Source organism: Ranitomeya imitator, chromosome 9, assembly GCF_032444005.1.
Source record: "Ranitomeya imitator isolate aRanImi1 chromosome 9, aRanImi1.pri, whole genome shotgun sequence".
Classification (NCBI taxonomy): Eukaryota; Metazoa; Chordata; class Amphibia; order Anura; family Dendrobatidae; genus Ranitomeya; species Ranitomeya imitator.
The window spans coordinates 157000866-157072035 of record NC_091290.1 but is presented as its reverse complement, the minus strand read 5'-3'; the positions used below and the strand labels follow the sequence as shown (position 1 = coordinate 157072035).

The following is a 71170-nucleotide window of genomic DNA, read 5'->3' as shown; positions in this document are numbered from 1 at the left end:
TGCGCTTTTGAGATCTATTGTACACATTACTGAATCTTTCCTTATTAACGGTATGATGGATTTGATGGTCTTCATCTTGGCACACCTGTAAATTACCCACTGGTTCAGTGGTTTTAAGTTTTATGGTCTGGTACTCTCCTGGCTTTTTTATGGAAGAGACTTGAGTAGTGGGCGTGGAAGTGTCCGAAAAAAGGTACCGGGATTATGGCTTCTGCTTGTATGAGCTCCTGTATGTCCTCTAGGAATCTCTGATGGACCGCTGGAGACTGGCTGCGGGTCAGGCAGTATCTTCTGGGGGGCATCTGAGTAAACTCTAATCTGTAACCGTAAGCAAGTGTTGGGAGTATCCAATGGTTCTGGGTGATGTTTCGCCGTCCTTTTGAGAAGCGTTGAAGTCTTCCCCCAATGTGCTTGGCGTCATTGTCTGCCTGACCCTGTCCCTTGGTCACGAAAGGATCCACTACCCCTGCCCCCTCTTTAGGGAAGCTTCACCTTCCGGCTTTACCTTTGCCACTATAATCCTGTCTTGGATGAAATCGGGCCTCTGAAAGGATGGCTTTTTCCTTTTGTTTTTGTTCTGGGAAGCCCTTTTTCTTGACCAGTAAATCGTCTAACACTGGAGCGAATACATGGAGGCCAGAGAATGGAATTAAACAAAGTTTATATTTTAGATTAAGTATCCCCTGACCACGTTCTTGGCCACTCTGCACGCCTGGCTGCATTAGATAATGCGTTGCTTCTGGCTGCAAAACGGACTGACTCCGCTGAGGCATCCGCCATGAAGTCAGTTGCCATCTTCAATAATGGTAAGGATTTTACAATCTCTTCTCTGGGGGTTCTGTTTTTGATCTGAGCTTCCAGCGCCTCTACCCAGATACTCATTGATCTGGCTACTGAAGTCGCAGCTACGTTAGCTTTCATAATTGCTGCTGATGCTTCCCACCTTTTTTTAGGAGGTCCTCTGCTCTTGTCAATCGGGTCCTTAAGGCCTGAAGAATCTTCGAATGGAATGGCTAATTTTCTTGATACTCTGGCTACCGGTATATCAATTTTCGGAGCTGATTCCCACGTCTTAGTATCCTCTGGATTAAAGGGAAGGCGGTATTTGAAGTCCTTTAAGACAACGAGCTTCTTTCCCACGTCTTCCCATTCTTCTAGTATCATCGCCGTTATGTGGTTATTCATAGTAACTACCCTATTCTACAGGCTCTCAGGCCGCCAAACATCTCATCTTGGACTGTCAATGACTCCGTAGATTCCTCAACTTTCATGGTGTTCCGGACTGCTTGTAGCAGGGTGTCTGTGTCCTCGGAAGAAAATAAGTATCTTTTCCGATCTCCAGAAAGAAATATTGAGGAGGTCTCTCCTTCCCCTGAGTCTGGGTCAGAGTAGCCCGAGACTTCCCATTCCTCGGAGCTTAGGTCCAGGTTCCCTCTGGGTCTTTTAGAGGGGAGGGATTGGGGCGGTTCATCAGTAGCGACACTAGCCTGGACCTCCTCTCTGATCATGGTCCGTATATTGGCCAATAAGGACGTTTGTTCCTGTTTGAGCAGTTTGGCGATCCATGTCTCGCACAATTTCTTGTTGTATGCCTCGGGAAATCTTGTGGCGCATAACGGACATTTATTAGATTTCCTCTTGACTACTGTCGTGGATTGCGTATTCGTCTCCTTGTCCTAGGGGCAATACGGATATGAAGGTCCTATAGCTATCTGTATGTAGCCTGGCTAGGAAGGCCTTATTATAGCCCACTCACGAGATCCAGGGATGATTCTAAGGACTGGACTTCAGGACGGCTAGCACTCTCCATCTTACTAAGTCAGTGTGTGTGCTGTCAGCTGTCTGTCTTAAGTAGTCCGTCTTACCCGGCTTCAAGACATCTGATTCGTCCTCCTTCTTCTGATCTCAGCTGCTGCCCATCACAAACTTGCATGCGTCCCTTCAGACATTGCATGCACCCCATGGAACGCACGCTGGCCAGACCTGCTGTCTTGTAGAAGCCACGCCCCTTCCTGGAGCGCAGAACGGCCTGCATTTCCCTGCGCCGCCACCGGATGTCGTCACCCGTGCAACTTGCGGTGTCATGGCCTCTACCACACGGTCATAACGCACCTCCAGGGAATGCGGCCGACGTCGGGAGCGCCCAGCTCAACCGACCTCTGAGGGATCTCTCGCGGTATTGTGGGCTTATTTCATCGACCACTGCACCAGAGCCCCCAATGGAGGAATGGAGCTTCAAGTCAGGTAATTGATCTTCGCACATTCGTGCTCCTCTCCGGAGTCTGTTCCTGATAGGGACAGGAAAAACACTGAAGTGGGGAGGGGCTATTTAACCCCTTTAGTGTTTCCTGTCCCTATCAAGGATATGAAGGACAACCTCCTGATGTGGTGTTAAAAGGGACGTCCTGGAAATAAAATTACTAGCTTGTCTCTCTCCTTGCTCTATAACGAACTGTCACGTCCTCTGAAGTGAATTGCGCTACTAATTTGGGTGGGCTCCGGACCTGTTACTACGTAGGAAATCGAAGGTGGTGGCAGCAGATTTGTTCTGTGCGTTTGGGAACGACAGCAGCGTTGATAATTATTGTTCCCACCTGAGTGGTAGTACTTATCTCGCCCTCGCTGCAGTGTGCCCCTTAGCCAGTACAAAGTAAGGTAGTCTTTCAGGCAACTTAATTACCCTAGGTGCAGTACCCTGACTGACCTGAGGGTAAAGGGGGTGCCAGAGAGCTGTGGATGGTGAGGTATGGAGCCTGAGGGTCAGGTCACTAGGTCTGTGGTGTCCCCCTCTATGAGATGGTGGTGGTCTGATGTCAGAAGCAGCAGTGGTTGGTGAGGTATGGAGCCTGAGGGTCAGGTCACTAGGTCTGTGGTGTCCTCCTCTATAAGATGATTGTGGTCTGACGTCAGAAGCAGCAGTGGATGGTGAGGTATGGAGCCTGAGGGTCAGGTCACTAGGTCTGTGGTGTCCCCCTCTATAAGATGATGGTGGTCTGATGTCAGAAGCAGCAGTGGTTGGTGAGGTATGGAGCCTGAGGGTCAGGTCACTAGGTCTGTGGTGTCCTCCTCTATAAGATAATGGTGGTCTGACGTCAGAAGCAGCAGTGGTTGGTGAGGTATGGAGCCTGAGGGTCAGGTCACTAGGTCTGTGGTGTCCCCCTCTATGAGATGATGGTGGTCTGATGTCAGAAGCAGCAGTGGTTGGTGAGGTATGGAGCCTGAGGGTCAGGTCACTAGGTCTGTGGTGTCCCCCTCTATAAGATGATGGTGGTCTGATGTCAGAAGCAGCAGTGGATGGTGAGATATGGAGCCTGAGGGTCAGGTCACTAGGTCTGTGGTGTCCCCCTCTATGAGATGGTGGTGGTCTGATGTCAGATGCAGCAGTGGTTGGTGAGGTATGGAGCCTGAGGGTCAGGTCACTAGGTCTGTGGTGTCCCCCTCTATGAGATGGTGGTGGTCTGACGTCAGAAGCAGCAGTGGATTGTGAGGTATGGAGCCTGAGGGTCAGGTCACTAGGTCTGTGGTGTCCCCCTCTATGAGATGATGGTGGTCTGATGTCAGAAGCAGCAGTGGTTGGTGAGATATGGAGCCTGAGGGTCAGGTCACTAGGTCTGTGGTGTCCTCCTCTATAAGATGATGGTGGTCTGATGTCAGAAGCAGCAGTGGTTGGTGAGGTATGGAGCCTGAGGGTCAGGTCACTAGGTCTGTGGTGTCCCCCTCTATGAGATGATGGTGGTCTGACATCAGAAGCGGCAGTGGATGGTGAGATATGGAGCCTGAGGGTCCGGTCACTAGGTCTGTGGTGTCCTCCTCTGAGATGGTGGTGGTCTGACGTCAGAAGCAGCAGTGGATGGTGAGATATGGAGCCTGAGGGTCAGGTCACTAGGTCTGTGGTGTCCCCCTCTATGAGATGGTGGTGGTCTGATGTCAGAAGCAGCAGTGGATGGTGAGGTATGGAGCCTGAGGGTCAGGTCACTAGGTCTGTGGTGTCCCCCCTCTGAGATGGTGGTGGTCTGATGTCAGAAGCAGCAGTAGTTGGTGAGATATGGAGCCTGAGGGTCAGGTCACTAGGTCTGTGGTGTCCCCCTCTATGAGATGATGGTGGTCTGACGTCAGAAGCAGCAGTGGTTGGTGAGGTATGGAGCCTGAGGGTCAGGTCACTAGGTCTGTGGTGTCCCCCTCTATGAGATGGTGGTGGTCTGACGTCAGAAGCAGCAGTGGTTGGTGAGGTATGGAGCCTGAGGGTCAGGTCACTAGGTCTGTGGTGTCCCCCTCTATGAGATGGTGGTGGTCTGATGTCAGAAGCAGCAGTGGATGGTGAGGTATGGAGCCTGAGGGTCAGGTCACTAGGTCTGTGGTGTCCCCCTCTATGAGATGGTGGTGGTCTGACGTCAGAAGCAGCAGTGGATGGTGAGGTATGGAGCCAGAGGGTCAGGTCACTAGGTCTGTGGTGTCCCCCTCTATGAGATGGTGGTGGTCTGATGTCAGAAGCAGCAGTGGTTGGTGAGGTATGGAGCCTGAGGGTCAGGTCACTAGGTCTGTGGTGTCCCCCTCTATGAGATGGTGGTGGTCTGATGTCAGAAGCAGCTGTGGATGGTGAGGTATGGAGCCTGAGGGTCAGGTCACTAGGTCTGTGGTGTCCTCCTCTATGAGATGGTGGTGGTCTGATGTCAGAAGCAGCAGTGGTTGGTGAGGTATGGAGCCTGAGGGTCAGGTCACTAGGTCTGTGGTGTCCCCCTCTATGAGATGGTGGTGGTCTGATGTCAGAAGCAGCAGTGGATGGTGAGGTATGGAGCCTGAGGGTCAGGTCACTAGGTCTGTGGTGTCCCCCTCTATGAGATGGTGGTGGTCTGACGTCAGAAGCAGCAGTGGATGGTGTGGTATGGAGCCTGAGGGTCAGGTCACTAGGTCTGTGGTGTCCTCCTCTGAGATGATGGTGGTCTGACGTCAGAAGCAGCAGTGGTTGGTGAGGTATGGAGCCTGAGGGTCAGGTCACTAGGTCTGTGGTGTCCCCCTCTATGAGATGGTGGTGGTCTGACGTCAGAAGCAGCAGTGGATGGTGAGGTATGGAGCCTGAGGGTCAGGTCACTAGGTCTGTGGTGTCCCCCTCTATAAGATGATGGTGGTCTGATGTCAGAAGCAGCAGTGGTTGGTGAGGTATGGAGCCTGAGGGTCAGGTCACTAGGTCTGTGGTGTCCTCCTCTATGAGATGGTGGTGGTCTGATGTCAGAAGCAGCAGTGGTTAGTGAGGTATGGAGCCTGAGGGTCAGGTCACTAGGTCTGTGGTGTCCCCCCTCTGAGATGATGGTGGTCTGACGTCAGAAGCAGCAGTGGTTGGTGAGATATGGAGCCTGAGGGTCAGGTCACTAGGTCTGTGGTGTCCCCCTCTATAAGATGATGGTGGTCTGATGTCAGAAGCAGCAGTGGTTGGTGAGGTATGGAGCCTGAGGGTCAGGTCACTAGGTCTGTGGTGTCCCCCTCTATGAGATGGTGGTGGTCTGACGTCAGAAGCAGCAGTGGATGGTGAGATATGGAGCCTGAGGGTCAGGTCACTAGGTCTGTGGTGTCCCCCTCTATGAGATGATGGTGGTCTGATGTCAGAAGCAGCAGTGGTTAGTGAGGTATGGAGCCTGAGGGTCAGGTCACTAGGTCTGTGGTGTCCCCCTCTATGAGATGGTGGTGGTCTGACGTCAGAAGCAGCAGTGGATGGTGAGATATGGAGCCTGAGGGTCAGGTCACTAGGTCTGTGGTGTCCCCCTCTATGAGATGGTGGTGGTCTGATGTCAGAAGCAGCAGTGGATGGTGAGGTATGGAGCCTGAGGGTCAGGTCACTAGGTCTGTGGTGTCCCCCTCTATAAGATGGTGGTGGTCTGATGTCAGAAGCAGCAGTGGTTGGTGAGGTATGGAGCCTGATGGTCAGGTCACTAGGTCTGTGGTGTCCCCCTCTATGAGATGGTGGTGGTCTGATGTCAGAAGCAGCAGTGGATGGTGAGGTATGGAGCCTGAGGGTCAGGTCACTAGGTCTGTGGTGTCCTCCTCTATAAGATGGTGGTGGTCTGAAGTCAGAAGCAGCAGTGGATGGTGAGATATGGAGCCTGAGGGTCAGGTCACTAGGTCTGTGGTGTCCTCCTCTGAGATGGTGGTGGTCTGATGTCAGAAGCAGCAGTAGTTGGTGAGATATGGAGCCTGAGGGTCAGGTCACTAGGTCTGTGGTGTCCTCCTCTATGAGATGATGGTGGTCTGATGTCAGAAGCAGCAGTGGTTAGTGAGGTATGGAGCCTGAGGGTCCGGTCACTAGGTCTGTGGTGTCCTCCTCTATGAGATGGTGGTGGTCTGATGTCAGAAGCAGCAGTGGTTGGTGAGATATGGAGCCTGAGGGTCAGGTCACTAGGTCTGTGGTGTCCCCCTCTATGAGATGGTGGTGGTCTGATGTCAGAAGCAGCAGTGGATGGTGAGATATGGAGCCTGAGGGTCCGGTCACTAGGTCTGTGGTGTCCCCCTCTATGAGATGGTGGTGGTCTGATGTCAGAAGCAGCAGTGGATGGTGAGGTATGGAGCCAGAGGGTCAGGTCACTAGGTCTGTGGTGTCCCCCTCTATGAGATGGTGGTGGTCTGATGTCAGAAGCAGCAGTGGATGGTGAGGTATGGAGCCTGAGGGTCAGGTCACTAGGTCTGTGGTGTCCCCCTCTATGAGATGGTGGTGGTCTGATGTCAGAAGCAGCAGTGGTTGGTGAGATATGGAGCCTGAGGGTCAGGTCACTAGGTCTGTGGTGTCCCCCTCTATGAGATGGTGGTGGTCTGATGTCAGAAGCAGCAGTGGATGGTGAGATATGGAGCCTGAGGGTCAGGTCACTAGGTCTGTGGTGTCCCCCTCTATAAGATGGTGGTGGTCTGATGTCAGAAGCAGCAGTGGTTGGTGAGGTATGGAGCCTGAGGGTCAGGTCACTAGGTCTGTGGTGTCCCCCTCTATAAGATGGTGGTGGTCTGATGTCAGAAGCAGCAGTGGTTGGTGAGGTATGGAGCCTGAGGGTCAGGTCACTAGGTCTGTGGTGTCCCCCCTCTGAGATGATGGTGGTCTGACGTCAGAAGCAGCAGTGGTTGGTGAGGTATGGAGCCTGAGGGTCAGGTCACTAGGTCTGTGGTGTCCCCCCTCTGAGATGATGGTGGTCTGACGTCAGAAGCAGCAGTGGTTGGTGAGGTATGGAGCCTGAGGGTCAGGTCACTAGGTCTGTGGTGTCCTCCTCTATGAGATGGTGGTGGTCTGATGTCAGAAGCAGCAGTGGATGGTGAGGTATGGAGCCTGAGGGTCAGGTCACTAGGTCTGTGGTGTCCCCCTCTATGAGATGATGGTGGTCTGATGTCAGAAGCAGCAGTGGTTGGTGAGGTATGGAGCCTGAGGGTCAGGTCACTAGGTCTGTGGTGTCCCCCCTCTGAGATGATGGTGGTCTGACGTCAGAAGCAGCAGTGGTTGGTGAGGTATGGAGCCTGAGGGTCAGGTCACTAGGTCTGTGGTGTCCCCCTCTATAAGATGGTGGTGGTCTGATGTCAGAAGCAGCAGTGGTTGGTGAGGTATGGAGCCTGAGGGTCAGGTCACTAGGTCTGTGGTGTCCCCCTCTATAAGATGGTGGTGGTCTGATGTCAGAAGCAGCAGTGGTTGGTGAGGTATGGAGCCTGAGGGTCAGGTCACTAGGTCTGTGGTGTCCCCCCTCTGAGATGATGGTGGTCTGACGTCAGAAGCAGCAGTGGTTGGTGAGGTATGGAGCCTGAGGGTCAGGTCACTAGGTCTGTGGTGTCCCCCCTCTGAGATGATGGTGGTCTGACGTCAGAAGCAGCAGTGGTTGGTGAGGTATGGAGCCTGAGGGTCAGGTCACTAGGTCTGTGGTGTCCTCCTCTATGAGATGGTGGTGGTCTGATGTCAGAAGCAGCAGTGGATGGTGAGGTATGGAGCCTGAGGGTCAGGTCACTAGGTCTGTGGTGTCCCCCTCTATGAGATGATGGTGGTCTGATGTCAGAAGCAGCAGTGGTTGGTGAGGTATGGAGCCTGAGGGTCAGGTCACTAGGTCTGTGGTGTCCCCCCTCTGAGATGATGGTGGTCTGACGTCAGAAGCAGCAGTGGTTGGTGAGGTATGGAGCCTGAGGGTCAGGTCACTAGGTCTGTGGTGTCCCCCTCTATAAGATGGTGGTGGTCTGATGTCAGAAGCAGCAGTGGTTGGTGAGGTATGGAGCCTGAGGGTCAGGTCACTAGGTCTGTGGTGTCCCCCTCTATAAGATGGTGGTGGTCTGATGTCAGAAGCAGCAGTGGTTGGTGAGGTATGGAGCCTGAGGGTCAGGTCACTAGGTCTGTGGTGTCCCCCCTCTGAGATGATGGTGGTCTGACGTCAGAAGCAGCAGTGGTTGGTGAGGTATGGAGCCTGAGGGTCAGGTCACTAGGTCTGTGGTGTCCCCCTCTATGAGACTAATGGGTCACGTTCTGCGCCTTTCACCCTTGAGTCCTGTGTCAGAAGCTGGACTTAAGCCCTTGTGCATTTCTTGACTTCTACATTTTGTGGAGCGAAAAAGAACGTAATGGCAACAGTTTGATGTAGAGATAGCGATATTCTATAAAAGACCAATATAAAAGCTGAATATTATAAATAGACCGAAATCCCGTTGCTAAAAGGAGAAAGGAAAAAGTGGCAGACCACTCGGAACTTGTACAAAAATCAAAAAGCCGTCACCTGGACTCACAAGACTAGCAGATAAATAATAAATATATATATATATATTATAAAAAGCCACAAAACGAAATGGGTCTAATATAAAATAAGCCTTTATTATATCAATATGGCAACAGCGGCACAACAGTGCACGTACTTGGGGAATATATACGTGGATAGACAGGATAAAATACGATATAGGCAAAAAAATGGACAATCCCACAATCTTATAGCAAAAAACATATATAATGGTGTGCATAAAAAAGGTTATACAACTAGTGAGTAGGAAAAGTGCAAATATTAAATTGGAAATAACTAAAGTGTATATGCGTGTACTACTTAACAATATACAAATAAAGTGCCAAGTAATATGTGCAAAACTACGCAAAAAACAATAAGGGAGGGAGAACTCCAGTGCACAAATGTGTCCTCTCATGCACCGCAATATTGCATATGCACACTAATGATTTAAAAGATGTATGGGAATTACACAATAAGATCGTATAGATACCTGTCGGTCCTGCGTACCCAAGTACAGAGCACCCCGACGCGCGTTTTGGTGATTCCTTCGTCAGACTGTTTTTTTGCTATAAGATTGTGGGATTGTCCTTTGTTTTTTTGCCTATATCGTATTTTATCCTGTCTATCCGCGTATATATTCCCCAAGTACGTGCACTGTTGTGCCGCTGTTGCCATATTGATATAATAAAGGCTTATTTTATATTAGACCCATTTTGTTTTGTGGCTTTTTATAATATATACTATATGTATATATTTTTTATTTATATTTATCTGCTAGTCTTGTGAGTCCAGGTGACGGCTTTTTGATTTTTATATATTTTGTGGAGCGAGAAGGACACAATGAAATGTTTCTAGATTGTTCCTGTACGATCTCCATGGCGTTCTCAGTCATTGTGACCTTTTGTAATAAACTACTTCTTCTGTGGCCGTTTCAAACTTGAGCGGCATAAATGTCTGCCACATAGGTGCACCCCAGAAAATGGGGTCAGGCTGGCTGAATAATAAGCCACTGGTCTCATCTTGAGCTGCTGTATTGTGACTTTTGCCCTCTGAAACTTTTTGACAGTGCGGGTGATCAGAGGAGAACAGGCGGCCACGAGAAGTGGTGAGTTCGCCTTCAATGGAAGTCTTCAGAGGCTGGTCAGACATCTGGGATGATTTGGTGACTCCTGCATTGAGCACAGGGGGTTGGGCACGAGGGCCATGGCGGTCCCTTCCAACATTATCATTCTAGGACTTTGGTTGGGGCCTTGTGGAGTCTCCTGAGAAGACTACACCCTGCTGAGGCCGTATATCCATGTACTGCTAAGAAAGCCAAAAGGATGATGGATGACTCCTGAGATTTGATCAGTTCAGCAAGCCATAAAGCATCCACATCCTGTAACCTCCGCATATGGAGGAGTCCATTTGTGCACAATTGAGGCTATGGCAGCAGTAGACCTTGTCGGTGACTCTTGGGCACCTTGTGGTACCACTGTCTATATAAACGGTTTATTGCATACACAAGACTTGGCTGCTCTAGTACTTTAGTACTCCAGTAATTTAGGCATTGGGGTAGGACCCGTAGAATTAAACTATGGCACAAAATAGTTAGCGAATGTCGTAAGGCGAGGACAAGTCATTCCCAGCTGTGTTGTGAGTAATGGCGGCTGCCATGTTCTCTTCTCCCCTTTAGTTGATTGCAGAAGGACTTTTAAGTCTTTCCGTATCTAGGACAAGTTTCTCCCTATGTAGCTCCTTTATTTCACACACAAGCCGTTCACAGCGCGAGTTTCCGTTCAGATCCGCCATAGAGGCATGTCAAATAAGGTTTATGGATCGAGCCCCCTGCTTTCAGACCCCAATGCTGCAGGACTTCAGTGGTCTCAGCGGAGTCCACCTCTGCAAACACTACTAATCAGACAGTTATGGCTATTGTGCAGTCACGTCTTTCTTTACCGGTTCCTCCCGGTGCTGTATCTGTACAGTGACACCTGACCTGCGCTCATTGGGGGTGTGATGGAGCAATGGCTTCTCGTCAGGGCTTGCCGCTGGTTGAGCGTAGGTAACAGACTATTTAGTGCTCAGCCAGGCTTTTAGCAGGGGCAGTCACTCGGGTCTGACGAGGACTAGTTTATGGCCCCTTCAGTCAGTTGGAGGTGCTCTCGGACCCCAACTAGTGTCTTGTGTCCATCCCTCCTTCCCCACTCCATGGTGACCGATATGGGGGAGGTGAGGTCTTGTCCTGGTACTCTATGGATTATTAGAGCATTCTGGACCCCGGGATTAGGTCTGGGTGCCCCACATCTTAAACAACGATGTCTCCACCTCCGATTTTGTACACTACATATAGTCAGCATCTGTGTCTGCTGCTCTCCATCCAGTCCCTTGTGGAAACGTTCATGCAACTCCCACCTCGAGGGAAATCCAGCCTTTCACAGTCCCGATTACCATCTGTTACGGCCTCCCTTCCGGTCACCTTATCTGAACGCTTTGCTTCCTTTGTGTACTATGGGGAGCTTTCCTTCTCCTCCCTAAGGTAAAGCACCCTTAAAGTTTGCATCAGTGCTGCCACATTTCTTTTGTAAGTAGTCCGTCACCAAGACGCCTAAAATCCTGCACCGTGCCTTGGTGACTGCCTGCGACGATAAAATCCTACATAAAACGAGTGAACTGACTACTAGACTTCTTGTTGAGTTGATCCTTTTCAACAACCCAATAGGTCACCTTCACAGTAGCAATCCTCCAAGTAGGAGTGTTTGGGGAGGATCTGAAGTGACCCTTCACCGTTGTCTCAGTGATTTTCAAATTGATCCCTAGGGCGTTGCCGGCAACTGAGAATGACCAGACGGAGACGTGTGTCTCTGGGAGGATCAAAAGAAAATCCCTAATCCCATTTATTGTGTCTCACTTTTCATAATCTTAGCAAGTTATACTTCAACCAATAGTATAAAAACACGCTCACAGTTCTTAACCTGTAAGACTGCAGAGAAACCGGAAACTACATATATGGCCGTGTCTACATGGCGTAGGAAAAACGGCTTGTACGTGAAGGTCTCTGCACAACAATACACCCTCAGTCTCCTATCTTATTCAGACTAGAACAATCTGGCTTTCATAATAACTCTGAACTTTACCTAGTAACAGAATGTATCTCGTAAACAACAAGATGGAGTCACAAGCCCCAAATGAAGCCCTTTAGTTTTGATCTTGGTTTAACCCTTCACATGAGTACCACTACATTTCGCCCTCGTATACTCCTCCCATCACTCACAAAGGCAGAGGTGTCGCCAGTTCTTGGAACAGACAATTTAGTGCAAAATTACTCCCCGTGTGGAGTAGGAGTAAAGCAAGAATGTAAGAGTACGGTTGTTGGTACGCTGCAGCGTTACGCTTTCTGGAGGGTTCATCCTCACTTGGCATACGGCTGGTGTAATGTGTATCTGGCACCAGTTATTTGGGAACCATGGCCACTCTTCTGTGCCTTTTTAATGCCACATTAGTAAGATTTCTGAGTGCTCCGGACATCCATACAGCACAGCCTTGTATGGTGCACTCAGGATTTCTGCTTTATTAGCTCATACAAGCTACTAAGTATTGTCACAAATGAAAGAAAAGTTCCCTCTGAAATATATGGTCAGTAGGGACTCCGGGGGCACGTGGATAGAAATGTGAAGCGTCTCCGCTCATCAGTGTTTAATCACTGTGACACGAGTTATTGGATGCACATCATTGTAGTCATGTTGTCCATTTGTCCTCCCTGCAGGAGTCATGGCTGATGGGCACCATGTGACGCTGAACAGCTCAGAGCTCATTGACCGAATATTTGAGGGGGTGCTGAATGGAAGTGCAGCTGCCGAAGACTTGGAGGCACCAGATGAGGAGCTCCTTCCAATATCTGTACTCTCTCCTCTTACAAAGTCATTGGATCTTCAGGCTGCTCTCGGCCCCCTAGTGAGTCCAGCCCCGACTGCCTTTTCAGTTGTCTCCAGTCTGCCAGAGCTGCTAGAGGAGACACCAGAGGTGTCACCAGAGGTGTCGGGCTGTGAGGACCACCTTCCCTACAGGTATGACAGAGCTAAGATTGATGTATGCCGAGTCCTGTGATGCCGGGGTCTGAGTCCAGTGTTGCCTCTCCTGCTCTCATTACAGCGTTGACGCTTACCGCACTCTACGGAGGAACGTTCATGAAGCGCCAGCCATCCAGAAGCCTGCACCCAAGAGGCAGCGTGTGGACCGTGCACCCGTGGATGTGAAGGAGAAGATCAAGGTGAGAGGGTGTGGCTGGTTGGGGCTCTTCCCAGAGACAGGCTAGGCCCTAACGGGAGTGTATTCTTCTGTGATAGATCCTGAGTAAGGAGGTGTCGTCTCTGCAGCGCATCATCGAGCAGTCCTGCTGCGCCCTGAGCTACTGCGTGGATGCAGAGCACGGGAAGGGCACGCGGCAGGAGGCTGAAGCCGAGCGTCTGCTGCTGCTGTCCTGTGAGTCCACGCTTCAGTAAGGCCGTGTGCAGAAATCTACCGTTCACTGTTCACTAATCCATTCTCCTGGCTAGGTGAGAAGAAGGCCGCTCTTCTGAAGGAGCTGGATCGGCTCCGTGATGGGAGATCAGAAGAGCCGCCATCAAGTCCTGAATGTGACCTGACACCGTGCAGTGGCTCCGTTACCATATCTGACATCCGGCTGCCTCTTAAAGTGGATTATGTCTGCTCCACCATCCTGGAAACCGGTATCTCCTCCTGGCACTTAGTCTAGACTCTGACCACATGTGTCCAATGGGCAGGTGACATGATCCATCCCGGGCTGATGTACAGTCATGGCCAAAAGTTTTGAGAATGAGACAAATATTAATTTTTCCAAATTCTACTGCTTCATTTTTTCTTATGGCAATTTGCATATACTCCTGAATGTCAGAGTGATCAGCTTAACAGCAATTACTGTACTTGCAAAGTCAATATTTGCCCAGAAAATGAACTTTAACCCCCAAAACACGTTTCAACATCATTGCAGTCCTGCCTTAAAAGGAGCAGCTAACATTGTTTTAGTGATTGATCCAGTAACACAGGTGTGGGTGTTGATGAGGACAGGGCTGGCGATCAATCAGTCATGATTAAGTAAGAATGACATCACTGGACACTTTAAAAGGAGGCTGGTGCTTGGTATCATTGTTTCTCTTCAGTTAACCATGGTTATCTCTAAAGAAACTCGTGCAGCCATCATTGCACTGCACAAAAATGGCCTAACAGGGAGGAGTATCGCAGCTACAAAGATTGCACCTCAGTCAACAATCTATCGCATCATCAAGAACTTCAAGGAGAGAGCTTCCATTGTTATCAAAAAGGCTCCAGGGCGCCCAAGAAAGACCAGCAAGCGCCAGGACCGTATCTTCAAACTGCTTCAGCTGCGGGATCGGACTACCAGCAGTGCCGAGCTTGCTCAGGAATGGCAGCAGGCTGGTGTGAGTGCTTCTGCACGCACTGTGAGGCGGAGACTCTCTGACCAAGGCCTGGTTTCAAGGAGGGCAGCAAAGAAGCCACTTCTCTCCAGAAAAAACATCAGGGACCGACTGATATTCTGCAAAAGGTACAGGGAGTGGACTGCTGAGGACTGGGGCAAAGTCATTTTCTCTGATGAATCCCCTTTTCGATTGTTTGGGATATCTGGAAAACAGCTTATTCGGAGAAGAGAAGGTGAGCGCTACCACCAGTCTTGTCTCATGCCAACGGTAAAGCATCCTGAAACCATTCATGTGTGGGGTTGCTTCTCAGCCAAGGGAATCGGCCTAAAAACACAGCCATGAATAAAGAATGGTACCAGAATGTCCTCCAAGAGCAACTTCAGAGGTGTTGAAGAAGGGTCAACACTGCAAATATTGACTTGCTGCATTAACTCATTCTAACTGCCAATATAACCTATTGGTACTCATAATATGATTGCAATTATATTTCTGTATGTGATATAAACATCAGACAAACACTAATAAAAACCAGAGGGCAGCAGATCATGTGAAAATATCATTTTGGTGTCATTCTCAAAAATTTTGGCCATGACTGTAGACTGTCTCTGTAGACCTACGGTGGTAACGCCATGGATCTGAGATGACTTTAATCCCGTGTTACCCTTTAAATGCTGCAATCAATAGCAGTGCCGGACATTGTAATAAAGCCCCTCCGGGGGCCACTCGCAGGCCTGACACTCGGTAATAGACGTTAGAATACTTTTGATAAGAATTTTTGCAGACTAAGAAAAATGCAAACTACTGTTAATAATAATCACCGCCATAACGAGCTGTAATACACACTATATAACCAAAACTAGTAGAGGAACCATGACGGTCTGCGGAGGGAGATTTATATATTTATTCCTAATTGGGGAGAACCCCAAATAATCCCTCAGGAGGAGACCAGAAAATAAAACTTATTTCTATTAAAATAAAGACTATACAAAGGATATAAAAGGTTCTGTCCCTGATCTGTCTCTAATTTATCTAGTGTATAGCGCCTGGGTGCTGATAGATACTGGCAGAATAGGACAACACCTGGCACCAGCGGCCCCAATATTCATCCCCTGATGCTGCTAGTCTGGAGATTATACTGAATAACCGCACCAGCCAACGCTCTGCCCATAATGAAGGCTCTATCTGTTTGTAAAGCTGTAATTGTACCGACCCATAGGATAACGCCAACCTGTCATGGCAGACGGTCTGACTGAAAAACAACACGGAGTCAGAATTCCTGGATATTCTTGTTTAAAAAAGTATAATGTTGGTAAAGGCAGCCGTCACAACCTCCCCTGCCAGGAAATGTACAGTTCTGGGAATTCTCTGCATTTCTTATAGACCGGTCACCAGTGTGAGCAAGTTGGAGGCTACATCCTCTGATGAAGACAGCCGCCTCCTCCCGGGATCCCCTAGTTTTTTGTTGCCTCATTTTCCTCTGGGACTCCCCCCCCCCCCCCCCCACCCCTTTGTTTTGGTCGTCGCCGCCTCTTTCTCCAGGGTTCCTTTGTCTGTCATCGCCTCCCCTTCTGGTAGGGATACCCTCTTATTGGCCTTTGTTGCCACTGTTTCCTCAGGGATTCTCCTCTTTATCGCCTCCTCTTCCTCCAGAATCCCTGATTGTCTCCTCCTCTTTCCTGTATACACTCCCACCTGTTCGGTTGTCTCCTCCCCCAACTTGTTCAGTCATCTCGCCTTGTTTGGTCATAGGTCACTAACTCGCCTTCCTCCAGATGCCCAGTTGTCTCCTCCTCCCGGGATCCCCTGTTGTGTCATCGCCTCCTCTTCCTGCAGGGCTCCCCTCTCCTTCACTACACCCTCTTTGTTCACTGTCTCCTCTTCCTTAGAGATACCCTCTTATTGGCTGTTGTTGCCTCCTTTTTCGTTCAAGATACCCCTCCCCTCTCTATTTTCGTCATCACCTCCTCCTCTTCCTCCAGGATATTCTCTTGGCTGTCGTTGCCTCCTTTTCCCCATTGATTGCCCTCTCTTTTAGGTCATCACTTCCTCTTCCTCTGGAATCCGTGGTTGTCTCCTTCTATTCCTCCTGGATGCACCTCCACCCTGTTTGATCATTTCCTCCGTGATCCTCCCCTCACCTTGTCCGCTGATCGCCTCCCTTTCCTCCGCAACTTCCCCCTGTTCGGTCGTCTCCTCCGTGACTGATTACGATCAATAAACCTCCTCCGGCTGGAATCTGCCATTATATATGGATGTCCGCATACCTGGGATTCCTTCGTCTTTCCTTTGCCTTCCATCTTTACCAGTGTAGTTATGTAAGCCTGCAGGTCCAACCAGAATTCTCCACCTAGGGGCCACTTAGAGAGCAGCCGTTGCCTCTGGCAGCACATCTGCCTTTCCAGGTCTTGGTGTGGCAAACCATAGGGCGGCAGGCACCACGTGGCCATGTTTGCTCTCCCCTTCTAGGAGCTGATCATGCTGCCTCCCCCTCCCTGCAATAATATTACAGACAAATTGTATGTTTGGGCCCCTTGTGATGACGTGCCAAGTGCAGTGGGGACACTGCTTGCTGCTCCTTGTTTCCTCCCCCTGGGTCCATTCTGGTTGCCCCTTACCTACTGACGGTGGTGTACCCACCTTATGGTGTCATCATCTCTCTGGCTTTATCTCCTCAGGGCCTGCTGGCCATTACTTCCTCCTCCTGATCCGTTACGGGGCCTACGACGTGGTGGCTACGCCTCTGGCCAGCACTACTGATGCACACACAGGGGACACCATCACCTTCCCTACAAGCATTACCCTGTAAGTGACGCTCTGGTCTGCCAGGATCTGCACTCTGGGCCCCAGCAGTCATTATGTCTCCTCTCTCCTGCACAGGAAAGACACCTCGGCAGACTTCAGAGTGGAGTTTGAAGTGTACAGCCTGGTGAGTAGTGTTCAGCGGGGGGCGACGTGGACTGCTGCGGTCTATGGATGTGTCTGACGGTCATATGTGAGGAGACCTGGGCTGGGCGAGGGGACGTGGGCCTGGGACGCTGAAAGATGGCCTACATTGTTTTCCAGGCACAATCTGGATATGTCCTGGATAAGCGGACATCTCTGAGGCCCAAGGTACTGTGAACTAGTTAGTCACGCCATCACTGTGTTCTCACCATGCGTCGTTCATAAATCCTGTCCTCCTCAGATCACACCCAAGAAGCTCCTGTCTTCGCGGGTAAGTGTTGCCAGGTCTGATGCTTGGTTTTTTCCCCCCCGTGGTTTCATTAAGGTAAGCGTCCTATCTCCTGTTTCTTCTGCAGAAAACCTCCGTGAACTCTCCAGGTAAGAGCTCACCTGTTGGCTGCGCGGCTTCTCTGGGGTCTTTGGGTTTGGGGTCTGTTCTCAGTGCTCAATCTGTAGTCACTAGACGAGCTGATGGGTGATGTCTGCTCACTTCCTCCTTATCCCATGGTGGCCGGTCTCTTCTATTGCTGCGAGCGCCACTCATGATCTCTTCTGCCTGTAGCTTGCAGTCCGGCAGTGAATGCGCCGCTCCGATCCAGTAGTTTCCTTCTCGTCGGATCACTCACTGTCACGCTGGAATCTTTCAGCAAGTACAAGTTTCCTCTGGAAAAGGTAAGTGGCCATTTCTCCTATGTGACGTCACTGACCTCTTATATACGTGTGCGTCCTCCCTGGATTATGTCCTCCCTGGATGATGTCCTCACTCTGTGCACAGAGAAGAGCTCGGCACTAAGGCGATATAGTGACCTTTCATGCAGCATTCCACCAACGGCATATGCTAACGTTTCAGCCCTGTGTTCCAGGCCTTCATCAGAGTAACAGGTCTCTGTGAGTGGAGTAGTTAGGGTAGTCACAGGGCCTCTGCACGCACAACTATGGTCTTTACCATTGTGCTAGTCTTCCTAAACTGCTCCACGCAGAGCGACCTGTTACTCTGCTGAAGGTCCAGAACATAGGACTCCAAGGTTCTATCCAAGGTTCTATCCAAGTATGTAGTAGGTGCAATAATAGCAGATACCTCCAATTAGAAATGTCTTATAGTTCTTCTGATTTGTCATGTCCCTTTGCTCATGTGTAGGCATTGCAGGACCTTGGGTATCCATGGTTATGACCAGTGATATAGTGAGTTATCTAGTTGCTAGTGGTTGTAACCATGGATACATAAGGTCCTGCAATGCCTGCACACGAGGAAGGACACATAGCAAATCTGAAAAACAAAACTACATTTCTAATTGGCCGTATTTGCTAATCTTATTACACCTACATATTTGCATAGGGCCTTGGTCACGGGAATTCCCCTTTAAATTTTCACTATTTCACTGTATACCCTTCAGTGCTGAGCTCTTTATATACTTAACGGACTGGACCTCTACTCAGCGGCTATCTGTCACAGTGACGTACTGTATATACTATATATCACATCATTCTTTTTACCCTCATAAAAACGGAGTACACAATCTCTGAATTCTTTGGTTTGATGTGTTAGGACTAGTGATGAGCGACCGTGATAACGTCTTGTCAGAGCATGCTCTGGTGTTATCCGAGTATCTGGCCATGCTCAACAATTATGTTCGAGCAGCTGCAGGATTCGTGGCTGCTAGACATCCCCAACACGTGGGGACGGTGTAAAAAAACAGGCAATCCGCACATGTGTCTAAGAGCCTCAGAGACTGGAACATAAGGTACGAGCACGGCCATGTAGTCTTATAACGCCCCAAATCTCGCCTCCTCTCTGCCCTCGAGTCTCGCCTCCTCTCTGCCCTCGAGTCTCGTCTCCTCTCTGCCCTCGAGTCTCGTCTCCTCTCTGCCCTCGAGTCTCGTCTCCTCTCTGCCCTCGAGTCTCGTCTCCTCTCTGCCCTCGAGTCTCGTCTCCTCTCTGCCCTCGAGTCTCGTCTCCTCTCTGCCCTCGAGTCTCGTCTCCTCTCTGCCCTCGAGTCTCGTCTCCTCTCTGCCCTCGAGTCTCGTCTCCTCTCTGCCCTCGAGTCTCGTCTCCTCTCTGCCCTCGAGTCTCGCCTCGCCTCCTCTCTGCCCTCGAGTCTCGCCTCGCCTCCTCTCTGCCCTCGAGTCTCGCCTCGCCTCCTCTCTGCCCTCGAGTCTCGCCTCGCCTCCTCTCTGCCCTCGAGTCTCGCCTCGCCTCCTCTCTGCCCTCGAGTCTCGTCTCCTCTCTGCCCTCGAGTCTCGTCTCCTCTCTGCCCTCGAGTCTCGCCTCGCCTCCTCTCTGCCCTCGAGTCTCGCCTCGCCTCCTCTCTGCCCTCGAGTCTCGCCTCGCCTCCTCTCTGCCCTCGAGTCTCGCCTCGCCTCCTCTCTGCCCTCGAGTCTCGCCTCGCCTCCTCTCTGCCCTCGAGTCTCGTCTCCTCTCTGCCCTCGAGTCTCGTCTCCTCTCTGCCCTCGAGTCTCGTCTCCTCTCTGCCCTCGAGCCGAGCCTCCTCTCTGCCCTCGAGCCGAGCCTCCTCTCTGCCCTCGAGCCGAGCCTCCTCTCTGCCCTCGAGCCGAGCCTCCTCTCTGCCCTCGAGTCGAGCCTCCTCTCTGCCCTCGAGTCGAGCCTCCTCTCTGCCCTCGAGTCGAGCCTCCTCTCTGCCCTCGAGTCGAGCCTCCTCTCTGCCCTCGAGTCGAGCCTCCTCTCTGCCCTCGAGTCGAGCCTCCTCTCTGCCCTCGAGTCGAGCCTCCTCTCTGCCCTCGAGTCGAGCCTCCTCTCTGCCCTCGAGTCGAGCCTCCTCTCTGCCCTCGAGTCGAGCCTCCTCTCTGCCCTCGAGTCGAGCCTCCTCTCTGCCCTCGAGTCGAGCCTCCTCTCTGCCCTCGAGTCGAGCCTCCTCTCTGCCCTCGAGTCGAGCCTCCTCTCTGCCCTCGAGTCGAGCCTCCTCTCTGCCCTCGAGTCGAGCCTCCTCTCTGCCCTCGAGTCGAGCCTCCTCTCTGCCCTCGAGTCGAGCCTCCTCTCTGCCCTCGAGTCGAGCCTCCTCTCTGCCCTCGAGTCGAGCCTCCTCTCTGCCCTCGAGTCGAGCCTCCTCTCTGCCCTCGAGTCGAGCCTCCTCTCTGCCCTCGAGTCGAGCCTCCTCTCTGCCCTCGAGTCGAGCCTCCTCTCTGCCCTCGAGTCGAGCCTCCTCTCTGCCCTCGAGTCGAGCCTCCTCTCTGCCCTCGAGTCGAGCCTCCTCTCTGCCCTCGAGTCGAGCCTCCTCTCTGCCCTCGAGTCGAGCCTCCTCTCTGCCCTCGAGTCGAGCCTCCTCTCTGCCCTCGAGTCGAGCCTCCTCTCTGCCCTCGAGTCGAGCCTCCTCTCTGCCCTCGAGTCGAGCCTCCTCTCTGCCCTCGAGTCGAGCCTCCTCTCTGCCCTCGAGTCGAGCCTCCTCTCTGCCCTCGAGTCGAGCCTCCTCTCTGCCCTCGAGTCGAGCCTCCTCTCTGCCCTCGAGTCGAGCCTCCTCTCTGCCCTCGAGTCGAGCCTCCTCTCTGCCCTCGAGTCGAGCCTCCTCTCTGCCCTCGAGTCGAGCCTCCTCTCTGCCCTCGAGTCGAGCCTCCTCTCTGCCCTCGAGTCGAGCCTCCTCTCTGCCCTCGAGTCGAGCCTCCTCTCTGCCCTCGAGTCGAGCCTCCTCTCTGCCCTCGAGTCGAGCCTCCTCTCTGCCCTCGAGTCGAGCCTCCTCTCTGCCCTCGAGTCGAGCCTCCTCTCTGCCCTCGAGTCGAGCCTCCTCTCTGCCCTCGAGTCGAGCCTCCTCTCTGCCCTCGAGTCGAGCCTCCTCTCTGCCCTCGAGTCGAGCCTCCTCTCTGCCCTCGAGTCGAGCCTCCTCTCTGCCCTCGAGTCGAGCCTCCTCTCTGCCCTCGAGTCGAGCCTCCTCTCTGCCCTCGAGTCGAGCCGCATCCCAGTCTCTCCATTTAGATGAAGTTTGAAGGGAAGGTCGGTCGTCTTCTTGGGGATCATTTCCAGGATCAGGTGGTTACTCTGCATGGATTTGGGGGTAGACTTGCTTCCTCTGGGGAATGAATGGCTTCCAGCGCAGGACAATGACTCATTTTATTGTGATTTTTGATCTCCATATCTGCGGAAACGTCCCATCTTCGACCTTTTTTAGACAAGCTGTCCTGACCGCCTCACACTTGCTCAACAGATTTGCTACAGTGAATCTGTGCAGACTAAAATCTGTCTCCTCGCCTGGACTCTCAGTTAAAGGGAACATGTCAGCTGATTCATGCTCCTTTAAACCACGACAGCATGAATCAGTTGGGTGCAGAAGTGCTACCGGGTGTATCTTTCTACAAACTTATTAATTTTTTTTTTTTACATGGGAAAAATAGTCCAATATGACATGTGTGAGTGGGAAATTATTTGGCTCTTTAGGGTTAGTCGATGATTTAAAGGTTAAATTCTGATGTTTTTAATCTATGGAATGACACATGGGTGCGAGTGGGCAACTGGCTTCATCTAAACAGGGATCTAACAGTCTGATTTTTTCATAACATTTTTATGGATGTATAATATGGCATGAAGAATGTAAATTTCTCATGATCTCAGAAGCATTGATGCTCATCAGGCAGGAGAAGGATGTGAAGCCATATCCATAGTTATTACTACATCACCTCAGTCAGATGTGCACAAATGGGGACAATTCAAGAACATTACCCCCCATCTCCCGCTCTTCAGGAGTTGTCAACCAACAGATCACTCCAAGATCTCTGCATGTGATAGTCCACAAGGGACCCAAGGTAACATCTAAGCAACTAATGGCCACTTTCATGTTTGCTAATGGTAATGTTCGTTAGCTCGCCTTTAGGAGGTCACGACACAATTTTGTGCTTGGCAGGATTGCAAGGTAGAAAACCATGGCTTGCTGTCATGCGGTAACTCAGGTGCCAGATGTAGAAAATAAAGCTGAAACCACAATGGATACAAAAAGCGAGTGCCACACTCCGGACCTTGGTATATGGAATCACCAAAAGGTTTGAAAGTCTACCTCCATTTATGTTCTTTCATGGTCCCAGCAGAAGCCAGAGAGCATCCAAAGGTTCCTAGCCTGATGGCTCAAAATGGTGATTTCCTTGGCCTAATCTCAACCCTAGGCATTTATCAATGAGACATGTGATACGTTTGCATTTTTATCCATTTCCTTTAGTTCTTCATCATTAAGCCCAACTTGATGTGCAATGATGGTTACCAAATCTTGTGTGTGAACAAGGGATGGATGTAGGACACTTCTACTCTTTCCTGGCTGAAGCCAATATCGGAGGCCAGTTTCTCTACTGTAGTGGAATGCTCTTGCATGACGACCTCACTCACGCAGAATGCAGCAGGACTTTGTGCACCCGCCCTGGAGACTAAGGGAGACCACAGAAGAGCCACACGTGCTGCAGAGTTCAGGCACCTGAAAAGCTGTATCATGTTGTCCTAGGTTTATTGCATGTGAGCTACATAACCAAATAGAATTGAAGAAGTCACATTGCCATTATGCAGCATGATGGCTTTTAGGCTTGTTTTGGATGAAGAGCCTCCATTCATCAGGATTATGACTTATCTTCAGAGCTTCCATTAAACTGTTGACATTGTTGCATGCCACAAGATCGCTCTCCATGAAGAAGTGTTGGACAAGATCTTTATCATGCTTATGGAACAAACAAATCTGAGCGTTGCCCTTGAGATTCCTCTGCTGTAGCCGGAACCCTAGGAGCTCTGCCTTAAGGTACCGTCACACTCAGTGACGCTGCAGCGATATAGACAACGAGCCGATCGCTGCAGCGTCGCTGTTTAGGTCGCTGTAGAGACGTCAAACACAGAAACTCCAGAACGATGCAGGAGCGATCCAGTGACGTACTTATCGTTCTCGCTGGTTGTTCGCTCCATGAAAAAACATTGCTGACATCGTTGCTTCTGATGTCAAACATGACGAATCACGCCGACCTGACGACGAAATAAAGTTCTGGACTTCTAGCTACGACCAACGATGGCACAGCGGGATCCAGATCGCTGCTGCGTGTCAAACACAACGAGATCGCTATCCAGGACGCTGCAATGTCACGGATCGTTGTCCTCGTTCTAAAGTTGCTGAGTGTGACGGTACCTTTACTCTTGGGTAGATCCAAATCTCTAACAAGATGGTTCAGTTGGGATTGCTGAGAGAAAGTCTGGGTCAGAGAGGAAAGTGCTTCGTAGACAAAGCTTCATCTTCCTCACTTGGCTCGACTGGAAATGTTTCTAGTGGTTTTGGAGTCTGCAGTTCTTCTGTATGTGATAATGGACATATTGCAGATGGAAAGTTTGGGTACTGTGAAGTCCTCTTCTTCCTTCTTGCAATGCCTTTTCAAATGGAGCAAACCACCAGAAATAGCAATTGGTTGTTTGATCGGTTGGCTCTCCAGATCCTTTAGCCCACAAAATGCATAGATTGCCTCTTCCCCTGCAACCAGTGGGTAAGATGTGATGCTCCTCTATTGCAGCCTATGTGTGGAGCCCAACTCTTGTCCTACTCTCATCCTATTCTGCAGCCAAAATACAGGTTGTAGGCTTTCCTGATCATGGTAGCCAAGTTTAGCCTTTGTGATGCAAAAGTGACTTCTCCGCATATGTTGTAAAAACTAACTTCTTTAATGGAAGAATAAAGCATACCTGAAAAAACTATAGAAACCTGTCAATATGGTAAGAAACTAAACTAAGAAGTCTTAAAACATTATACCTTACACAAAGAGCATGTATGAAAGTAGGTGATGTGGCTGTATTTAGGATGACGTCGTCGGAGCGGAGTTGGCGTTAGATCGTCCTAAGATGATAGAATACTGAAGGCTCAATAGACAAACTAGGCGATGTAACAGAAGAGCTACCAACAATGCAGTAATGAGGAGGAAATCATAAAGATGCAATGTTTCTATAAGCCGCACAAAAGATGCCAGAAGTCATTACAACCGCCTGGATATAGAAAATTAGACCCAATTGGAGATTATACGATTCATTTTCAGCCCCACAAAATTAGTTAAGTTCAACTGTGTTCATTTTTTTTTTTCAATTTTGGCAACAGTGTATTCAGAGTATTGTTCCAACCTCACAATAATACCTGTCACTGTCCTGCTGTGACTGCCAGTGTCATCGCTCTCCTGCATGGTCTTAACATGGCTACCCCCTCTTCTGCTATGTTGCTAACCTGATGTTGCCCCCCACTCCTCCCCCTTCTTGTTGTCCTTACGCTGCCCTCTCCACCTTGTTGTCCTTGCGCTGCCCACTCCACCTTGTGGTCCTTACGCTGCCCTCTCCACCTTGTTGTCCTTACGCTGCCCTTTCCACCTTGTTGTCCTTACGCTGCCCTCTCCACCTTGTTGTCCTTACGTTGCCCTCACCCATCTTTCGTTTTGTTGCTTCCCTCGCTACAATTCTTCCTTGTTGCTGTCCTGACACTGACCCCCTTCTCCTTTAGTCATTGCGCTCACCCATCTTTCGTCTTGTTGCTGACCTCTATCTTCTCCCTTGTTGCTGTCCTGACGCTGCCCTCGCCCATCTTTCATCTTGTTGCTTTCCTGACTTCCCTCTCCCTCTTATTCTTTGTTGCAGTCCTGACACTGCCCTCTCCCGTCTTTTGTCCTGACGTTGCCCTCGCCCATCTTTCGTCTTGTTGCTGTCCTGACGTTGCCCTCTCCCTCTTATTCCTTGTTGCTGGCCTGACGTTTCCCTAACCCCTCTTCTTTCTTGTTGCTGTCCTGACGTTGCCCTACCTCCTCCTCCTTCCTTGTTGCTGGCCTGACGTTGCCCTACCCCCTCTACCTTGTTGCTGGCCTGACGTTGCCCTACCCCCTCTTCTTCCTTGTTGCTGGCCTGACGTTGCCCTACCCCCTCTTCTTCCTTGTTGCTGGCCTGACGTTGCCCTACCCCCTCTTCTTCCTTGTTGCTGGCCTGACGTTGCCCTACCCCCTCTTCTTCCTTGATGCTGGCCTGACGTTGCCCTACCCCCTCTTCTTCCTTGATGCTGGCCTGACGTTGCCCTACCCCCTCTTCTTCCTTGATGCTGGCCTGACGTTGCCCTACCCCCTCTTCTTCCTTGATGCTGGCCTGACATTGCCCTACCCCCTCTTCTTCCTTGTTGCTGGCCTGGCGTTGCCCTCACCCATCTTTTTCTTTTTTTTTCTTTTTTTTTTGGTTGTTGCTGCCCTTGCTTTTCTTTGTTCTTGTTGCTGCCCTAATGCTGCCTTCTCCCTTGTTGCTGTCCTGATTTTGCCCTCCCCCTTCCTCCTTTGTTGCTGTCCTGACTCTGTATTCTCCCCTTCCTTATCCACACCACCGGCCATGTTGCGGTCTTGACACTATCGACTACATTTTTTTTTTTTTATCCTTAGGTCCCGTTTCTGTCCCCTCTGGAGGGAAGTCTGTATCTGAAGCTACAGTGTCAGAGTCACTCCCATGTACAGCGCAGTGGGTTCTTGGTACGTAGTCACACGCTCCTCCTTGTATTTCCACCTTTGATTACTGATTCCCGACACTTTTCTTCCCCTCGTTACAGACCATGTTTGAGGACGTCGGTGGCTTAGCGGCTTGGCACAGGCGTTGGTGCATGCTGTCTGGGAACAGCCTCTCGTTTTGGGCATATCCTGACCAGGAGAGCTGTAAGGTGAGGCTGCCGCTTCCACGTGATAGTAGGTTGTATAGTGGTGTGCCCTGACCACTCAGCTTTCTTTCAGGAGCCTCTGGGGAGGATAAATCTCATGAACTGTACCAGCACCAAGGTAGAGCCCGCGAAAAGGGAGAGCTGCGCCCGGCCCCACACCCTGGAGCTCGTCACAATGAGACCACAGCGAGAAGATGATGTGGACACCTTTGTAATACAGTGCCGCAACATGCTCTGCTTCACCAAGTGAGTACATGACTGTTACAGTATCCCCGCAGGAGTACAGGGGAGCGATATAAGGGGGTGTATGGAACCTGGGCACAGTATAGAGGATTACAGCATCCCCGCAGGAGTACAGGGGAGCGATATAAGGTGGTGTATGGATCCTGGGCACAGTATAGAGGATTACAGCATCCCCGCAGGAGTACAGAGGAGCGATATAAGGTGGTGTATGGATCCTGGGCACAGTATAGAGGATTACAACCTCCCCGCAGGAGTACAGGGGAGCGATATAAGGTGGTGTATGGATCCTGGGCACAGTATAGAGGATTACAACCTCCCTCCAGGAGTACAGGGGAGCGATATAAGGGGGTGTATGGAACCTGGGCACAGTATAGAGGATTACAGCATCCCCGCAGGAGTACAGGGGAGCGATATAAGGTGGTGTATGGATCCTGGGCACAGTATAGAGGATTACAACCTCCCCGCAGGAGTACAGGGGAGCGATATAACTGGGTGTATGGATCCTGGGCACAGTATAGAGGATTACAGCATCCCCGCAGGAGTACAGAGGAGCGATATAAGGTGGTGTATGAATCCTAGGCACAGTATAGAGGATTACAACCTCCCCGCAGTAGTACAGGGGAGCGATATAAGGTGGTGTATGGATCCTGGGCACAGTATAGAGGATTACAGCATCCCCGCAGGAGTACAGAGGAGCGATATAAGGTGGTGTATGGATCCTGGGCACAGTATAGAGGATTACAACCTCCCCGCAGGAGTACAGGGGAGCGATATAACTGGGTGTATGGATCCTGGGCACAGTATAGAGGATTACAGCATCCCCGCAGGAGTACAGAGGAGCGATATAAGGTGGTGTATGAATCCTAGGCACAGTATAGAGGATTACAACCTCCCCGCAGTAGTACAGGGGAGCGATATAAGGTGGTGTATGGATCCTGGGCACAGTATAGAGGATTACAGCATCCCCGCAGGAGTACAGAGGAGCGATATAAGGTGGTGTATGGATCCTGGGCACAGTATAGAGGATTACAGCATCCCCGCAGGAGTACAGAGGAGCGATATAAGGTGGTGTATGAATCCTAGGCACAGTATAGAGGATTACAACCTCCCCGCAGTAGTACAGGGGAGCGATATAAGGTGGTGTATGGATCCTGGGCACAGTATAGAGGATTACAGCATCCCCGCAGGAGTACAGAGGAGCGATATAAGGTGGTGTATGGATCCTGGGCACAGTATAGGATTACAATATCCCCGCAGTAGTACAGAGGAGCGATTTTAAATTGGTGTATCGATCAGCAAGAAGATCCTAAAGGAGCCCTCTGAGCTTCTGGTGTAAATGGCGTCCTCTGCTGGTGGCTCTTTGCTGCTGTGTAATAACCACTGTGTCTGTTAACCCTTCAGTGTGCCGATCACTTTTCTCTCTTCCCAGGAGCTGGCTGTCTGCAGATACCAAGGAAGATGGACGCTTATGGATGGATGCCCTGAACCAAGCACTCTTGGACATCGGAACCTGGAAAACAAGTCCTGTGAACGTGACCACAAGTGGTCAGGAGCAGCTCCCACGTGCCCAGCCCTGTGCCCGCTGATGTGGCACTGGTGGCAGTGTATTTTATGCACATTAATATATGTATTGGTGTCTAAACTTTGTGTTCTGGGGTGAAGGGAGTATATTCTGTATACATATGTATGTTGGTTCTGTGTGCCAGGCCCTGTATGAGCTGGCGTTCTCCCCTGGCCTGGGCTCTGTATGAGCTGGCATTCTCCCCTGGCCCGGACTCTGGACGAGCTGGCGTTCTCCCCTGGCCCGGGCTCTGTATGAGCTGGCGTTCTTCCCTGGCCTGGGCTATGGACGAGCTGGCGTTCTTCCCTGGCCCGGACTCTGGACGAGCTGGCGTTCTTCCCTGGCCCGGACTCTGGACGAGCTGGCGTTCTTCCCTGGCCTGGGCTATGGACGAGCTGGCGTTCTTCCCTGGCCTGGACTCTGGACGAGCTGGCGTTCTACCCTGGCCTGGGCTCTGTATGAGCTGGCATTCTCCCCTGGCCCGGACTCTGGACGAGCTGGCGTTCTCCCCTGGCCCGGGCTCTGTATGAGCTGGCGTTCTTCCCTGGCCTGGGCTATGGACGAGCTGGCGTTCTTCCCTGGCCCGGACTCTGGACGAGCTGGCGTTCTTCCCTGGCCCGGACTCTGGACGAGCTGGCGTTCTTCCCTGGCCTGGGCTATGGACGAGCTGGCGTTCTTCCCTGGCCTGGACTCTGGACGAGCTGGCGTTCTACCCTGGCCTGGACTCTGGACGAGCTGGCGTTCTACCCTGGCCTGGACTCTGGACGAGCTGGCGTTCTACCCTGGCCTGGGCTCTACGAGCTGGCGTTCTTCCCTGGCCCGGACTCTGGACGAGCTGGCGTTCTTCCCTGGCCCGGACTCTGGACGAGCTGGCGTTCTACCCTGGCCCAGACTCTGGACGAGCTGGCGTTCTACCCTGGCCCGGACTCTGGACGAGCTGGCGTTCTCCCCTGGCCTGGGCTCTGTATGAGCTGGCGTTCTTCCCTGGCCTGGACTCTGGACGAGCTGGCGTTCTACCCTGGCCTGGACTCTGGACGAGCTGGCGTTCTACCCTGGCCTGGGCTCTACGAGCTGGCGTTCTTCCCTGGCCCGGACTCTGGACGAGCTGGCGTTCTTCCCTGGCCCGGACTCTGGACGAGCTGGCGTTCTTCCCTGGCCCGGACTCTGGACGAGCTGGCGTTCTACCCTGGCCCGGACTCTGGACGAGCTCGCGTTCTACCCTGGCCCGGACTCTGGACGAGCTGGCGTTCTCCCCTGGCCTGGGCTATGGACGAGCTGGCGTTCTACCCTGGCCCGGACTCTGGACGAGCTCGCGTTCTACCCTGGCCCGGACTCTGGACGAGCTGGCGTTCTCCCCTGGCCTGGGCTCTGTATGAGCTGGCGTTCTTCCCTGGCCTGGACTCTGGACGAGCTGGCGTTCTACCCTGGCCTGGGCTCTGTACGAGCTGGCGTTCTTCCCTGGCCTGGGCTCTGTACGAGCTGGCGTTCTTCCCTGGCCTGGGCTCTGTACGAGCTGGCGTTTTTCCCTGGCCCGGACTCTGGACGAGCTGGCGTTTTTCCCTGGCCCGGACTCTGGACGAGCCGGCGTTCTCCCTTGGCTCGGACTCTGGACGAGCCGGCGTTCTCCCCTGGCTCGGACTCTGGACGAGCCGGCGTTCTCCCCTGGCCCGGACTCTGGACGAGCCGGCGTTCTCCCCTGGCCCGGACTCTGGACGAGCCGGCGTTCTCCCCTGGCCCGGACTCTGTATATCTGGCATTTTCTCTCCCAGTGTGGAATCTACACTTCCATGTTTTTTGCTGTTGATTGTAATAAATGATATATAATGGTTGTCAGTCTTGGATGTGTCATGTGTTAAATTGCCCTGGCCTCGTTAAGTGGCACCATATTGCAGCCCTTGTACTGGAGGAACAAGAGATCGCAAGAGAAGCCGGTATGGGTGGGGCAACTCTGCACTGGTATGGGGAAGGGGGTGACTCTGTGTGCCGGTATTGGGGTGGGGGGCGATTCTGTGCTGGTATGGGGAGGGGGGCGACTGTGTGCCGGTATGGAAGGGGGTGACTGGGTGCCGGATTAGGGGAGGGGTGACTGGGCGCTGGTTTGGGGGAGGGGCAACTCTGGGCACCAGCATGGGGGGGAAGGGCGACTCTGGACGCTGGTATGGATGGAGGGGCGACTCTTGGCGCCGGTATGGATGGAGGGGCGACGCTGTTACGGTATAGGGGAAGGCCACTCTGTACAGTGGTATAGGGGCAGCTGTGTGTACCGGTATGGGGGAGGGGCGAGGGAGACTCCATTATGGATTTATGAATTCAGGTCCCATAGACTATCCAGAGATCTTCCTCCACTCCTGAATTGTGGCCCCTACCTTTGGGGAAAAGTACACAATTCCCAAAAGCTCTGAACTTTACCATTTGGCCTGAGAATTAGAGGCCCCGTGTTAATGAAGGCTGGAGGAGCAGAGCTGGGACCCCCTGCTGTTTTTTGTTAAAGTCTGCTTACATCAAGGAAAAACTTCAGACCCAGCGTCACCAACATCTCGAGGTGAATTATGAGAGCATCGTTCATCTCAGGGATAAGTCCAATGTGCCACCATAAACCTGGGATCCCCCTGCAAGCACCCATGCGTCTCATATTTCTCTAGCTGTCACAGATTATGAGCTATCGAGACCGTCCCTCCAGAACCACTTAGCCAACCCAAGTTTGGACTCTCCGTATCGGTTCAGCCCCAACGAACCCGTTGAGACGTCAGTCGTCCCGTTTGACCTCCTGCTAGGAAGTTATGACCCATCCTAGATATTGGGATTTATTTCAGCTGGGAGGTCAAGGGAGAATTAAGCCCAACCCAGAGGGACGGTAGCAAATATGGGAGGGGGCGCATGAAGTGTTATAAGCTAGCCACACACTTTCAGTGGCTCTTTGTTCTGCCATGGAAGCCACAACATGTCACATGTTGAGACGGACCAGAAGCTAAGAAGGTGCCTGTGGATAAGAGAGTTTCCCTTCATCCACACGTGATAAGAAACGGTAACATGTTCACCCTAGTAATTTGTCCAGGCCATTCGTTCTGCTCCTAATATTACAGCTATAAGGATGGGGAGAACAGGTCATCGAATAGGGCTGTTTGCGGATGACGTGATCTTAAGTATAGCAAACCCACTGGCGTCATGAAGAGGCATAACTCAAATTATTAAGGACTTTGGAAACGCTAGCTACTATAAACTTAATGCTTCTAAATTGACGATTTTGGATATGGGTGTTCAGCCTAGCCTCAAAAACTCATTTAAAGCAGATATTTCCCTATACTTGGGCAGAAGGGGCTATCCCATATCTGGGTATTTCGCTCACTTTCCCAATCAAAAATCTAGATAAAAAACTTTCATGCATTAATACATACTATAGCTGTGGAAATCAAGAAATACAGGAAACTTCCAACATCCTGGATTGGAAGAATTTTGGTGGTAAAAATGATGTAGCTTCCTAAGATGCTATATAATTTCCGGAACGTGCCTATATTGGTTCCAGCACATATGTTGAAGTTGTTGCAGAGTTTGATATTGAGATTTATCTGGAATGCTCAAAAGGTCAGAATTTCAGCAAACATTCTATATTTGCCACTAAATAAGGGAGGTTTGGGATGTCCAAATACACAAAGGTACTACCAGGCTTTTATTAGACCAACTTGGGTGCTGGTGGAATGACAACATTTCTAAGCTTTGGGTGGATCTAGAATCCAGTATAGTAGAACATGAGAAAATGTCCTACTTCCTATGGCACCTAAGATTATCTCGGAATTTCTCTCCCAATACTTCCCCTACAATTGTAGCTGGATTAAACGTTTGGAGGAATAAAAATCTATGATATAAACTGGTCCCCTTTAGATTGGATAATGTTCTGCTCGAAACACTGCAGTAGGCCATCCCACTCCTTTACCCCCCAAGGGTGATTTGCACGTTAATGACCGGGCCAATTTTTACAATTCTGACCACTGTCCCTTTATGAGGTTATAACTCTGGAACGCTTCAACGGATCCCACTGATTGTGACATTTTCTCGTGACATATTGTACTTCATGTTAGTGGTTAAAATTTCTTTAATATTACTTGAGTTCATTTGTGAAAAAAATGGAAATTTGGCGAAAATTTTGCAATTTTCCAACTTTTAATTTATGCCCTTTATTCACAGATATGTCACACAAAATACTTAAGTAACATTTCCCACATGTCTACTTTACATCAGCACAATTTTGGACATAAGTTTTGTTAGGGAGTTATAAGGGTTAAAATTTGATCAGCAATTTCTCATTTTTACAACACCATTTTTTTTAGGGACCACATCACATTTGAAGTCACTTTGAGGAGTCTATATGATAGAAAATACCCAAGTGTCACACCATTATGGAAGCTGCACATCTCAAAAAGCTCAAAACCACATTCAAGGAGTTTATTAGGTTAAGGTGTTTCACAGGAATTTTTGGAATGTTAAAAAAAAAACAAAAAACGAATTTCTTTATCACAACAATTTACATCAGATCCAATTTGGTTTATTTTCCCAACGGTAACAGGAGAAATTGGACCCCGAAACTTGTTGTACAATTTGTCCCGAGTACGCTGATACCCCATATGTGTGGGGGTAAACTACCGTTTGGGCGCATTGCAGAGCTCGGAAGGGAAGGAGCGCTGTTTGGAATGCAGACTTAGATGGAATGGTCTGCAGGCATCACATTGCATTTGCAGAGCCCCTAATGTACCTAAACAGTAGAAACCCCCCACAATTGATCCCATATTGGAAACTAGACCTCCCAAGGAACTTATCTAGATGTGTTGAGAACTTTGCACCCCCAAGTGTTTCACTAAAATGATTTCCCACAAAAATGATTTTTTTAGCCACCAAATTTTTATTTTCCCAAGGGTAACGAGAAATTGGACCCCAAATGTTGTCCAGTTTGTCCTGAGTACGCTGATACCCCATATGTGGGGGGAACCACTGTTTGGGCGCACGGGAGAGCTCGGAAGGGAAGGAGCACTGTTTTACTTTTTCAACGCAGAATTGGCTGGAATTGAGATCGGACGCCATGTCGCGTTTGGAGAGCCCCTGATGTGTCTAAACAGTGGAAACCCCCCAATTATAACTGAAACCGTAACCCCAACACACCCCTAACCCGAACATGCCCCAAATCCCAACTACATCCCTAACTCCAACACACCTCTAACCCTAATCACAACCATAGCCCTAACCCCAACCCTAACCACACCCCTATCCCAAACATTAACGTTTTTATTGTCACGTGCCTGAAAATGGTATCATTTTTTGATCGCTTTTTATTCTGATTTTTGTGAGGCAGAATGACCAAAAACCAGCTATTCATGAATTTCTTTTGGGGAGGCGTTTATACCGTACCGCGTTTGGTAAAATGGATAAAGCAGTTTTATTCTTCGGGTCAGTACGATTACAGCGATACCTCATTTATATCTTTTTTTATTTTTTGCATCGCTTTATTCTGAGGACTATAACTTTTTTATTTTTTTTTTGTTGACGCTGTGGTGGCTCGTTTTCAGCGGTACCATGGTTATTTATATCCTTTTTGATCGCGTGTTATTCCACTTTTTGTTCGGTGGTATGATTGGTTTAGTGTTTTTTGTTGTTTTTTTTTGTTTGTTTTTTTACTGTGGTCACTGAAGGGGTTAACTAGTGAGACCGTTTTATAGGTCGGGTTGTTACGGATGTGGCAATACTAAATGTGTACTTTTCTTGTTTTATTTACATAAAGAAATGTATTTATTGGAACAATATATTTATTTTTCCTTAGATTTTTTTACACGTAATTTTTTTTTTTTTTTTTTTTTTTTTTTACTTTGTTCTAGGGTGGGACATCACATTATAGTGACAGATCGCTGATCTGACACTTTGCAGTGCACTGTGTCAGATCAGTGATCACACAGACACTTCAGGGAAGATTCCCGGTGCCTGCTCTGAGCAGGCACTTGGTAGCCACCTCCCTGCAGGACCTCCGTGGCAATTTTGGTTTCGGGCCTGCAGGCAGGAGGACGGAGGAGACGCTCGGAGCAACTCGATCACATCGCGTTGTTCTGAGGGTCTCAGGGAAGCCTACAGGGTGCCCCCTCCCTGCGCGATTCTTCCCTATGCCGCCAGAACGCTGCGATAATGTTTAATCTCGGTGTTCCGGTGGTTAATGTGCCGGATGCCAGCTGTGATAATCAGCTGACACTCGGCCGCGCTCCCCTATGACGTGCTATCATGGCAGAAAGGGGTTAAGCTAGATGGTTGATAGAGGAATAACTCGACTGCGAAACTTGATGCACACTAATGCTCTGTCTCCATTTTCTTCACTGGGGGATAAATAGAGCATTACTAAGAGACTTTTTCAAATATCTTCATATTAGACATTTTATTAACTGTATGAAGAATAATAATAATAATAATTTTGTTATTTATATAGCGCCAACATATTCCGCAGCGCTTTACAAATTATAGAGGGGACTTGTACAGACAATAGACATTACAGCATAACAGAAATACAGTTCAAAACAGATACCAACAGGAATGAGGACCCTGCTGCTCGCAAGCTACAAACTATGAGGAAAAATGGGTCAGAACGCTTAAGATCTGATTATGAATACTAATTTCTATTAATTGGGACTCTTCTAAAGGGATTTCTAGAGCATATGAAGCCATAACTAATTTCACTGACCTTAAGGCTATGTGCACACGTTCAGGAAAGTGTGTGGAATTTTCGTGAACAAAACCCCACTTTTTCTGCAGGAAATCAACATGCGTTTTTTCGCGGATTTTTTGTGTTTTCCCGTAGCTTCCCAATGCAATAAATAGCGGCAAAAATGCAAAAAAATCCGCAAAATTAATTAACATGCTGCGTTTTTTACCGAGATGCTTTTTTTGCGGAAAAAATGCAGCATGTGCACAAGAATGGCAGAATGCATTAAATGATGAGATGCTTATGTTTTTTTGATTAGCGTTTTATCCGCACAGACAACTGCCAAAAAAAGCGAAAAATCCTGAACGTGTGCACGCAGCCTAAATCTTTGCCTTCTGTTACAAGGCAGGAAAGATTCTTAGGCTGTACTTTTACCTAGGAAGAGTGGTCACAGGCATTCCTGACAGAAAGTCTTCACATTGCATAAACCAATTAAAATATCAATTAATTTTGGGCCGCTCTGTTATCTCAAAACCCGATTTCCCACGTCCGTGAGTCCGGCTAGTACTTATATGCTGCCTGGGTCTGGTTTCTGACCCGATAGAAGCTGGTTAACGGACCAGGCTTATATCTAATGAGAAACTGGTGGCAGCATACCGTCCTGGTGTTATTGGGGGATCCTGGCAGTGACGGATCACAGGTTTATATCTACAGTGGGGGGACAAAGTATTTAGTCAGCCACCAATTGTGCAAGTTCTTGCACTTAAAAAGATGAGAGAGGCCTGTAATTGACATCATAGGTAGACCTCAACTATGAGAAAACAAATCCAGAAAATCACCTAGTCTGATTTGGGAAGATTTATTTTGCAAGTATGTGGTCATTAACAAAAGTTCATCTCAATATTTTGTTATCTATCCTTTGTTGGCAAAGACAGGTGAAACGTTTTCTGTAAGTCTTCACAAGGTTGCCACACACTGTTGGTGGTATGTTGGCCCATTCCTCCATGCAGGTCTCCTCTAGCGCAGTGATGTTTTGGGCCTGTCACTGGGCAACACGGACTTTCAACTCCTTCCAATGATTTTCTTTGGGGTTGAGAGCTGGAGACTGGGTAGGCCACTCTAGGACCTTCATATGCTTTTTACGAAGCCACGCCTTCATTGGCCTGGTGGTGTGCTTGGGGGTCATGATGCTGAAAGACCCATCCACGTTTCATCTTCAATGCCCTTGCTGATGGAAGGAGGTTTGCTCTCAAAATCTCAATACATGGCCCCATTCATTCTTTCATATACACGGATTAGTCATCCTGGTCCCTTTGCAGAGAAAGAGCCCCAAAGCATGATGTTGCCACCCCCATGCTTCACAGTAGGTATGATGTTCTTTGGATGCAACTCTGCATTCTGTCTCCTCCAAACATGACGAGTTTTGTTTCTACCAAACAGTTCTACTTTGGTTTTTATCAGACCATATGACATTCTCCCAATACTCTAATGGATAGTCCAAATGCTCTCTAGAAAACTTCAGACTGGCCTGGACATGTACCGGCTTAAGCTGGGGGACACGTCTGGCACTGCAGGATGCAGTTCGCACGTGCGCAATGCGATCTTGCCTAGCAAACGCACTGTATGCTTTGCCCAACTGTGGGCAAAGCCGAAAAGCATTTCTGTGCATGCTCCAGCGCACTATGTCCCGGAACACCGTGAAATACTTCTGGGACCTAGCGTGCTGGCACATGCGCAGTAATGCTTTTCGGCTTTGCCCGCAGTTGGGCAAAGCATACTGCGTGAGGCAACATTGCATTGCGCATGCGCAAACTATGGAGGACACCTACTCAAATACCTGAAAATATTGCGGACAGCGGGGAAGGATGGGGTAGAGGAAAGAAGACGAAACACCGTCCATCAGACCGGACACAGGGCACTTACATAGCCCGCCAATTTGAGGTGACAGATTCCCTTTAGAGAAGAAGTTACAGGTCTGTGAGAGCCAGAAATCTTGCATGTTTTTAGGTGACTAAATACTTATTTTCCATTATAATTTGCAAAATAAATCTTCCCAAATCAGACAAGGTGATTTTTCTGGAATTGTTTTCTCATTTTGTCTCAGTTGTGGTCTACCTATGATGTCAATCACAGGACTCTCATCTTTTTAAGTGGGAAAACTTGCACAATTGGCGGCTGACTAATTACTCCCCCCCCCCCCCCCCCCCTTCCTGTTTGTGTGTGTGTGTATATATAAATACATATACACACTGCTTAAAACAATAAAGGGAACACTTAAACAATATAAGGCTATGTGTCCACGTTGCAGATTCGTGTGTGGATTTATCCGCTCAGATTTTGAAAAATCCGCAGGTAAAACACACTGCATTTTACCTGCGATTTTTGTGCGGATTTCACCTGCGTTTTAACACCTGCGGATTCCTATTGAGGAGCAGGTGTAAAACGCTGTGTAATCCACACAAAGAATTGACATGCTGTGGAAAATAAACTGCAGCGTTTCTGTGCGGTAATTTCCGCCACATGTGCACTGCGGATTTTGTTTTCCTTAGGTTTACATGGTACTGGAAAACTGCTGCGAATCTGCAGTGCCCAATCTGCTGCGGATCTGCAGGCAAATCTGCAACGTGTGCACTTACCCTAACTCCAAGTAAATCAAACTTCTGTGAAGTCAAACTGTCCACTTAGGAAGCAACACTGTTTGACAATCAATTTCACTTGCTGTTGTACAAATCGATTAGACAACAGGTGGAAATTATTGGCAATTATCAAGACCCCCTCAATAAAGGAGTGGTTCTGCAGGACCACGGACCACATCTCAGTACCAATGCTTTCTGGCTGATGTTTTGGTCACTTTTGAATGTTGGTCATGCTTTCACACTTGTGGTAGCATGAGACGGTCTCTATAACCCACACAAGTGGCTCAGGAAGTGCAGCTCATCCAGGATGGCACATCAATGCAAGCTGTGGCAAGAAGGTTTGCTGTGTCTGTCAGCGTAGTGGCCAGAGGCTGGAGGTGCTACCAGGAGACAGGCCAGTACTCAGGAGACGTGCAGGGGGCCGTAGGAGGGCAACAACCCAGCAGCAGGACCGCTACCTCAGCCTTTGTGCGAGGAGGAACAGGAGAAGCTCTGCCAGAGCCCTGCAAAATGACCTCCAGCAGGCCACAAATGTGCATGTGTCTGCACAAACGGTTAGAAACCGACTCCATGAGGATGGTCTTAGTGCCCAATGTCCACAGATGGAGGTTGTGCTCACAGCCCAACACCGTGCAGGACGCTTGGCATTTGCCACAGAACATCAGGATTGGCAAATTAGCCACTGGCGCCCTGTGCTCTTCACAGATGAAAGCAGGTTCATACTGAGCACATGTGACAGACGTGACAGAGTCTGGAGGCGCCGTGGAGAGCGATCTGCTGCCTGCAACATCCTTCAGCATGACCGGTTTGGCAGTGGGTCAGTAATGGTGTGGGGTGGCATTTCTGTGGAGGGCCGCACAGCCCTCCATGTGCTCGCCAGAGGTAGCCTGACTGCCATTAGGTACCGAGATGAGATCCTCAGACCCTTTGTGAGACCATATGCTGGTGCAGGTGTCCCTGGGTTCCTCCTAATGCAGGACAATGCTCGACCTCATGTGGGTGGAGTGTGTACGCAGTTCCTGCAAGATGAAGGCATTGAAGCTATGGACTGGCCCGCCCGTTCCCCAGACTTGAATCCAATTGAGCACATCTGGGACATCATGTCTCGCTCCGTCCACCAACGTCACGCTGCACCACAGATTGTCCAGGAGTTGGCGGATGCTTTAGTCCAGGTCAGGGAGGAGATCCCTCAGGAGACCATCCGCCACCTCATCAGGAGCATGCCCAGGCATTGTAGGGAGGTGATACAGGCACGTGGAGGCCACACACACTACTGAGCATCATTTCCATGTCTTGAGGCATTTCCACTGAAGTTGGATCAGCCTGTAATTTCATTTTCCACTTTGATTTTGAGCATTATTCCAACTCCAGACCTCCTTGGGATATTAGTTGTGATTCACGTTGATCATTTTTATGCTTTATTGTTATCAATACACTCCACTATGTAATGAATACAGATTTACAACTGGAGCATTTCATTCAGTGATATCTGGGATGTGGGATTGTAGTGTCCCTTTTATTTTTTTGAGCAATATATAAATATTTTATTTATTATATTCCCGGACTGGTGGTGTACATACCGGCCTCAATGCAGAGTGCCCCCATAACCAGTATGTGACAGGGCAGCCTCTTCGGCAACTATTTATCCTAGGTACAATTCCCTGAATGACCTGAGGGTAAGGTGGGCAACAGCGAGCTGTGACTGTGTACGCTCCGTCACAGATTGGAGACAGCAGGGGGATATCCGTAACCCCTGTCTTTTTCATGTGGGTTTTCCTTGCAGCCAGTATGGGGGGGCGACTCTGTGCGCCAGTATTGGGGGGCCACTGTGTGCTGGTATGGGGGGGTGACTCCATGCCCTGAGATGTCCGATATGATCTTACAGCACTGCAGCCTTGTACTCTCGCATCCTGAAGTATATAACCCTCCCCGCGTCCTGTGACCAGCGTGGTGTGTCCGGCGTCCCTCTCCTCCCTTCACATCCTGCTCTGGATCTGCGCAGGATGTCCGCCTTCCTGTCCTCCATCTGTGATGCTGGTCATGTCTGCAGAAGGTGAGTCTTTCATGTCTGCCATGATGTGTATATGATCTGTCTTACTGTATATATGGTAGATCTTCACTCCGTGTCCTGTGATCTATGGGAAGTCAGTAATGGTGTGTGTGTGTGTGTGTGTGTGTGTCACACCCCATGTGTGTGTAGTGTTTATATTGTGTGTGTGTATGTATATTGTATGTATGTATATTGAATGTATGTATAGTGTATATTGTGTATGTATTGTGTGTATACTGTATATTGTGTGTATAGTGTGTATGTATGGTGTGTATGTATAGTTTGTATGTATAGTATATGTATATTGTGTGTGTATATTCTATGTATGTATATTGTGTGTATGTATACTGTGTATGTATTGTGTGTGTATACTGTGTATTGTGTTTATAGTGTGTATGTATAGTTTGTATGTATAGTATATGTATATTGTGTGTGTATATTCTATGTATGTATATTGTGTGTATGTATACTGTGTATGTATTGTGTGTGTATACTGTGTATTGTGTTTATAGTGTGTATGTATAGTTTGTATGTATAGTATATGTATATTGTGTGTGTATATTCTATGTATGTATATTGTGTGTATACTGTGTATTGTGTGTATAGTGTGTATGTATAGTTTGTATATTGTGTGTATGTATGGTGTGTATGTATAGTTTGTATGTATATTGTGTGTATATTGTATGTATAGTGTGTATATTGTGTATGTGTAGTTTGTATATGGTGTGTGTATATAGTGTGAATGTATAGTTTGTACGTTTAGTGTGTGTATATTGTGTGGATGGTGTGTGTGTGTGTATGTATAGTGTGTATGTTTATGCTGGGACAAGTGGTTGTTGTGTTTACTAATAAGGGTGGCTTATAGGGTTAGTCAAAGAGCTGGGCGGGAATTGACTAACCACACATGCACCACCCATCCATGGGGGCGGTTACAACCATATAATGTGACTGAGGTCTGGTCAGATGAACAGAGTGTTTGGACCTGAATGGTCTGTGTTGTAGATCCTGAAAGAGGTCAGGTCTGTGTTGGAAGCTCTGGCGAGTGGAGACTTCCTGAAGAGCACATGGCGAGACCGTGGACCTGGATGGTCGCTGTTGGAAGCTCCTGTGAGTGGAGACTTCCTGGAAGCACCTGGTGAGACCATGTACTTGCAGAGCCTGGGACGGCCTCTGTGTTGGCGAAGCCAGGACTGGCAAGGCGTCAGCCTGTGGAGCAGGAGCTCCTGAGAGGTAACCCCGGGTATGTGGAAAGGACTATGTGCACTGACAAAGGACCGTTACGGGTGACTGGAGAGATACAGGCGTGACTAGTGAATGCTTTGTAAAGCCATACGTGATGAAGTAATGGACTATGTGTAAGCTGGTGATGTGCAGCCTGGCTTCCGGTGCGGTTTGACGCTAAATAAACCGTATTGACTGTTTTGTGTTGAATAACCGTGCCTGACTACGTTAATCCACTGCCAAGCGAGTGTTCCCCAACACAAACAGTAGGTGCAACGCCACATTATGTATAGTGTGTATATTGTATGTATGTATAGTGTGTATATTGTGTGTATGTATAGTGTGTATGTATAGTGTGTCACGATAATGTAAAAATGTCATAATATGAGATTAGTTCTGGAAAGTACCATGGTACAGACATGCTGTGGGTCATTCTGACCCCCCTCTTTTTACTCTGCCTACTGCTATGTGTGTAATTCAAAATCCTCACTTGAATCACTGAAGTTTTATGGCTAAACGCTGCAAATTCCAGTCTCCCTAGACTCCTCATTCTCCCCTCCCATCAAATACTGGCCAAAACTGGTATAGCCACTTCCATCCTGCAGGCATTTCTTTGTTCAATTAATGGGATATCTTGGGGCACTAATCTGGGCTAGAAGTATAAGAATTAAATATTCCGGATGTCCATCGATAGATCTATCACTCACTGAAAGCGCTAGCAGCTAAATGCAACAAGGGCAAAGTGCGGATTTCTCAGTAAGCGGTTCATGTAATTACTTTGGGTTTACACTTAAAAGTATTGCCCCGACGTGGTGCACCTCGGGAACCTGGTGTATTTCATATACGAGATTCATACCACGAGCTAGGCATAAAAATAGTTTTTCTAAGTAAAGGGGAGGTTTCATCCCCTAAGTGATATCACCAACAGGGGGAGTGCCTGTGCTAGAGGCTAGGAAATATCTGTGTGAACCAGGAGGCTTCAGCGTCTTTGTGTCCGGAGGGGGTCCTGCTGCTATATAGATGTGACATGTATCTAGATGTGTGCATCCTACAAAGCCCACAGGCCAGCCATGAGGATATGAAATGATCTGAAAAACCTGTAAGTGTTATTTTCAATTTTAATCTTTCTTTTATTTGTAATTGTAATGTACACATGATTTTGTATTCTTTATAATATCCTTTTATGCTTTGTAACCACACAAAAAAATTATTTACATCAAAATATAGAACTGGAAGCCATATGCCATAAAATAGTAAAAATTTTATTAGTACAATATTATAACATTTTTAAAGATAATAAAAAATGATTGACAAGGGGACAACAATATACAAAAAAAAAACAACCCAAAATGGTACAGAATAGTGAGGGCAAATACCCATCTATAAGAATAGAGCTACTATCAAGTAAAAGGTAGAAAGCACATGTTCAAAAACCTAAGTTGTGGCGTAAGTACCTCCAATAAAGGTGTACCATATGCCGTATAGTAGTCAACATAATGGGCTTATCAGCAACACTGTTATATATATCCCATCATCAACAACAAGATAATAATAATGACCTATGTGTAATTAAAGTGCTAGTGCTATGAAAAAAGTCCTCAACTGAAGCCTATTAGCAGCACCTACACACACATATATATATATATATATATATATATATATACTAGATGGCAGCCCGATTCTAAAGAATCGGGAGTCTAGAATCCATATATACTTTATTTATTCAAATGTAAGAATAATACAATTAATAAAGAATAGTAAGAAAGAACAAAAAATGGCGGCACTCACCAGCTCTTGACAATTCTTGTTATTTAAGGTACAGTTACACAGGATCCATGAACATGCTTATGAGGGGAGGGATGAAAGACATCAGACGACAACTTTGCGTGTTGTGGGCAGTGTCAGGTAGTAGGAAAATAGCCAGTTAATAATAGGCAATAGTTCTTTGCAGGAATGCAGATATTAATAAATAGGCAGTTTATATTGCAGAGAAATTGCTGGGCAATAATGGACAATGTCCTTATGTGGCAAATAATAGAGCTATATACCCAATGTGGCAAAGAAGAGGTTAATAAACGGCAGTCTCTCAGTATAACAGTCAGTGAATAATAGGCAGTATATGGAGAAAACACCAAACAAAAGTTCAAAATTGGTGTGAAAATGTCACTGAACCACTTCACAACTAAATATATATAGTTTTGGTAAATGGTATTATCATTTTTTTGACGAAATTCGGCAGGAGCTTGAAGAGCAACGTCACTGGGCCCGCCTCCACGCAGTAGAAACTTGCTGTGAGGTAAAAATTCAAAAATCACACCAAAATGGCGGGCGGAGTGTGTCACAGTACGGCACGTTTCTGATTGGTCGCTCGCAGCAGGCGGCAACCAATCAGACACTGGACACTGTTGACGTCACTTATCTCCGGACATTATCTCCGGACATTAGCTCCGGACATTAGCTCCGGACATTAGCTCCGGACATTAGCTCCGCACATTGGCTCCGCACATTAGCTCTGCACATTGGCTCCGCACATTAGCTCCGGACATTAGCTCCGGACATTAGCTCCGCACATTAGCTCCGGAAGTTGGCACAAATTGCAGGAAGTAGTATTCTAGGCAATTAATCTCCGGACATTAGCTCCGGACATTAGCTCCGGACAAAGCCACGGAAGTTGGCACAAATTGCAGGAAGTAGTATTCTAGGCAATTATATATTAGATATAGATATATATAGATATAGATATATATATATATATATATATTGATATATAATTTATTGGCTTGTCACTCCCTGCTCTATAATGTACGGTCACGTGGTCTGAAGAGAATTACGCTACTGATTTGGGTTGGCTCCGGACCCTTCAATACTTTGAAAATCGGAGCTGGTGGCAGCATACTTTGTCCTGTGAGTTTGGGAGGCTCTGTAGTGACTGACGGCATTGATAATTATTGTTCCCGACTGTGTGGGAGTAGTTATATCACCCTTGCTGCAGCGTGCCCAATAGCCAGTACATAGCAGGCAGCCTTTCTGGTGACTAATTATCCTAGGTGCAGTACCCTGACTGACCTGAGGGTAAGGGGGCGCCAGAGAGCTGCAAGTTCCAAACCGGAACTGGGAAGTGGGATATAGATAAATCCCCTTCAGAAAGAACCAGGGGCAACCAAACAACCCCGCTTCATGACAAATTGGTGTGAGTGGTGGGGATGATAAAGATATCTTCCCCATGAACCGTGAAATATTGGTGGGATTCCTGACATAGTGTGTATATTGTGTTTGTATGTATATTGTGTGTATGTATAGTGTATATTGTGTGTGTATGTATAGTGTATATTGTATGTATATGTAGTGTGTGTATGTATATTGTGTATGTATAGTGTGTATATTGTGTGTGTGTATGTAGTGTGTGTATATTGTGTGTATGTATAGTGTGTATGTATAGTGTGTACATTGTATGTGTATGTAGTGTGTATATTGTGTGTATGTATAATGTGTATGTATAGTGTATATTGTGTGTGTATGTATAGTGTATATTGTGTGTGTATGTATAGTGTATATTGTGTGTGTATGTATAGTGTGTATATTGTGTGTGTGTATGTATAGTGTGTATATTGTGTGTATGTATAGTGTGTACATTGTATGTGTATGTAGTGTGTATATTGTGTGTATGTATAGTGTGTATGTATAGTGTATATTGTGTGTGCATGTATAGTGTGTATATTGTTTGTATTTAGCGTGTGTATATTGTATGTGTATGTATAGTATGTATGATTAGTGTGTATGTAGTGTGTGTATATTGTGTTTGTTTAGTGTATATGTATAGTGTGTGTTCATAACCCCGCCTGGTCCATCCCATGTTGTGTGATACAGATGAGATTTCGGCCCTGGAGAAGGCAGAGCATTTGGCACGAGGGGCAGCACTGAAATGGGCCTCGGGTATCTTCTGTCGTCCTGACCAGCTGATCCACCTCGCCCAGTATCGGAGGCGGGAGGCCCAGCGGAATAACTCCATACAGTCCCGGCTGAAGGTAAGAACTCTGCTTGTTTTTCTACAGAAGGTGCACACAGATTCCCCACCATGTTCATACAGAATGTCAGACCAGGGCTCCAATCATTACCAGCAAAGATCAAGAAAATGGCCCAAAGACACAAAGTTCCCCCTGAGAGTCCCACAAAGTCCTCCAGCTTTACCACAATCTGTGTGTATACAGGTTTTTTTTGCAGCTTTTTCACCACATCAGAATAAAACATTTGTAAAGTAACTTTGTATTTTGTTCAATTATCAATGCAAAGTGAATGAAGAGAAATGTAAATCCCATCAGAATCTGGTGACCGCCCGTCGCCTCCATCATCAGTATCTGGTGACCGCCCGTCGCCTCCATCATCAGTATCTGGTGACCGCCCATCACCTCCATCATCAGTATCTGGTGACCGCCGGTCTCCTCCATCATCAGTATCTGGTGACCGCCCGTCGCCTCCATCATCAGTATCTGGTGACCGCCCGTCTCCTCCATCATCAGTATCTGGTGACCGCCCGTCTCCTCCATCATCAGTATCTGGTGACCGCCCGTCTCCTCCATCATCAGCATCTGGTGACCACCTGTCACCTCCATCATCAGTATCTGGTGACCGCCCGTCACCTCCATCATCAGTATCTGGTGACCGTCCGTCTCCTCCATCATCAGTATCTGGTGACCGCCCGTCTCCTCCATCATCAGTATCTGGTGACCTCCCGTCTCCTCCATCATCAGTATCTGGTGACCACCCATCACCTCCATCATCAGTATCTGGTGACCGCCCATCTCCTCCATCATCAGTATCTGGTGACCGCCCGTCTCCTCCATCATCAGTATCTGGTGACCGCCCGTCTCCTCCATCATCAGTATCTGGTGATCGCCCGTCTCCTCCATCATCAGTATCTGGTGACCGCCCGTCTCCTCCATCATCAGTATCTGGTGATCGCCCGTCTCCTCCATCATCAGTATCTGGTGACCGCCCGTCTCCTCCATCATCAGTATCTGGTGACCGCCCGTCACCTCCATCATCAGTATCTGGTGATCGCCCGTCTCCTCTATCATCAGTATCTGGTGATCGCCCGTCACCTCCATCATCAGTATCTGGTGACCGCCCATCTCCTCCATCAGTATCTGGTGACCGCCCATCTCCTCCATCATCAGTATCTGGTGACCGCCCGTCTCCTCCATCATCAGTATCTGGTGACCGCCCGTCTCCTCCATCATCAGTATCTGGTGATCGCCCGTCTCCTCCATCATCAGTATCTGGTGACCGCCCGTCACCTCCATCATCAGTATCTGGTGATCGCCCGTCTCCTCCATCATCAGTATCTGGTGACCACCCATCACCTCCATCATCAGTATCTGGTGACCTCCCGTCTCCTCCATCATCAGTATCTGGTGACCGCCCGTCTCCTCCATCATCAGTATCTGGTGACCGCCCGTCTCCTCCATCATCAGTATCTGGTGACCTCCCGTCTCCTCCATCATCAGTATCTGGTGACCGCCCGTCTCCTCCATCATCAGTATCTGGTGACCGCCCGTCTCCTCTATCATCAGTATCTGGTGATCGCCCGTCTCCTCCATCATCAGTATCTGGTGACCGCCCGTCACCTCCATCATCAGTATCTGGTGACCGCCCGTCACCTCCATCATCAGTATCTGGTGACCGCCCGTCACCTTCAACACTTTTTCTCGTCACTTGTGCACAGGTTATGGAGGATCTCAGCAGGTTGTGCCAAACATCTTGGAGAACTTCCCCAGATCTTCTGTGAATGAGTCTTGTGCGGATCCTTCTGTCTTGTCATGTGATCCCAGACAGATGTTGTGGAGATACAGGGTTAATGGGTGTTCTCGTCTGCTGGCCCGGCTGTCTTTAGAAAGACTGCATGGACCAGTGCACATACCACTGAACGCCCGATCTATCTCCCTGTGGGCAGAACACTACTCAGACAACACAGGGTGAGGGTAACACAGTGTGGCAATAGTTTATTGACCCACGACGACACAACGGCAAACAGAACACTCCCAGCAAATATCGAAGATGGTGCAAATTACCGGGTCTCACCCTTCCCCTGTCACGCTGGGATTAGAGGTGCTTCCGGGGCCCAGTACCTCCAGTAGTGGCTCCCTGTGTTTGGCTGGCCCCCACAGTGAGGAGGTAACCACAAGCTTAGGAAGCGGACACTCCATTAGTGTATGAGGCCAGGTGACCGGATTGTCCCAACCTGGGTTCTCTAAAGGTCTTTGAGGGTTCAGTGATGGTCAATGAGGCAGCTCTGTATTTCTTCAGTTGGAGCCATGATGCCATGACTTCTGTAATGTAGAGTCTCTCTGAAAACAGGCAGATCCTCCTTTATATAGGTCACAACTTCTCATTCAGTCATTCCACCACCAGCCTGGGGGTAGGAGGCCGTCCCTCACTGCTGGAGTGTGCAAACAACTACATAGATTGTCCTTCATATTGCCGAGCACCAATGGGGCATCAACATATTAACAACATTCACACATTGTGCCTTTTACATTTCTCTTTTCTTCAGTTTGCATTTTCTTAATAGATATTTTTTCTAGAGAGCTTCTATTTCTGGAATCTCTTTACTTTGCCACATTTTTTCCTGCTTCTTCATTTTCATATTAATAATTTATATTTTGTTCTCTTCTCATTTATTATTGAATGTACAGGCCCGACCCCTCTGTGTATGGGGAGAACTGCGATTATGGGGATTGCCCTCTTCTCACTTGTGGTATACACTGCTGTTACCCCACGCTTCACTGTACACTGAATATATGTGCAGTGTTGGGATCATATGAGCAGACGGGGGCTTCTCACAAAATTACAATATCATCAAAAAGTATCTCCTATATTCTATAGAGTCATTACAGAGTGATCTATTTCACGTGTTTATTTCTGTTAATGTTGATGATTATGGCTTACAGCCAAAGAAAACCCAAAAGTCATTATCTCAGTAAATTAGAATAACTAACAATAAACCCCTGTAAAGGCTCCTAAGCGTTTATAAAGGTCCCTTAGTCTATTTCAGTAGCTCCACAATCATGGGGAAGACTGCTGACCTGACAGATGTCCAGAAGGCGTCACTGACACACTCCACAAGGAGGGGAAGCCACTAAAGGTCATAAAGAAGCCGGCTGTTCAGAGTGCTGTATCCAAGAATATTAATGGAGAGTGGAGTGGAAGGAGAAAGAGTGGTATATAAAAAGGTGCAGAAGCAACCGGGATAACCGCAGCCTGGAAAGGATTGTTAAGAAAAGCCCATTCAATAATGTGGGGGAGATTCACAAGGAGTGGACCGCTGCTGGAGTCATTGCTTCACCACACGCAGACGTCTCCAGGACATGGACTACAAGTGTCACATTCCTTGTGTCCGGCCACTCATGACCAATAGACAACGCCAGAAGCATCTTACCTGGGCCAAGGAGAAGAAGAACCGGACTGTTGTCAGTGGTCCAAGGTCCCAGAGTCTGGAGGAAGAGTGGAGAGGCCACAATCCAAGCTGCTGGAGGTCTAGTGTGAAGTCTCCACAATCAGTGATGGTTTGGGGAACCATGTCATCTGCTGGTGTAGGTCCACTGTGTTTTATCAAGACCAAAGTCAGCACAGCCATCTACCAGGACATTATAGAGCTCTTCTGCCGACAAGCTTTCTGGAGATGGAAATGTAATTCTCCAGCAGGACTTGGCCCCTGTCCACACTGCCAAAAGTACCAATACCTGGAGTAAAAACAACAGTATCACTGGGCTTGATTGGCAGCAAACTCGCCTGACCTTAACCCCATAGAGAATCTATGTGTATTGTCAAGAGGAAGATGAGACACCAGACCCAACAATGCAGACGAGCTGAAGGCTGCTATCAAAGCAACCTGGGCTTCCATAACCCCTCAGCAGCGCCACAGGCTGATCGCCTCCATGCCACGCTGCAATGATGCAGTAATGCAGTAATTGGTTAAAAAGGAGCCGCGACCAAGTATTGAGTGCATTTACTGAACATACATTTCAGATTTTACAATCATTTTTCAAGCTGGTGTTATAAAGTATTACTGAGATAATGACTTTTGGGATAATCATCAACATTAACAAAAATAAACATGTGAAATAGATCACTCTGTAATTACTCTATAAAATATTCAGTTTTTGTATTGAAGAACTGAAATAAATTCACTTTTTGATGATATTCTAATTTTGTGAGATGTACTTGTATATGCAGTGTAGGCATGGCCTGGGTACATGCGCAGCGTGGGTATGGCCTGGATACACGTGCAGCGTGGGTATGGTCTGGATACATGTGCAGAGTGGGTATGGTCTGGATACTCGCGCAGCGTGGGTATGGTCTGGGTACATGCGCAGCGTGGGTATGGTCTGGGTACACGCGCAGCGTGGGTATGGTCTGGGTACACGCGCAGCGTGGGTATGGTCTGGGTACACGCGCAGCGTGGGTATGGTTTGGGTACACGCGCAGCGTGGGTATGGTTTGGGTACACGCGCAGCGTGGGTATGGCCTGGGTACATGCACAGCGTGGGTATGGCCTGGATACACGTGCAGCGTGGGTATGGTCTGGATACATGTGCAGAGTGGGCATGGTTTGGGTACACGTGCAGCGTGGGTATGGTCTGGATACATGTGCAGAGTGGGTGTGGTTTGGGTACACGCGCAGCGTGGGTATATCATCTGCCCACTGCATACATCGCCCTCTTGTGGCCGCCTCGCTCCCCTGCCCAGCAGTAATATATCTTCTATCCATCATGTGCTTCTAGTCTTCGCTGCAGTCGTACCTAGAAGGTGTGGGCCATGGCTTGGCTCAGCTGCACGTTGCACTCTCGGACGTCCGTCATGTCCAGCAGGCCCTAAGTGAGGTGCGGGACATCTGGCAGGAGAATGCTTGTCCCCTCACCAAGCTACAACCCATCCGCCAGCTGGTGATGGAGCACGTCCAGCTGTCGGTGGTGATACAGAGCCTGCCGTACCTCCATGCCGGTAAGTGCAGCACTCCGTCAGGCCGAGGGGTTGGAGGAGATGCTGGCGGTGGCATACACCTTCTCCTAATGTTGAGCCTTTGTGTTTTTCTGATTGTTCCCCGTGTCCATCTAGTGCCAACGCTGATTGCCCAGTCTCGAGATCTGATTGAGAAGCGGCATCTTCTGGAGGCTCACGTCACCCTCCGGGACCTGGAGAGCCTCAGGGATGGCATCCTGTACAGGTTACAGAAGGCTGGGGCTTCGCCAGACTCCACTGATGTCCACATTGATGATGAAGGAGCAGATTTAGTGCAGCAATTTTTTGCAGGCGTGCAGGAAGTGAGTGAGGAGCTGGGTGCCATACTGTTCTCTCTGGCCAAATCGGCAGTAGGAGTCGCCCGCTCAGACCCTTCTCTTCTAGTCTCTGCCATCCGTATTATTGAACGAGAAGAATTCCTGGATGCCGAGGAGACAAGAGGCTCCATGCAGCAGCTCTGGAGGCCCCCGGGGCGCCCCAAACACTGGAAAGCGCTCTTCTTAAAAGCTTTGGAGAAAGGTGTTTGTGATCGAGTAATGGCACCGGAGCCGCTGTGCGAAAATCTCAGCTCAGCTGATCTGGCCAAGCGTCTAAAGGCTCTGCAGGGTGGAGTGGTGGAGGAGCTGCAGAGTGTGGTCTCTGTCCTGGTGCCGTGTGTTCCACCACACTATGATCTCGCCCGTGGTGTGGCCTTCATGTGCCACCATGGCATTGCTCGTCATCTCCGAGAGATCCTTAGCCATGACCTTCCTCACCCGGCCTTGTATCATGTACTCCATTGGGTGACAACGGTATACCCCAGGTACGACCCGACCGTCAGAGCACGGCCATTGTTATGTAGTGCACTTTCTGCCATTAACCTCTTCACTCACCACAATTTCAGTGCAGACATGATGGGACACCCCAACTTCTCATCAGAGATTGATGTTTCAGAGCTGGGACCGCCCATTCCACCTGAAATGTTGGAGGAGCAGCTGATTCGTTACACGCGGTGTATTCGGGTGAGTTGTTATATTTTCATTTGGGGTGGCGATTACAGCCCCAACGCGAGAATAAGACGTCCTGGAAGCCATGTCTGCTCCCAGCATGTCCACCCTCGCTGCCTGCCCATGTTTACACCTCTCCATGTCCTCCCATACTACAGGCTTGCCTCCGTCAGTGGATACACAAAGCATTGGAGGTGGAGGCTTCGGACTGGATGAGGGAGCAGGAGCCCGACAAGGACCAGGACGGCTTCTATCTGTCCGGCTTCCAGCACGTCGTAATGCAGGTGAGAATGGAGGCATCGGACCCTCCGGGAGATGTCCAGATCAGGCCCGGAGAGAGGGAGCAAGGCCCTGTAGTAATGGAGAAATGGTAACGGTGCGCGTAATGTGTTCTGGTAGAGGTGAAAGCGTCCCACCACGACACGGTGCACCCAATCAGGACGGACCTACTCTTGTGGTTATGTCACTGTGATGCGGCTAGGTCCCGTGCCCATTGGGTACACCTTGTATCATTACTATTCCTTTCTTTACTGCAGGGGACTGGCTCATTTTATTTTTATTTTAACTTCTGTCTTATAAATGGCCACAGTGTGAATCCTATGTACTGCTCCGGGACCAACCAACGTGTGCAGGACCTATGTGCGGTCGCTCAGCTTTATTTGTTTTAGAAAATGATTGGACCAATATTTTATACCATATACGTCCCGCATCCTGTGCACATATCCCCCGTTATACCACCCACCTCCTGTACACATACCCAATTATACCCCCCTCCTGCTGTACACATACCCCGTTATACCCCTCACCTCCTGTGCACATATCCCCCGTTATACCACCCACCTCCTGTACACATACCCCTGTTATACCCCCCACCTCCTGTACACATACCCCATTATACCCCCCACCTCCTGTACACATACCCTATTATACCCCCACCTCCTGTACACATACATCGTTATACCCCTCACCTCCTGTGCACATATCCCCCGTTATACCACCCACCTCCTGTACACATACCCAATTATACCCCCCTCCTGCTGTACACATACCCCGTTATACCCCTCACCTCCTGTGCACATATCCCCCGTTATACCACCCACCTCCTGTACACATACCCCTGTTATACCCCCCACCTCCTGTACACATACCCCATTATACCCCCCACCTCCTGTACACATACCCTATTATACCCCCACCTCCTGTACACATACATCGTTATACCCCTCACCTCCTGTGCACATATCCCCCGTTATACCACCCACCTCCTGTACACATACCCCTGTTATACCCCCCACCTCCTGTACACATACCCCATTATACCCCCCACCTCCTGTACACATACCCTATTATACCCCCACCTCCTGTACACATACATCGTTATACCCCTCACCTCCTGTGCACATATCCCCCGTTATACCACCCACCTCCTGTACACATACCCCTGTTATACCCCCCACCTCCTGTACACATACCCCATTATACCCCCCACCTCCTGTACACATACCCCATTATACCCCCAACCTCCTGTACACATACCCCATTATACCCCCCACCTCCTGTACACATACCCCATTATACCCCCCACCTCCTGTACACATACATCGTTATACCCCCCACCTCCTGTACACATACCCCTGTTGTACCCCTCACCTCCTGTATACATACCCCATTATACCCCCACCACTTGTACACATACCCCATTATACCCCCCACCTCCTGTACACATACATCGTTATACCCCCCACCTCCTGTACACATACCCCTGTTGTACCCCTCACCTCCTGTATACATACCCCATTATACCCCCACCACTTGTACACATACCCCATTATACCCCCCATCTCCTGTACACATACCCCATTATACCCCCCACCTCCTGTACACATACCCCATTATACCCCCCACCTCCTGTACACATACCCCGTTGTACCCCCACCTCCTGTACACATACCCCGTTGTACCCCCCACCTCCTGTACACATACCCCTGTTGTACCCCCCACCTACTGTACACATACCCCATTATACCCCCACCTCCTGTACACATACCCCATTATACCCCCGCCTCCTGTACACATACCCCATTATACCCCCCACCTCCTGTACACATACCCCATTATACCCCCACCTCCTGTACACATACCCCATTATACCCCCCACCTCTTGTACACATACCCCATTATACCCCCCACCTCCTGTACACATACCCCATTATACCCCCCACCTCCTGTACACATACCCCTGTTGTACCCCTCACCTCCTGTATACATACCCCATTATACCCCCCACCACTTGTACCCATACCCCATTATACCCCCCACCTCCTGTACACATACCCCATTATACCCCCCACCTCCTGTACACATACCCCATTATACCCCCCACCTCCTGTACACATACCCCTGATGTACCCCTCACCTCCTGTATACATACCCCATTATACCCCCCACCACTTGTACCCATACCCCATTATACCCCCACCTCCTGTACACATACCCCATTATACCCCCCACCTCCTGTACACATACCTCATTATACCCCCACCTCGTGTACCCATACCCCATTATACCCCCCACCTCCTGTACACATACCCCATTATACCCCCCACCTCCTGTACACATACCCCATTATACCCCCCACCTCCTGTACACATACCCCTGATGTACCCCTCACCTCCTGTATACATACCCCATTATACCCCCCACCACTTGTACCCATACCCCATTATACCCCCACCTCCTGTACACATACCCCATTATACCCCCCACCTCCTGTACCCATACCCCATTATACCCCCACCTCCTGTACACATACCCCATTATACCCCCCACCTCCTGTACACATACCCCATTATACCCCCACCTCTTGTACACATACCCCATTATACCCCCACCTCCTGTACACATACCCCATTATACCCCCCACCTCCTGTACACATACCCCATTATACCCCCACCTCGTGTACACATACCCCATTATACCCCCACCTCGTGTACACATACCCCATTATACCCCCACCTCGTGTACACATACCCCATTATACCCCCACCTCCTGTACATACCCCATTATATCCCCACCTCGTGTACACATACCCCATTATACCCCCACCTCTTGTACACATACCCCATTATACCCCCACCTCTTGTACACATACCCCATTATACCCCCACCTCTTGTACACATACCCCTGTTGTATCCCCCACCTCCTGTACACATACCCCTGATGTACCCCCTATCCCCTGCCTCCTGTACACATACCTCGTTATACCCCCTATCCCCTGCCTCCTGTACACATACCCCTGTTGTATCCCCTATCCCCTGTACACATACCCCTGTTGTATCCCCTATGCCCTGTACACATACCCCTGTTGTACCCCCTATCCCCTGTACACATACCCCTGTTGTATCCCCCACCTCCTGTCCACATACCCCTGTTGTACCCCCTATCCCCTGTACACATACCCCTGTTGTATCCCCCACCTCCTGTCCACATACCCCTGTTGTACCCCCTATCCCCTGTACACATACCCCTGTTGTATCCCCTATGCCCTGTACACATACCCCTGTTGTACCCCCTATCCCCTGTACACATACCCCTGTTGTATCCCCCACCTCCTGTCCACATACCCCTGATGTACCCCCTATCCCCTGCCTCCTGTACACATACCCCTGTTGTATCCCCTATGCCCTGTACACATACCCCTGTTGTACCCCCTATCCCCTGTACACATACCCCTGTTGTACCCCCTATCCCCTGTACACATACCCCTGTTGTACCCCCTATCTCCTGTACACATACCCCTGTTGTATCCCCCACCTCCTGTCCACATACCCCTGTTGTACCCCCTATCCCCTGTACACATACCCCTGTTGTACCCCCTATCCCCTGTACACATACCCCTGTTGTACCCCCTATCCCCTGTACACATACCCCTGTTGTATCCCCTATGCCCTGTACACATACCCCTGTTGTACCCCCTATCCCCTGTACACATACCCCTGTTGTATCCCCCACCTCCTGTCCACATACCCCTGATGTACCCCCTATCCCCTGTACACATACCCCTGTTGTACCCCCTATCCCCTGTACACATACCCCTGTTGTACCCCCTATCCCCTGTACACATACCCCTGTTGTACCCCCTATGCCCTGTACACATACCCCTGTTGTACCCCCTATCCCCTGTACACATACCCCTGTTGTATCCCCTATGCCCTGTACACATACCCCTGATGTACCCCCTATCCCCTGTACACATACCCCTGTTGTATCCCCCACCTCCTGTCCACATACCCCTGATGTACCCCCTATCCCCTGTACACATACCCCTGTTGTACCCCCTATCCCCTGTACACATACCCCTGTTGTACCCCCTATCCCCTGTACACATACCCCTGTTGTACCCCCTATGCCCTGTACACATACCCCTGTTGTACCCCCTATCCCCTGTACACATACCCCTGTTGTATCCCCTATGCCCTGTACACATACCCCTGATGTACCCCCTATCCCCTGTACACATACCCCTGTTGTATCCCCCACCTCCTGTCCACATACCCCTGATGTACCCCCTATCCCCTGCCTCCTGTACACATACCTCCATTGTACCTAATGTTTCTCATACAGTGATTGTGTATAAAGTCGTCCTTCTTGTGACAGATGCTGATGGAGAACGTGCAGCTGGCGGCAGCACTGGGTGAGGGCATGGAGAACAGGTTACGAAGTGCCGCGCTCTGTGAGATGGAAAACTGTCTGGTTTGGTGAGTGGCGGCACATATGGTGGAGGAAAGGTGACGGTATTTTTCAGTTGTCATCACACTGTCTCACCTGTAAGTAAGTGGCTGGGATTTATGTGCACAACGCTCCTCTGCAGCAGGCGACAATGGAGGCCTGGGAAATGTTATTTTTTCATTAGTGTAAAATCATCTGTTGAGACACGGCATTGTATCTTCATTAACTAGACCTCTATTATCAGCAAACCAAGAAGAATAGACTGTTATCTATATTTTGACTTTGGAATTTGTGTGATTCTTTCTGGTTGGTGAAGAAAACAGCAACTTTTGCTTGTTTAAGCCTGTAATATTGACTTGTACGTTGTCATGGAGCCTCTGAGGAGTAGATCATCAATGTATCTGCCAGTAAATGTGACACATGAAAAAATGTTCTTCCTCCTGGACTTCTGCAATTTTGGACTGGTAGTAAAAAATCCAGCACCAAGAGGTTGCACTCCAATAAGCTTTATTCCAAAATCTTCATATAAAAGCATATACAACCGACAATAGAAAACATGGCACAAATAGCAGGGGTCACAGACACCGGTTTACACGTTTCTGGGCCAAATATGCCCCTTAGTCATAACCTAGTGTCACACCAGTGAGTCAGGGATTTATATTGACCAAGGATTCAAAAAAAAACAAAAAAAACACCCGCCCCATCACTGGTTGTTATTTCACACCCATAACATTAGTACAAAAATACAAACTTCAACCCAACAATATGATACTGTCATTAAACAGCGTGAAAAGCTCAGTGCCCAATATTAATGGAAGAATATTCTATCTGCGCTTGTGTAAACCGGTGGGACGGGCGGTCTCCATCATCAGGATCCAGTGGAGAGTTTGTCGCCCCTTCTGAGCTTACTGACACTATCCATTCCGGAAACCGCTCAGATCACCGCTGTGCATTCGATAAAAATGTCTGGATCCATTAGAGAGATTAGGTCTCTGGTCACTGGATCCCTGAGGAGCTCACTGAGGCTGCCGGAGATCTCGCGTTGTGCAGCCTGTATAGGAGAGATCTCAGATACTACAGGTTACCATGTATATGACACACATACTACTGCTAGTCATAAACTCACCAATAACCATTGTTTCAGGCCTCACTTTCTGGATATTTGATGCTCCACATCTGCCCCCGGAGCTGAAGAAACCTTTAGTGGACAACCAAGTCGTTCTACCAGGACCATCCATCACAGATTAGGAAGGAGCTCTCCTGGTGGAGAATATACCCCCTCCTGGTGGAGAATAAAACCCTTCCTGGTGGAGAATAAACCCCTTCCTGGTGGAGAATAAACCCCTCCTGGTGGAGAATAAACCCCCTCCTGGTGGAGAATAAACCCCTTCCTGGTGGAGAATAAACCCCTTCCTGGTGGAGAATAAACCCCCTCCTGGTGGAGAATAAACCCCCTCCTGGTGGAGAATAAACCCCCTCCTGGTGGAGAATAAACCCCCTCCTGGTGGAGAATAAACCCCCTCCTGGTGGAGAATAAACCCCCTCCTGGTGGAGAATAAACCCCCTCCTGGTGGAGAATAAACCCCCTCCTGGTGGAGAATAAACCCCCTCCTGGTGGAGAATAAACCCCCTCCTGGTGGAGAATAAACCCCCTCCTGGTGGAGAATAAACCCCCTCCTGGTGGAGAATAAACCCCCTCCTGGTGGAGAATAAACCCCCTCCTGGTGGAGAATAAACCCCCTCCTGGTGGAGAATAAACCCCTTCCTGGTGGAGAATAAACCCCCTCCTGGTGGAGAATAAACCCCTTCCTGGTGGAGAATAACCCCTTCCTGGTGGAGAATAAACCCCCTCCTGGTGGAGAATAAACCCCCTCCTGGTGGAGAATAAACCCCCTCCTGGTGGAGAATAAACCCCATCCTGGTGGAGAATAAACCCCTTCCTGGTGGAGAATAAACCCCTTCCTGGTGGAGAATAAACCCCCTCCTGGTGGAGAATAAACCCCCTCCTGGTGGAGAATAAACCCCCTCCTGGTGGAGAATAAACCCCCTCCTGGTGGAGAATAAACCCCCTCCTGGTGGAGAATAAACCCCCTCCTGGTGGAGAATAAACCCCCTCCTGGTGGAGAATAACCCCTTCCTGGTGGAGAATAAACCCCTTCCTGGTGGAGAATAAACCCCCTCCTGGTGGAGAATAAACCCCCTCCTGGTGGAGAATAAACCCCTTCCTGGTGGAGAATAAACCCCCTCCTGGTGGAGAATAAACCCCCTCCTGGTGGAGAATAAACCCCCTCCTGGTGGAGAATAAACCCCCTCCTGGTGGAGAATAAACCCCTTCCTGGTGGAGAATAAACCCCCTCCTGGTGGAGAATAAACCCCTTCCTGGTGGAGAATAACCCCTTCCTGGTGGAGAATAAACCCCCTCCTGGTGGAGAATAAACCCCCTCCTGGTGGAGAATAAACCCCTTCCTGGTGGAGAATAAACCCCTTCCTGGTGGAGAATAAACCCCCTCCTGGTGGAGAATAAACCCCCTCCTGGTGGAGAATAAACCCCCTCCTGGTGGAGAATAAACCCCCTCCTGGTGGAGAATAAACCCCCTCCTGGTGGAGAATAAACCCCCTCCTGGTGGAGAATAAACCCCCTCCTGGTGGAGAATAACCCCTTCCTGGTGGAGAATAAACCCCTTCCTGGTGGAGAATAAACCCCCTCCTGGTGGAGAATAAACCCCCTCCTGGTGGAGAATAAACCCCTTCCTGGTGGAGAATAAACCCCCTCCTGGTGGAGAATAAACCCCCTCCTGGTGGAGAATAAAGCCCCTCCTGGTGGAGAATAAACCCCTTCCTGGTGGAGAATAAACCCCTTCCTGGTGGAGAATAAACCCCCTCCTGGACAATACTTTCCAGAGCAGGATCGCTCCTGAGCATTGCCGAGGATTTATTGAGGATCGTCTTTATCTGGATGTATTCTCTGCTATGGCTGGTGACAAATATGGGTTTTTGATCCTCCTGTTTTTTTGGTCTTTTTTAATGGATTTTTACCAGGTCGGTTCTGGCAATTTTTTCCAGTTTTTTTTTGCATCTTCCAAAGCTTAATTCTGATAACCTCTTTCCCTCCAGACTGCACAGATTTCTTCTCTCTCTTGAATATAGGATTAATGGTCACTGTGGCATCTTTTAGAGCTATTTAATTGTCCCCTAGGAATATTAACCCTCACATGTCTGGTGATGACCGGAATCCGCTCTCAGAATGGTGTTACCCAGAGTTCCAATGAGATTTATAAAGATGACTGCCTGAAGAGAACATGCAAATCTCCACAGTCATTGATGATATGGGGCTGGATGTCAGGTGAAGGCACTGGGGAGATGGCTGCCATTACATCTTCAATAAATGCACAAGTTTATGTTGATATTTTGGACACTTTTCTTATCCCATCAATTGAAAGGATGTTTGGGGAAGATGAAATCATTTTTCAAGATGATAATGCATCCTGCCATAGAGCAAAAACTGTGCAAACATTCCTGGAAAAAGACACATAAGGTCAATGTCATGGCTGCAAATAGTCCGGACTCAATCCAACTTCCACCAAAGAGTTTCAATTGAAGAAAATGGTCCATGACAAGGCTCCAACCTGCAAAGCTGATCTGGGGACAGCAATCAGAGAAAGTTGGAGGCAGATTGATGAAGAGTCCTGTGTGACCCTTATTAAGTCCAGGCCTCAGAGACGGCAAGCTGTTAGAAAAGCCAGAGGTGGTGCAACAAAATACTAGTGATGGGTTGGAAGGGTTTTTATTTGTTTTGTTTTTCATGATTCCATAATTTTTTCCTCAAAATTGAGTGACTCCATAATTTTTCCCCTATGCTTGGTTAAAAAAGTAACCATCACTGACTACCACATTGTTTGTTCTTGATTTCTTTTAGTGTTTCTTAAAGCCAGAAAGTTGCCATTTGAATTGACTTTAGTTTTGTCCCATGTCTGTGATCGGCTTATTTCTACAAAATTAAACAACTGAATGAACATCCTCCAAGGCCGGTGATTCCATAATTTTTGCCAGTTGTTGTATACTGTAGAAACATGTGTTCTTTGGGTTTTTTTTTTATGGGACGATCCCTTAAATCCATGGACTTGCCCAGCTCAGAGTCCAAATATTGTGTCTTCCACAGGCTGCGAGAGGCTCTGGTGAAATATGGCATTGAGCACATGAAGGATCGGACGTGTCCCACCTATTACACACAATACTTACTGGCAATCATCAATGGATGCAGTGCCTTAAGGTAATACATCAGAAGGATGCATTAATGGGGCTCATCAAGTGGTTGTATAGCTTACTGAGGAAACCACCTAAACCTCGCTCCCCTTATATTCTATCCTACACCCGTCTCCCCACTCTGCTCCATCGTACACCCATCTCCCCACTCTGCTCCATCGTACGCCCGTCTCCCCACTCTGCTCTGTCCTACACCCATCTCCCCACTCTGCTCCATCGTACGCCCGTCTCCCCACTCTGCTCCATCGTACGCCCGTCTCCCCACTCTGCACCATCGTACACCCGTCTCCCCACTCTGCTCCATCGCACACCCGTGTCCCCCACTCTGCTCCGTCCTACACCCGTCTCCCCACTCTGCTCCATCCTACACCCGTCTCCCCACTCTGCTCCATCGTACACCCGTCTCCCCACTCTGCTCCATCGCAAACCCGTGTCCCCCACTCTGCTCCGTCCTACACCCGTCTCCCCACTCTGCTCCATCCTACACCCGTCTCCCCACTCTGCTCCATCGTACGCCCGTCTCCCCACTCTGCTCCATCGTACGCCCGTCTCCCCACTCTGCTCCATCGTACGCCCGTCTCCCCACTCTGCTCCATCGTACGCCCGTCTCCCCACTCTGCTCCATCGTACGCCCGTCTCCCCACTCTGCTCCATCGTACGCCCGTCTCCCCACTCTGCTCCATCGTACGCCCGTCTCCCCACTCTGCTCCATCGTACGCCCGTCTCCCCACTCTGCTCCATCGTACGCCCGTCTCCCCACTCTGCTCCATCGTACGCCCGTCTCCCCACTCTGCTCCATCGTACGCCCGTCTCCCCACTCTGCTCCATCGCACGCCCGTGTCCCCCACTCTGCTCCGTCCTACACCCATCTCCCCACTCTGCTCCATCGTACGCCCATCTCCCCACTCTGCTCCATCGTACGCCCGTCTCCCCACTCTGCTCCATCGTATGCCCATCTCCCCACTCTGCTCCGTCGTACGCCCATCTCCCCACTCTGCTCCGTCCTACACCCATCTCCCCACTCTGCTCCATCGTACGCCCGTCTCCCCACTCTGCTCCATCGTATGCCCGTCTCCCCACTCTGCTCCATTGTATGCCCGTCTCCCCACTCTGCTCCATCGCACGCCCGTCTCCCCACTCTGCTCCATCGTACGCCCGTCTCCCCACTCTGCTCCATCGTACGCCCGTCTCCCCACTCTGCTCCATCGTACGCCCGTCTCCCCACTCTGCTCCATCGTACGCCCGTCTCCCCACTCTGCTCCATCGTACGCCCGTCTCCCCACTCTGCTCCATCGTACGCCCGTCTCCCCACTCTGCTCCATCGTACGCCCGTCTCCCCACTCTGCTCCATCGTACGCCCGTCTCCTCCACTCTGCTCCGTCATATGCCTGTCTTCCCCCACCCCCATTCTACTTCATCCAGTTTGGGGGGTGTCAGATCCAGAAGAGTGATCTCATGAAGCAGAACCTTTTCAGTACCAGGAGGGTAATCTACAAGCGAGGGGAGTGCTGTGAGGGGGGAGAGTGCAATGAGGCCATTGTATTTGGACAGGTCCCCATTAATCCTTCCTATCCCAGTTTATGGGCACTATATTATATGTGGCTCAGTTAACCCTCTGCTGTCTGCAGCGCTACAATCTCAAACCTGCACCCTGAAGAGTCTGGGACTGCTATGTGCAGAAGAGCGGCCCCCTGCTTGCAGACTTCCCTGGACAAGACCCAAAAGAAGGCCTGCCACCTGGTCCTGGACGAGCTGCAAACAGAGCTCCAGGTGACGAGTTTGGGGTGGTGAGTGGATGGCACACAGATACCGGTCACATCACCATCAGGTATCTGGGTGTTGTCAGTGGTGGGTAATGGGAGGAATCTCTGAAGGAAGCTGATCACAGCAATAAGGTCACTGTGCCCATCGTCCACTCCTGTCCCCCACACTCGGTCACCGCACCCATCCTCCACTCCTGTCCCCCACACTCGGTCACCGCACCCATCCTCCACTCCTGTCCCCCACACTCGGTCACCGCACCCATCCTCCACTCCTGTCCCCCACACTCGGTTACCGCACCAATCCTCCACTCCTGTCCCCCACACTCAGTCACGGCACCCATCCTCCACTCCTGTCCCCCACACTCGGTCACTGCACCCATCCTCCACTCCTGTCCCCCACACTCGGTCACCGCACCCATCCTCCACTCCTGTCCCCCACACTCGGTCACTGCACCCATCCTCCACTCCTGTCCCCCACACTCGGTCACTGCACCCATCCTCCACTCCTGTCCCCCACACTCGGTCACCGCACCCATCCTCCACTCCTGTCCCCCACACTCGGTCACCGCACCCATCCTCCACTCCTGTCCCCCACACTCGGTCACCGCACCCATCCTCCACTCCTGTCCCCCACACTCGGTCACCGCACCCATCCTCCACTCCTGTCCCCCACACTCGGTCACCGCACCCATCCTCCACTCCTGTCCCCCACACTCGGTCACCGCACCCATCCTCCACTCCTGTCCCCCACACTCGGTCACCGCACCCATCCTCCACTCCTGTCCCCCACACTCGGTCACCGCACCCATCCTCCACTCCTGTCCCCCACACTCGGTCACCGCACCCATCCTCCACTCCTGTCCCCCACACTCGGTCACCGCACCCATCCTCCACTCCTGTCCCCCACACTCGGTCACCGCACCCATCCTCCACTCCTGTCCCCCACACTCGGTCACCGCACCCATCCTCCACTCCTGTCCCCCACACTCGGTCACCGCGCCAATCCTCCACTCCTGTCCCCGACACTTGGTCACGGCACCCATCCTCCACTCCTGTCCCCCACACTCAGGTTTTATGGTGTGCACAGTTGTTTACACACAGAAACATCCCCCCCCCCCCCCAATGATCAGCCTTATTTAGACATGCACTCTGATTTATGATGGTGGAGTAATTTTCCCTGGATACCCAATGGACAGTTGTGTGTGTGTGTGTTGTGTGTGTGTATCAATTAATCGTTCGTAGGAGGGTGAAGGCCTCTTATCTGTTTCTGCAGCCTTTATTTAAGGACATCCCTTCTCGGCCATGGCTATCAGGCTCTAATAACGTGCGATACATTTGTGAAAGGATGGAGGACTTCAGCCAATACCTGAGCAAGGCTAGAGCTCCAGTGTGCCAGGTGAGCGGACCACCTCCCTTGTTCATGAACCCCACATAGAGGTACCTCTATCAGCTCGTGTATTCTTAGATCCAGAGTCATTAGGTGAGTGGACAGAGGCTGAACAATATAGCAAATGCATCGCTGGACTGTAGTTCCGGGGTCAGGAAGAGCTGGCACGTCGCTGACCTCCAGCCATAGATCCGGGGTCTGGGAGAGCTGGCACGTGGCTGACCTCCAGCCATAGATCCGGGGTCTGGGAGAGCTGGCACGTCGCTGACCTCCAGCCATAGATCCGGGGTCTGGGAGAGTGGGAACGTCGCTGACCTCCTGCCATAGATCCGGGGTCTGGGAGAGCTGGCACGTGGCTGACCTCCTGCCATAGATCCGGGGTCTGGGAGAGCTGGCACGTGGCTGACCTCCACCCATAGATCCGGGGTCTGGGAGAGTGGGAACGTCGCTGACCTCCTGCCATAGATCCGGGGTCTGGGAGAGCTGGCACGTGGCTGACCTCCTGCCATAGATCCGGGGTCTGGGAGAGCGAGCACATAGCTAACCTCCAGCCATAGATCCGGGGTCTGGGAGAGCTGGCACGTGGCTGACCTCCAGCCATAGATCCGGGGTCTGGGAGAGCTGGCACGTCGCTGACCTCCAGCCATAGATCCGGGGTCTGGGAGAGCTGGCACGTGGCTGACCTCCAGCCATAGATCCGGGGTCTGGGAGAGCTGTCACGTCGCTGACCTCCAGCCATAGATCCGGGGTCTAGGAGAGCTGTCACGTGGCTGACCTCCTGCCATAGATCCGGGATCTGGGAGAGCTGGCACGTCGCTGACCTCCAGCCATAGATCCGGGGTCTGGGAGAGCTGTCACGTGGCTGACCTCCAGCCATAGATCCTGGGTCAGGAAGAGCTGGCACTTTTCTGACCTCCAGCCATAGATCCGGGGTCTGGGAGAGCTGGCACGTGGCTGACCTCCAGCCATAGATCCTGGGTCTGGGAGAGTGGGAACGTCGCTTATCTCCACCCATAGATCCGGGGTCTGGGAGAGCTGGCACGTGGCTGATCTTCAACCATAGATGCGGGGTCGGGGAGAGTGGGCACATCATTGATCTTCAACCATAGATCCGGGGTCGGGGAGAGCGGGCGTGTCGCTGATCTCCAGCCATAGATCCGGGGTCTGGGAGAGCTGGCACGTGGCTGATCTTCAACCATAGATGCGGGGTCGGGGAGAGTGGGCACATCATTGATCTTCAACCATAGATCCGGGGTCGGGGAGAGCGGGCGTGTCGCTGACCTCCAGCCATAGATCCGGGGTCTGGGAGAGCTGGCACGTGGCTGATCTTCAACCATAGATCCGGGGTCGGGGAGAGTGGGCACATCATTGATCTTCAACCATAGATCCGGGGTCGGGGAGAGTGGGCGTGTCGCTGACCTCCAGCCATAGATCCGGGGTCTGGGAGAGCTGGCACGTGGCTGATCTTCAACCATAGATCCGGGGTCGGGGAGAGTGGGCACATCATTGATCTTCAACCATAGATCCGGGGTCTGGGAGAGCTGGCACGTAGCTGACCTCCAGCCATAGATCCGGGGTCTGGGAGAGCTGGCACGTGGCTGACCTCCAGCCATAGATCCGGGGTCTGGGAGAGCTGGCACGTAGCTGACCTCCTGCCATAGATCCGGGGTCTGGGAGAGCTGTCACGTCGCTGACCTCCAGCCATAGATCCGGGGTCTGGGAGAGCTGTCACGTGGCTGACCTCCAGCCATAGATCCTGGGTCAGGAAGAGCTGGCACTTTTCTGACCTCCAGCCATAGATCCGGGGTCTGGGAGAGCTGGCACGTGGCTGACCTCCAGCCATAGATCCTGGGTCAGGAAGAGTTGGCACTTTTCTGACCTCCAGCCATAGATCCTGGGTCTGGGAGAGTGGGAACGTCGCTTATCTCCACCCATAGATCCGGGGTCTGGGAGAGCGAGCACATAGCTGACCTCCAGCCATAGATCCGGGGTCTGGGAGAGTGGGAACGTCGCTGACCTCCAACCATAGATCCCGGGTCTGGGAGAGCTGTCACGTCGCTGACCTCCAGCCATAGATCCTGGGTCAGGAAGAGCTGGCACTTTTCTGACCTCCAGCCATAGATCCGGGGTCTGGGAGAGCTGGCACGTGGCTGACCTCCAGCCATAGATCCTGGGTCAGGAAGAGCTGGCACTTTTCTGACCTCCAGCCATAGATCCTGGGTCAGGGAGAGTGGGAACGTCGCTTATCTCCACCCATAGATCCGGGGTCTGGGAGAGCGAGCACATAGCTGACCTCCAGCCATAGATCCTGGGTCTGGGAGAGTGGGAACGTCGCTGACCTCCAACCATAGATCCCGGGTCTGAGAGAGCGGGCACGTCGCTGACCTCCAGCCATAGATCCTGGGTCTGAGAGAGCGGGCACGTCGCTGACCTCAAGTCATAGATCCGGGGTCTGGGCGAGCTGGCACGTGGCTGACCTCCACCCATAGGTCCGGGGTCTGGGAGAGTGGGAACGTCGCTTATCTCCACCCATAGATCCGGGGTCTGGGAGAGTGGGAACGTCGCTGACCTCCAGCCATAGATCCGGGGTCGGGGAGAGCAGGTGCATCACTGACTTCTGTTCTTTGGCCATCGCTGAGCTCCTCTGGTGGGGTGCTGACTGTCCAGCAGAGTCATCATGGCTGCGCCCGATCCTTTTTCTCACCTATGACCTGTCCTGTCTGTAGTTTCTGCTGGCACAGGCAGAGCGGATGGTGACCATTGAGTACGTTCGTTCCCTCATACACAGCAAGTTTGTGTGCAGAAGTCCCGGGGAGAGGCAGCAGATGGCGCATAGGATGGCCCTGGACACTGAGGAGCTGAGCATGACGCTGAACACCATGGTGAGGAGAGACACAGCCATGTAGTGTAGCTATTAGATACAATAGAGCACAAGGGATGGATGTACACGGCCTATAGGGGGCGCAAGATGTGTGGACTACAGCCCACAGTGTAATAAGCAGGAGGAGCACGATGTGGTGTATTAAACGGATCAGGTGCAGAGGGTGAGAGGGATGAGGTGCAGAGGGTGAGAGTGATGCGGTGCGGAGGGTGGGAGGGAGGGATGAGGTGCGGAGGGTGGGAGGGATGAGGTGCGGAGGGTGGGAGGGAGGGATGAGGTGCGGAGGGTGGGAGGGAGGGATGAGGTGCGGAGGGTGGGAGGGAGGGATGAGGTGCGGAGGGTGGGAGGGAGGGATGAGGTGCGGAGGGTGGGAGGGATGAGGTGCGGAGGGTGGGAGGGTGGGAGGGAGGGATGAGGTGCGGAGGGTGGGAGGGATGAGGTGCGGAGGGTGGGAGGGAGGGATGAGGTGCGGAGGGTGGGAGGGAGGGTTTGAGGTGCAGAGGCTGAGAGGGATGAGGTGCAGAGGGTGGGAGGGATGAGGTGCGGAGGGAGGGTGGGAGGGATGAGGTGCAGAGGGATGAGGTGCGGAGGGTGGGAGGGATGAGGTGCGGAGGGTGGGAGGGATGAGGTGCGGAGGGTGGGAGGGAGGGATGAGGTGCGGAGGGTGAGAGGGATGAGGTGCGGAGGGTGGGAGGGATGAGGTGCGGAGGGTGGGAGGGATGAGGTGCGGAGGGTGGGAGGGAGGGATGAGGTGCGGAGGGTGGGAGGGAGGGATGAGGTGCGGAGGGTGGGAGGGAGGGATGAGGTGCGGAGGGTGGGAGGGAGGGATGAGGTGCGGAGGGTGGGAGGGAGGGATGAGGTGCGGAGGGTGGGAGGGAGGGATGAGGTGCGGAGGGTGGGAGGGATGAGGTGCGGAGGGTGGGAGGGAGGGATGAGGTGCGGAGGGTGGGAGGGATGAGGTGCGGAGGGTGGGAGGGAGGGATGAGGTGCGGAGGGTGGGAGGGAGGGTTTGAGGTGCAGAGGCTGAGAGGGATGAGGTGCAGAGGGTGGGAGGGATGAGGTGCGGAGGGAGGGTGGGAGGGATGAGGTGCAGAGGGATGAGGTGCAGAGGGTGGGAGGGATGAGGTGCGGAGGGTGGGAGGGATGAGGTGCGGAGGGTGGGAGGGATGAGGTGCGGAGGGTGGGAGGGAGGGATGAGGTGCGGAGGGTGAGAGGGATGAGGTGCGGAGGGTGGGAGGGATGAGGTGCGGAGGGTGGGAGGGATGAGGTGCGGAGGGTGGGAGGGAGGGATGAGGTGCGGAGGGTGGGAGGGAGGGATGAGGTGCGGAGGGTGGGAGGGAGGGATGAGGTGCGGAGGGTGGGAGGGAGGGATGAGGTGCGGAGGGTGGGAGGGAGGGTTTGAGGTGCAGAGGCTGAGAGGGATGAGGTGCAGAGGGTGGGAGGGATGAGGTGCGGAGGGAGGGTGGGAGGGATGAGGTGCAGAGGGATGAGGTGCAGAGGGTGGGAGGGATGAGGTGCGGAGGGTGGGAGGGATGAGGTGCGGAGGGTGGGAGGGAGGGATGAGGTGCGGAGGGTGGGAGGGAGGGATGAGGTGCGGAGGGTGAGAGGGATGAGGTGCGGAGGGTGGGAGGGATGAGGTGCGGAGGGTGGGAGGGATGAGGTGCGGAGGGTGGGAGGGAGGGATGAGGTGCGGAGGGAGGGAGGGATGAGGTGCGGAGGGTGGGAGGGAGGGATGAGGTGCGGAGGGTGGGAGGGAGGGATGAGGTGCGGAGGGTGGGAGGGAGGGATGAGGTGCGGAGGGTGGGAGGGAGGGATGAGGTGCGGAGGGTGAGAGGGATGAGGTGAGGAGGGTGGGAGGGAGGGATGAGGTGCGGAGGGTGGGAGGGAGGGATGAGGTGCAGAGGGTGAGAGGGATGAGGTGCGGAGGGAGGGTGGGAGGGATGAGGTGCGGAGGGTGAGAGGGATGAGGTGCGGAGGGTGAGAGGGATGAGGTGCGGAGGGTGGGAGGGATGAGGTGCGGAGGGTGGGAGGGATGAGGTGCGGAGGGAGGGTGGGAGGGATGAGGTGCGGAGGGAGGGTGGGAGGGATGAGGTGCAGAGGGATGAGGTGCGGAGGGTGGGAGGGATGAGGTGCGGAGGGTGGGAGGGATGAGGTGCGGAGGGTGGGAGGGAGGGATGAGGTGCGGAGGGTGGGAGGGAGGGATGAGGTGCGGAGGGTGGGAGGGAGGGATGAGGTGCGGAGGGTGGGAGGGAGGGTTTGAGGTGCAGAGGCTGAGAGGGATGAGGTGCAGAGGGTGGGAGGGATGAGGTGCGGAGGGAGGGTGGGAGGGATGAGGTGCAGAGGGATGAGGTGCAGAGGGTGGGAGGGATGAGGTGCGGAGGGTGGGAGGGATGAGGTGCGGAGGGTGGGAGGGATGAGGTGCGGAGGGTGGGAGGGAGGGATGAGGTGCAGAGGGTGAGAGGGATGAGGTGCAGAGGGTGGGAGGGATGAGGTGCGGAGGGAGGGTGGGAGGGATGAGGTGCAGAGGGTGAGAGGGATGAGGTGCGGAGGGTGGGAGGGATGAGGTGCGGAGGGAGGGTGGGAGGGATGAGGTGCGGAGGGTGAGAGGGATGAGGTGCGGAGGGTGGGAGGGATGAGGTGCGGAGGGAGGGTGGGAGGGATGAGGTGCAGAGGGATGAGGTGCGGAGGGTGGGAGGGATGAGGTGCGGAGGGTGGGAGGGAGGGATGAGGTGCGGAGGGTGGGAGGGAGGGATGAGGTGCGGAGGGTGGGAGGGAGGGATGAGGTGCAGAGGGTGAGAGGGATGAGGTGCAGAGGAATGCAGTGCAGGAGGTGCAGAGGGTGAGAGGGATGCAGTGCAGCATCTACTGGCCACCATTGGTGGGACCCTGTGTGGGATGTGAACTATGACTTGGTGCTGATGTTTTTTCTGCCATTCTTTCAGGGTATGGAGGAGTCCACACTCTGTGTCCCCCTCATTCGCTCCCTCCAGGAACTCTTTGCCTTGAAGGACCCCTCACTACTCAGCTTGGAGGTATCTGGACTTATGGCAACGTTCCCAGATATCAGGTGAATGTAGTCCTACTGGTGGAGGAAAAACACACCGTGCTGCCAATACTAGGTCACGGGTCCCACCAATGTGTCAGGGATCCCGGGGAGGATATCTTTATCGTCCCCACCGCTCACACCAATTTGTCATGAACCGGGGTTGTTTGGTTGCCCCTGGTTCCTTCTGAAGAGAATTTATCTATATCCCACTTCCCAGTCCGGTTTGGAACTTGCAGCTCTATGGCCCCCCCTTACCCTCAGGTCAGTCAGAGTACTGCACCTAGGGTAATTAGTCACCAGAAAGGCTTCCTGCTATGTACTGGCTACTGAGCACGCTGCAGGGAGGGCGATATAACTACTTCCACTCAGGCGGGAACAATAATTATCAATGCCGCTGTCGCTGCAAAGATTCCCAATCACACAGAACAAAGTATGCTGCTACCAGCTCCGATTCCACAAGGGTTAACGGGTCCGGAGCCAACCCAAATCAGTAGTGCAATTTACTTCAGAGGACACAGTTCGTTATAGAGCAGAAGAGACAAGCTAGTAATTAAATATTTTACTCCATGAATAATTAGGCAATGTTTACAAAGTATAAAAATATATTAGAAAGGAGACAATTCGTATATACATTACAGATTACACAATAAAATAGGATTATCATTGAAAAGAGCACTTACAGGTTTTGTCATGGTATCATGGCTTAAGAGGATAAATACATCTAGATGCATTGGAAACAGCTGGAAGAGCTGTTAGATCACTTCCCGGGCCAAGACTGAAGGCTGGACTAAGAGTATAGTGACTTATACTTCTGAGCTTGTGACATCACTTAAAGGGCTGGTTAATGATATGCACTGATCTGATAGTTATTTACATTTTTCCAAAGTCTCAGACAAAGGCATTCCTGAGTCAGAGGGGAGGGACAACGGGTGGCTTTGCCGGATTGGTCACCTGCACTTTAAAGCCACACCCTGCCCATCATTATTATCAGGTTACCCAGTGTCGCTGCTCGAGGCTTTGCCTTTGGATGGAGGAATGCAGAGGGGGGGAGAAAAGGGGGTCGCAGCTCCATTGTGTGTGTGTAGAAAGCCATGTCCTTCTAAAACTAAACTCACAATATAAGATGGCATTTTTGGCATTATCGTGACACCTTTCATCATGGACCTGGTGATGGCAATGCACACGCGGGATTGGGGCCAGCAGTAATGGCTTCTCTTTTTTTCCCCCAGTGAGGACCATGTGTTGGCGCTGTTAGAGCTGCGCGGTGATGTGACGCGGGATCTCCGTTACACGATTGTTACCACCATGCATCAACAGGCTCTGACTCTTCCAGAAGACTACCGGCACATTTTTATAAGTGTTCCTGTTCCTGTACGAGCACCACCATTCTGCCTTCACCCAAGTTCTTGTGCCTGAGGTGCAGAGGAAAGAACCAGCTTTATTGGGGGTAACCTGCTGACCGCTCGAGTCCCATGACTGGGAAGATCAGCCAAGCCATAGACGAGCACCTGGACAGCTGTTGGGAGGTGTGAGGCATCTTCTAGGCATCCAGGTGGGAGAATGGAGACCACCTATATCCCACTTGCCACCAATGCAATACCCCAGAGTCTACAGTTTGTGGCTCTGGCTTGGCTGATGGGCCTGGCTATATTGCACTGGACAGACATTGGCGGGGTACTACCTGCCATGGATGACTCCTGAGGGGTTATTTTTCCTCTGACAGGAAATAGTGAGGGGGGGCCTGCCGCTGCCGCCCATCCTCGCCTCCCTCCAGTGCTAGCTATGTCCTGAGTCCCCCTTCCAGACTGTCCTCGGCATGTTCCCCACGCTGGGATCTCAGACGTCCTCCTGTGATAAGAGATGAAAGCTGAAATAAAGATGTTTCATTGTATCGTTGCCTGTTTCACAGTTTTACAACTATTACTAATAATTCAATATCTCTACTTACTGTGAGTGATTGGAAACGAAGTTCAGTGAGAAGTCATCATGGGGGCTTAAACTACCCCGATTATAAAGTGTTAGCAGAAACCTGCAGGTCCAGCAAAGGAGACAGACAACAATGGATGAGATTGACGTTTCACAACTGGTGCAGGACCCAACAAATGTCTTCCAGGCGGGCGTCGCACTGGCCAAGCAAAGCAGCAAGAAGTGTGGATGTGAAAAGCGGCTGGGCCGAGCACATCGCCGGCTTATACCCATGGGTCAGTGTGAGCAGTGGAGTCCTTCACCGTAGCATCCAAGGCAGCGAGAGGGCGATGGAGAGAAGATGTGCACAACCGCCAGTGGGGTTCACCAGGAGCCCGCTCCAGATGGATATGGCCCCGGGCGCTGAAGACCTCCAGTCCCACTCTCCACCCATATAAATGGAATATTCCTCTATGGAGGCTTGGAGCAGAATGTATGTGTTGGCCTCCAAGATCACAAACTGTGCAGAAAACAAGAACGGTAATGGAAATCTCTGATAACATATATTAAAGTTTCTTATTTTTACTCATACAATTAATTAATGAAATAAAGAGTAGCCATCATTTAAATTTTTAAGCACCGCACAACAATTAACTCTTAAGGTAGAAGCACAGCACACATGGAAAAATAGGTCAACAGTAGGGATGGCACAAACTCACCTCTCCACAACAGGCTCTAGTGAAGACCATGTAGTCACCTAGTTACGCCCTTCCAGGGTAAACTCAGCCTGTGGCACAGTGGATCCACACCCACTGCTGTCACACTTGGAGGCCATGGCTATCACCATCGCTGGTCTGCTCTGATATGAGGCTTTCATCAATGATGGCCTGATATCTGGAGTCTGGGGACCATGACCGTCGCCATCGCTGCTCTCCTGTGTGAGGCTATGTAGCAATGACGGCCAGATCTCTGGATGCAATAGACATCACCATCACTGGTCTCCTCCTGTGTGAGGCTTTGTAGCAATGATGGCTGGAGGCCATGGACATCACCATCACTGGTCTCCTCCGGTGTGAGACTTTGAATCAAT

The 71170-nt window shown here is 50.7% G+C and overlaps 2 protein-coding genes across 5 annotated transcripts; both read left to right on the top strand.

Annotated features, from left to right (window-relative positions):
- Positions 1-12348: 12348 nt before the first annotated feature.
- Positions 12349-27944, top strand: LOC138649335 (anillin-like). 2 transcript variants are annotated; one of them, XM_069739640.1, is made up of 15 exons: positions 12349-12763; positions 12849-12966; positions 13043-13178; positions 13253-13426; positions 16831-16957; positions 17033-17081; positions 17219-17266; positions 17340-17369; positions 17455-17476; positions 17661-17770; positions 21021-21074; positions 25451-25537; positions 25615-25722; positions 25793-25965; positions 27392-27944. In XM_069739640.1, exons 1-15 carry the CDS (start codon positions 12468-12470, stop codon positions 27546-27548), a joined length of 1689 nt encoding a protein of 562 aa, XP_069595741.1. In that variant the 5' UTR covers positions 12349-12467; the 3' UTR covers positions 27549-27944. The 2 variants fall into 2 exon arrangements, with proteins under 2 accessions (XP_069595741.1, XP_069595742.1); XM_069739641.1 differs by lacking the exon at positions 21021-21074 and having other exon boundaries at positions 12417-12763; positions 27392-27942.
- Positions 27945-38533: 10589 nt separating this feature from the next.
- On the top strand, positions 38534-70071 carry LOC138649334 (exocyst complex component 3-like protein). 3 transcript variants are annotated; one of them, XM_069739637.1, is made up of 13 exons: positions 38534-38882; positions 43968-44125; positions 48881-49100; positions 49215-49920; positions 50002-50119; positions 50263-50388; positions 54764-54864; positions 58995-59105; positions 60727-60868; positions 62135-62257; positions 64975-65130; positions 68072-68196; positions 69405-70071. In XM_069739637.1, the coding sequence occupies exons 1-13, from the start codon at positions 38861-38863 to the stop codon at positions 69589-69591; spliced, it is 2295 nt and encodes a 764-aa protein (XP_069595738.1). In that variant the 5' UTR covers positions 38534-38860; the 3' UTR covers positions 69592-70071. The 3 variants fall into 3 exon arrangements, 2 of the variants coding, with proteins under 2 accessions (XP_069595738.1, XP_069595740.1); XR_011315292.1 differs by having other exon boundaries at positions 38652-38882; positions 65037-65130; XM_069739639.1 differs by lacking the exon at positions 64975-65130 and having other exon boundaries at positions 38745-38882; positions 69405-69725.
- The last annotated feature ends 1099 nt before the right edge of the window (positions 70072-71170 follow it).

Coding starts and splice junctions, on each gene's coding strand:
- LOC138649334 (XM_069739637.1), top strand. CDS start 38,861: ATGCTGGTCATGTCTGCAGAAG. Junction 49,101..49,214: donor CCTGCCGTACCTCCATGCCG/GTAAGTGCAGCA, acceptor GTGTCCATCTAG/TGCCAACGCTGATTGCCCAG. Junction 49,921..50,001: donor GTGACAACGGTATACCCCAG/GTACGACCCGAC, acceptor CCACAATTTCAG/TGCAGACATGATGGGACACC.
- LOC138649335 (XM_069739640.1), top strand. CDS start 12,468: ATGGCTGATGGGCACCATGTGACGCTGAACAGCTCAGAGCTCATTGAC. Junction 12,764..12,848: donor GAGGACCACCTTCCCTACAG/GTATGACAGAGC, acceptor CTCTCATTACAG/CGTTGACGCTTACCGCACTC. Junction 13,427..16,830: donor CTCCACCATCCTGGAAACCG/GTATCTCCTCCT, acceptor TTATCTCCTCAG/GGCCTGCTGGCCATTACTTC.